Raw genomic sequence first — 62,805 nt, forward strand, 5'->3', positions numbered from 1 at the left:
AAGTTATGTCCAATTTTCTTGAATTTATAATAATGGGTTTGTGTGACATCTGTGTCAATAATCATCTTTCCTTCATATGGATGGATGACTGGTCATTTTTCCTGGAAGAAATTTTGTCAGGAAACATATCTCGTCCACATAATTTTATTTTTTTGTGTATTCTGGACATCTAAAAAATTTTTGCCAGACTTTTACCGTATTTACCATTTTTAAACAATTTAAGTATACTTTTTAATATATTTAATTTGAGAGTAAAAAAAAGTGGAGCTATAGATTATATATGTCACAGGTTCCTACTTAATTACATAATTCTTTAAAAGACTAGCATATTCCATTTTTCCCATCATAGTTGTTTGCCAGCCATCTGCCTTTCACTGGGAAATTTCAACTCTTGACTCCAGGGAATCAGTTTCTGTGGCATGAATTTTACGTAGCACTGTAGAATTATTGATTTTAAATTCTCTTAGGAAATTTAAGACACTCCAGGTAGGAATTATTCCCACTACAAGTGTTTTTTCCCTTTGGTGTTTGTCACTAAAAATGTTTGTCATTATGTGAAATGTTTAAAAGAATGAAGAAGAAATGAGATTTGACAAAAAGTGCTGTAACTAATACTTGAAACTAATCATTGTGCGGGACAGGTTACTATGGCAACTAAACTAAATGCTGCTTGCAATACAATAGTCAAGTCATTAAGAGAATTTAGCCCTAAATGGTGTTACTAAGTGGTTTCTACAGTAATGGTCCTGTGAATGCCTCAAATTAGTAATGGTGATAACAATAATGTGTTTTCCTTTTGGTATGGTACACCCTTAACAAATTGATTTTAACTTAAAACTTGATACTTACCTCTTTGAGACAGGTCATGCACTTGTAACAGCTCCCTTTTCTCTCTTTAGTTAATCAGCTGCGTTCAGCGAATACTTATGAACCGAAGGCTCCAGCAGCAGTACAATCAGCAGCAACAACAACAAATGACTTATCAGCAAGCAACACTGGGTCACCTCATGATGCCAAAGCCTCCAAATTTAATCATGAATCCTTCTAACTACCAGCAAATTGATATGAGAGGAATGTATCAGTCAGTAGCTGGTGGTATGCAGCCACCACCCTTACAGCGTGCACCACCCCCAATGAGAAGCAAAAATCCAGGACCTTCCCAAGGGAAATCAATGTGATTTTGCACTAAAAGCTTAAAAGGATTGTTAAAATCATAGAAAGATCTTTTATTTTTTTAGGAATCAATGACTTAACAGAACTCAACTGTATAAATAGTTTGGTCCCCTTAAATGCCAATCTTCCATATTAGTTTTAATTTTTTTAATAGGGCATACCATTTTTTCCTGACTTTTGTCAGTGATGTTGCCTAGAATCTTCTTACACACATTGAGTACAGAAGATATTTCAAATTGTTTTCAGTGAAAACAAGTCCTTCCATAACAGTAACAACTCCACAGATTTCCTCTCTAAATTTTTATGCCTGCTTTTAGCAACCATAAAATTGTCATAAAATTAATGAATTTAGGAAAGAATACAGATTTATATATTCGTTCTTTACATATAAAAACACACAGCTGAGTTCTTAGAGTTGATTCCTCAAGTTACGAAATACTTTTGTACTTAATCCATTTCTTTATTAAAATGATGGAAATGGTTTTAATGTTCTTTTGACTGAAGTCTGCAACTGGGCTCCTGCTGTATCATCTCCGTGACTGAAAGTTAGAAACTAAGGGTTATCTTCGACACAGAATTGTGTGCAATATTCTCAAATACTACTGCTCTAAAACTTGGAGGAGTCTTGCAGTTATCTTAGCATTGTATAAACAGCCTTAAGTATAGCCTAAGAAGAGAATTCCTTTTTCTTCTTTAGTCTTTCTGCCATTTTTTATTTTCAGTTGTATGTGCTGAAATAATTACTGGTAAAATTTCAGGGTTGTGGATTATCTTCCACACATGAATTTTCTCTCTCCTGGCACTGATATAAAGCACATCTCTTAACTGCTTGGTGCCAGTGCTAGTGCTTCATCCTGTTGCTGGCAGTGGGATGTGGACTAACAAAATCAAGTTCTAGCATTTTAGGAGGTTAAGGATGATGGTGTGGTTGTAGGGTCACACCCTGTTTTATAAACAATATCAAAATGGCAGAACCATTGCTGACTTTTTAAGTTCACATGAGGAATGTGCTTTAATAATTCCCAGGACTGTCAGTATTGTGAAATAATTCCTCTGAAAGATAAGGATCACTGGCTTCTATGCTCTTCCTCTTTTCTGTCATCATCATGTTCTTTTCCCCCAACTTCCCTGTTATTTTAAATAAATCACATTTCAAAGTTCGATTTTGTTTTTAGTTTAGATCTGTGAGGCAATTTTCTGATCAAAATAATTCATCTAATACCCTTTTTTGAAGTTTTACTAGAAAATCATTGCATTGTTTTTTTAATCCAGGCCTATAAACATGACCTGTAAGTTTATTCATGTACAATTTGGTTGCTTGAATTTCTTGAAGAAAAAGATTGTTAGACTATGGGAGTCAACTCAACATGGCAAAACCATTTTTGAGGTGGTGTTGTAACAGGTAGTGGAAATAGCTAAGGAATTTCATAAAAAAAGAAAGTTGGGTGGAGGAATTGCTCTAGGTATCACTGGATTAGAATGAGTTTAACATTAGCTAGAACTGTTTTGAGTTATTTGGATGATTAAGAGATTTCCATTTTTATCTTGAAAGAACTAGTGGTAAACATCTAAGAGCACTAGGTTTGTGATACGGGATTTTTGGGGTTTCGTGGGTTCTGTTTTTACCCCCCCTCCCCCCCCACTTTACCATGGTGAGTTACCACTAACAAATTCCATATATTTGGATATTGTGCCAGCCATATAATCAGATTTACTTAATTATGGTGGGGGGGATGTGTGTTTACTCCAGAAGAAATGAAAAAGACAAGATTTATGAGATAAGTATTTGAAGGCAGTACACTCTGGCCAACTGTTGTCAGTTGGTATTTCTGTAAGTCCAGAATACCTTAAACCTGATTTACTAGACCTGGGAATTTTCAACGTGGTCTGATTACTTGTGCAAAGACATGGATGTAAAAATTTTAGGCAACCTTCTAAACCTTTTTCACCATGGATGAAACTATGACTTAAGGAATAATACATAGAAAGGATTAATTGGAACTAAGAGAGTTTGAAATAAAACTTGGACCACTTTGCATACACTCTTCTCACTTGACATTTTAGCTACATAATATGTACTTTGAGTATAACATCAAGCTTTAACAAATATTTAAAGAAAAAAATCACATCAATAAGATACTAAAAGGCTCATTTTTATATTTGTTTTAGATGTTTTAAATAGTTGCAATGGCTTAAAAAATGACGATTTAAAATGTTGCTTGTAATACAGTTTTGCCTGCTAAATTCTTCATATTTTGTAACCTGTTTTATTTCTTTGGGTGTAAAGCGTTTTTGCTTAGTATTGTGATATTGTATATGTTTTGTCCCAGTTGTATAGTACTGTTTCAGTCCATCATCCAGCTTTGGCTGCTGAAATCATACAGCTGTGAAGACTTGCCTTTGTTTCTGTTAGACTGCTTTTCAGTTCCGTATTGAGTATCTTAAGTACTGTAGAAAAGATGTCACTTCTTCCTTTAAGGCTGTTTTGTAATATATATAAGGACTGGAATTGTGTTTTTAAAGAAAAGCATTCAAGTATGACAATAATACTATCTGTGTTTTCACCATTCAAAGTGCTGTTTAGTAGTTGAAACTTAAACTATTTAATGTCATTTAATAAAGTGACCAAAATGTGTTGTGCTCTTTATTGCATTTTCACAGCTTTGAAGATCTGTGCACATATTGTTTCATAGAAAATGTATAGCTTTTGATGTCCTATTTAATGGTGATTCTTTTGCACATTTAGTTATTTAATATTGGGAGGTCAAAAAGTTTGGTTTTTGAATCTGTTATATACTAAATTCTGTAAAAGGAGATCTCTAACCTCAAAAATAATTTACATACCAGGAAGCCTATGTGTGTTTGTGTTAGTTTTGGTTGTCTCTTTGTAATCCAGCACCATTTCCTGCTTCCCAACAGCTGCATCACTCATTTAAATCAAGCAGGACTACCAATCCACACTTGATAGAAAAGCTGCTTACCCTCCTGAAGCCATAGCAGGTTAATGGAAGCCTTATTACCTGGCCTCCAAAGAAGCTGAATATTTTGTAGTCTTCCCTTAGCTATGCCCATTTTCCCTCTATCACAAAATCAGATACTTAACATCTGTGCCCCAAACAAAACTTTAAGATAATTACTTACCTATCTCAGTACCATTATTTCCTTTGAGGGTGGCATGTTGTGAAGGTATAGATACTTATTCTAACAGTAAATTAGGTCATTCTTTTACATGCTCATTTCACTAAAAATTATGTTCAGATTATTCCCATCTTACTTCACCAGACTTAGTCTCAAGTGACTTTTAGCTATCTCCACATCAAATCTACCCTTAGAGATGAGAATTCCTCCACCATGGATTTTTTTTTCAAGTCTGTAATCTGTGCCAATCCCAAAGGAGTTACCAAATTTCAGAAATGCTTTTTGTCTGTGCAACATTTTATATATGCTGTTATATGGAGGTGAATAAAAATTTAAAATCCAAAATATATATTGTTTCTAAGCTCAATATCTGCTAGGTAACCAAACTCTGCCCACATTACTCATGTTGGATACAATAATGGAATGGCCCCACCCCCCCAACCTAAGAGTTTTACTCCCCAGAGTATGTACCACCATAAAATTCCTTTACAATATATACTGCCACTCTCTCTGTGGAGTAACCTTCCTGTCACCATTGTGCCTACTTGGCTAACTAAGGCAATCGCCCTTCCTCTCCTCACTTGAGAGATCTTTCTGATAGTGACCACTACATACGTTCACCAAGGAAGACAGCGTATAAATCGAGGCCTTAATTAAAGATAATGAAGATCAAGCTGTAATTGAAGGAATGGAAGAGACAATCCTAAAATATGGCAGGCCCTCTTTAATACTCAGAACTACCACATATTCCAAGCAATTTCTACCCTGCAGCACTCCTCCAAATTCACCTCACCATTCATTCTGTCCTCACTTTCTCCCTGGTAGAAACATAAGGGAGGGAATTTGGCTCCAGTCTCCTTTAGTTAATCATATCAGATCAGAGACTTCTACCTCTTTATAGACTCCGCCCTCTCCGTATAGTCCTCACATCAAATACATGTTCGTTTTCCAGAAAGGTGAAGAGATGACATCAGATGCAAGGATGGAATTTGTTTCAGGTACATGAAGAGAAAGTGTATTAAAAGGAATAAAGATAGAGAGGGATAGGGAAAGAGACTAGATTGGAATGGATTAATGAAGGATCTTGAAATCCTGAATAATTTCAATACAGAGGATAACAAGGGTTTGTGAGGTGGTTGATGTGTTCAAAGTAGCAATAAAGATGGTGATTTGGGCAGAGATAATTTGGCTTAGGATGCAAAGTGAAGAAAGACTGGAGACAGGAAGATAATGAATCCAGGCATTCAGTGACAAGACTATAGACAACTTTAAGGAAAAAAATCAGACTGAACTTAAATTGCAAGAAAAAAACTGTTACTTCCTACCCCTTACCCAAGGAGTCAACTTTCTTCAGGACTTCTGGTTTTATGTGCAGAATTTCACTTACTCTTTTTGATCACCCTCTCAAGCCTAATGATAAAACCCTTAGTGGCATTCCTGTTCTTAATTTTTCATTACTCCTAATTATACCCTTACACGTATATACAGAAAGTGAGTTTGGTCCATTTAACTAAACTGAGTGTAATTCTGTTTCCTCAAGCTAATTCTTCAAAGGGCTAAATCCATTCCTTTTAGTTTTTCTTAAGACCCATCCATTCCAAGTGCTAGTATCTGTTAATATTATAAGTTTCCTTTGGTATTTTCGAAGTGCCTTGTGGTTATTACGTGTTAACCTGTATACAACATATCTGTGAAAAAAGTGAGAATAATTACATTCTCCGCGTGACAGTTAAGATAAAAGTAAGAACAAAATAAAATCCATTGCACTCAGGAGGCAGAAAACATTACTTAAGTTACTTGGGTCTTTATATCTCATTTGGAAAATAGGACTATAATAACTTTCCTGGAGGCAGGAGCCTGGACCAGGTGATTTCCTGAGGTCCCTTTCAGCTTCAAGAGTTAGGGTTTAACTGTGAGCAAAGCACAATTTGAAGCCAAAAGGCAATGGGTTTGTCTTAGGTTACACGGTAAGTTTGTGAACAGAATTAGAAATCCTTTGCCTTTGGTTAACGCTCTCACAGACTAAGGTATACCTTTTCTTTTCCTCTGTTTAGAAAAATGAGCGGTCTGGCAGGCATTTTAATGACAAAGCAGATAAGTCAAGTTGTAATGGGCTCTAATTACCACTTCCACAGCTGTAACCTTCTTTATCTTTTGCCCAGAGGCACTCCCAGAGCTGATTTCTTACTGCCTCTGGAACTCAGAAAATGAAAAACCATATTTAAGAATGATTCTTATATCCTTGTTGCCTGATTGGTTTATATACATTGACAAAACATCAAGGTAAATATAAGTCAGCTTCTGTAAAGTCAGCTTTTAATGATAACTTCCCATTCTGTTCATAGCTATAAAGCCCAAATTAAGCCAATGTTTAACTTGTCTGGTCTGGATGAAGTTTATAGTAAGACAGTATTTGTTAATATATTGAGTCTTATGTCGCAACACATACGGCATACTTTTTGAGATGTAGATTTTATTTAAAAATCTTGTGACAAAAACTAATAGAAGGGGCGCCTGGGTGGCTCAGTCATTAAGCGTCTGCCTTCTGCCTTCGGCTCAGGTCATGATCCCAGGGTCCTGGGATCAAGCCCCGCATCAGGCTCCCTGCTCCGCAGGAAGCCTGCTTCTCCCTCTCCCACTCTCCCTGCATGTGTTCCCTCTCTCGCTGTCTCTCTCTGTCAAATAAATAAAATCTTAAAAAAAAAAAAAAAACTAATAGAAGAGTGAAATAGTAATAATTTTTTTTTTCTGTAGCTGCTTGTCCTTACGTGCCAGTAGCAAAGCAGGTAGAAGACTATGTCTAGCCCGCTGAATACATTTCAGTGGAAACAAAACCAAACTTAAGAAAAAAGAAACGTGGTTAATATAAATCACCTGACGTCTTGTTAGTTCATTCCCAGTTCTTGGTAGGCTTTCAGCTATACAGCATGGAGCCTTTAGTGATGCAGGCTTGCTTGAATACTATCCTTAGTAAAGTAAACCTTTTGTTAACAAGTTTTCCCACCCTCTCTTCCCTTATCTTGCACACACTACTGGATGTGTAGGCTCAAATGAAGTGCCTGCCTGCAATTTTTCCCGCTTTACTTCTTCAAATGATCTCCCCCCACCCTATCAAATACATGCACCCCTTTATATTCTAATACTTCAGAGGGGGGCACTCATAGAATCATAGAATGCTAGAGATAGTTGGGGTCTTAGATACCCTGTAGCCCAGCCATCTCCCTTAACAATCTGGAAAACAAAGGCCCAGAAAGGGAAAGAAGTTCAAGGGTACCAATGTCTTCTAGCTTCTCTTCCACTTCTCATTCCATTCCATTCAGATGCCTGCTGTTACACTTGGATTCCAGTTCATTTTCTTCAGTCTGCCAGACCACATTAAGTAAATTTTCGAATACCTAGTATTGAAATAAGCTTTAGAATGGGAAATGTTTATGGGAAGTAGAGGAATATGTGAACCAAAATGAAAGGGAAAATGGGAAGACCCCTGACATACACCCCAAGCTTTTAATTTGGTATCCAGGGTGTTGGCTTCAGGACTTTGTTTCAGAGGGATATTTAATTTGTTTAAACAGTTCTTTCACCACAGTCAGCAAAGTTTAGACCAATAAGATCTAGAAGCAGTCTTCTACTTTCCAGATCTTAGTGTCCTTCAGTGCCAAGGATGGAATCATTCAGCCTTCCTCAAAGGAGGCAGGTTAATGTACCAAGTACTTTAAAATCTTCTATTTCAGGGGCGCCTGGGTGGCTCAGCCGTTAAGTGGCTGCCTTCAGCTCAGGTCATGATCTCAGGGTCTTGGGATCAAGTCCCGCATTGGGCTCCCTGCTCAGCGGGGAGTCTGTTTCTCCCTCTGCCTCTGTGGCTTCCCCCTCCTTGTGCTCTCTCCCTCTCTCTCAAATAAATAAAATCCTAAAAAATAAATCTTCTATTTCAAATGAGAAATGCTGCTGTATTCACAAGGAACAAGATAGAAAGCTCTGTTTTAGTGTAATGATCTCAGTCAGGATAGTGGCAACTACTCTTGAGTTACAGAGATGTGCTATAAGGACCATGAATAGTTTTTCATATTTCCAAAGAACTGAAAAAAAAAACCCAGCAAAACGATTTTAATATACTAGAATTTGGGGGCCTGGTTCTATCTGTATAAATTTAGACAAGTTACTTTACCTCTCTGAATCTTCACTCACAAAGCAATAAAGTTTTATTGAACGCTTACTATATGTCAGGCACTCTCATTAGCCACTTCTGTAATTCCTGTTTTACAGATGAGGAAACAGGTTTAAAATAATTAAATTATTCACCCAGTGTCTCACAACTAACTGGAAGAGGCGGGATTCAACAACATGTATCACATTCTAAGTTTTTGCCATTGAACAAGCTTGCAACCCTTCCTAGAACCATGATTTAATCTCAGCCTTTAGCAAACCACTTAAGAGTACCTTATCATTTTGTTCTTTTGCATATCAGCTCTCATTTGTCTGCTTTTACTGTAAGCAAGGTCTTAAATAGAATATTCCTCCTGGTGTGGTGTTTTCAAGGCACTTCCTTCTGTCCCTCTTCACTGGTGTTCAAGGCGCTTCCTTCTGTCCCTCTTCACTGGTGCCTGGAGGGCTTGGCTTTCTCCTTTCATTTCCTTCTGTGATCCAAACAGAAGTGTCTGAAAAATCCAGTGTGAATACTTTAAGGTAAGTTTTAAGATATCACAACTCATTTTGAAAGTGCTATCACAAGTTCAATTAGACACCAATTGAGAATACTAAAAGGTAGAAGTGTTCTGAACAAAGTTTATTTTTCGTTTTTCCACCCGATAAAGTCTAAGTACCATTTGAGCAAGGTCTTAAAAGATAGCTAGAATTTGGATATGTAGGGATTGAGGAGGATGGCATCTCAAAGGAAACAGCAAACAAATGTATGTAGGCAGCAAAGAATAGAATTCAGAATAGTATAATTCCAGAAAATGCCATGCTTCTGTACTTGTGCATGGGAGTTTATAGCCCTGTTTAAGGCAATAGCATCTGTAATGCACAATTTGTAGATAAATGGTGTGGTAGGCAGAATAATGGAGCCCCAAAGATGTCCATGTCCTAATCTCAGAACCTGTGAATGTGTTAGGTTACATGACAAAAGAGAATTAAAGTTGTGGGAATTAAGGTTGCTAATCAGCTGACCTTGAAATGGGGAGTCGCCTGGATTATCCAGGCGAGCCCAATGTAATTACAAGGGTCCTTAAAACTGGAAGAGGGAGGCAGAGAGAATAAGTAAGTAAGTAAGTAATTCTCACCTAGAGCCTCTAAAAAGGAGTACAGCTCCACTGACACCTTGATTTTAGCCCAGTGAGACCCATATCAGACTTCTACCTACAGAACCGAAGGATGATAAATGGGTGTTGTTGTAAACCATCAAGTTTATGGTTATTTGCTACAACAGTAATAGGAAACTAATACAAGGGTTATTTGTGTGAATACTTGATCAATGTCTTGGTCTCCTGCTAGATACGTGAGCTTAAGGGCAGGGACCCATATTCACTTTAATATCCTTGGCACCTGACACAGAAAAAGTGTGAGAAAATTTGTTTGATAAATTTATGTGTGAATGTCTTGGCAGTCATATCTTACCTGAGAACATTATGGCAATGTCAACAGCATCAAAGTCTGTTTCTGTATGCCCAAATGTATATATATGTATGTCTGTTCTCTTTTACTTTGGGTCCCTATGTCTTCCTCCTTCCCTTCATTTTCTCTTCTCTCTTCCTTACTTCTGTCCCTATTTCTTAATTGGCCATAACAAAGGACTGAAGTACACCTTGTAATTCTCCCTCATGTTTATGGAATAAGGTTTTACATTTTCTGTTCATAGTTTTTAAGAAGAAGTAATACAGCTTATTGCACTGAAAAAAATGCTTTATACTCAGGGGTCCCTTCATTTATTACCTATTTAATTTATATCAGTAGGTAAGTGATCCTTGATAGAAGTTTCTCATTTCTGACAGGATGTGTGTAGAACCCAGGGGCAGAAACATCCCACAGAAGCTTTCTTGTTATACCTGCTAGTGGGAACTTGTTCCCTGATTGCGTGGTCCACATTGTCCAAACAACATAATTTCCTCTCAGAAGAGAGGAAATTGTTTGACACTGTTTATCCAGAAGAAATCAGATGCTCCATTAGGACCAGAATTATTCAGTCTTTTCCCTGGCTCCATCCTCTGTCTACTGAGTTTTATCATAAAGATGTTTAATGTTTGATTGGGATACACTGGAATCCTGGGAAGGCATAGGACCTATTGTTCACCTCCAAAGCTCAGCCTGTTCCACAAAACAGAATGACCTAATGAAAGGTGAAACTTTTGATGGGAAAGTTCTTGAAGTTTCTAGTGATTAAGAACATTTAGGGAAATCTTTATTCCTAGAATTGGAAGGACATGGGCTAGTTCAGTGCTTCTCAAGTTTAATGTATATGCAAGTCACCTGGGAAACTCATTAAACTTTAGATTCTGATAGAGTAGATCTGGGATGGGGCCTAGGAATTTGCATTTCCAGCAAGCTTCTGGGTGATGTTGATGCAGCTGGTCCAGGGACCACACTTCAAGGAGCAAGGGGATAATGGATCTAGGACAGTCAGAGATAGGGTATCTGTATTCTGCATAGGGGAACTGAAAAGTGGGCGTTTCTAGAACCAGAGCCTCAGAGAAGGTATCTGAGCTTCCTTCTCCTCTCCGGGAGATACAGGGCCTCCTGGTAGGTCTCTCATGTGTTGGGTTCCCCAGAACCAGGGGTGGGGAAGTTCCCCGGGTGTGTATTAGGGTAATTTAACCCTAGCTGCCACAGAGACCAAAACACAATTTGAAAGCTATTACTGAATGAATAGAAAAAAGTCTTGAATGATATTCCCCAGAATGTTAAAGATGATAGGGAATGAAAACATGGCTGCTTTTGTTTTCTTCTTTTTGCTGATCTGTATTTTCTGATTTTTCTTTGGAAAAAAATATATAATTTTGCAAAAGCTACTTTTTAAAAAGACATATTACTTTTACAACAGTAAGGAAAAAAGCTCATCAAAATCAAAACAAATCCAATCAGATCCTGCATATACTTTTTGCTTGAATCCTGATAATAATACCTAACGCTCATCAAGCACTTACTACACGCCAGTTATCATTCTGTTTCACAAATATTATTTATTACTTGCAAAAATTCTGATGTAGTTACTCTAATTTCCCCCATTTTGCCATTGGGAAAACTGAGGCACAGAGAGATTTAAGTGACTTATTTAATTTTAAGGTAAGTGGCAAAGCCAGAATTTGAGCCTAGGCACTAATGACTCTAGAGCACGTGCTCTAAAACACTACTATATGTTACCTCCATTAGAGTACATACAAAGCATCTTTTTTAGGCCTCAAAGTCAATCCTACCCTAAAAACAAATGCAGAGTCCTTTCTCTGCTTTTCCCTCAAGCCATAGCCCTATCTCCCCTTTCTCTTTTCTGCTAAACCTTTTGAAAGTGTGGTCTATACTTGCTGCCTGCAATTCCCCTCACCCTGTCCTTTACTCCTCAGGCCCAGCAATATGCCTTCTGCTCCAACTCTGCCACAGAAGATACTTTCTTGACAGGAACTCATGATATCCTAATCACCAAAGCCTATGACTTTTTCTCAGAGAAAATCCCACAACTCCATGGACTAGAGTCACAACAAAATAATGATCTATAAACTCAGCTGCCTTAGAAACCCTTCTAAGTGTCCTTAATCAGCCTTGCCTCCTAGTTCACTGAGAATGACAAAAGCATCAGGTCAGAACCTCTCAACCTCTTTTCCCTCCCAGTCCCCTTCACAAACACACCTTTCCCTTCTCTTGTGTTTCAGGGTCAGTGTCTCCCTTCCAGTAAGAAATGAATTCCTCAGCCTGTGCTAGGGGGCCAAACTCCTCCCCCTCCTTAGAGATCTGACTGTATCCATCTTCCCCCTCTCTCCTACACTTTCGACCTCCATTTACCCAGTCCTGAGCTCTTCCTGACTGGTTAACCACAGTGGGCTTTTAATTGGTCTTCCCACCTTCATCTAATCCATCTTTCACGCTGAATCCAGAGTGATATTAAAATGCAAATCTGATCATGTTACATTTCCTTAGGTTGCTCCCCACCATATGGCAGCTCATGTAACAGGGAATGTAATGATACATTCTTCACTAAATTCCTAAAAGTCATCAAAACTGCAAGGGGGCTTGGCCTCTTTAGCCTAGGATTTCTGTGCCCCGCTCCCCAGATGTGCCTTGAAGAGTAGTGTGGGAGGAACTAGTGGTTGTTTTCTCTGTCAGTTGGCTGCAGGGTTTGAGTCATTACTGTGCAGCCAACCGCTGTACATGGGGGCAAAAAAACTCCAGGGCAAAAGACAGCAGGCTGCAGGGCAATAGGATTTCTCTCTGCTTTTGGAACTTCTATTATACTGTAAGCTTCTCCTCAAGTCAAGTCAATGAATAGTTGTTAACACCTACTGAGTTCCCGGCAGTGTGAATGGTATGACAAAGAAGTTATAGAGAACTTGCTATGGTCTGGATCCTGGCATTAAGAAGTTTCTGTATTTATATCTCCGATTTATGAATTATCTTCTGTGTGCCAGCCACTATCCTATGTTATTTACAAACTCATTGTGTCATTTAGTCTTGTATTATGCTCCATTTTATAAATGAGAAAACTGAGACTTGCCAAAGGGTCACACACAGAACACGGAACATCCGGGTTTCAAATCCAAGTCGGCCACCTGCAAAGCCCCTTCTATTTTTTTAAGTGGCACTTCTTGCAACCTGCTTGAGAATATAGGGCTGGTGTTCTTGATATGAAGACAGCACACTGGAGCAGTATATGATCAGGTGGTAATTTGTGGTACTAGTAAAGACAAAATGATGTGATATGAAGAGTCTAGGATGGAAGTTTGGTAAATTCTGCAGCCAATTTTGATTCTGCCACTAATTAGGTATGTACCCTTAAATATATTACCCTCTTTGGGCATCAATCTCCCGTTTTTTATTTTTATTTTTTTAAATTTTAATTCCAATATAGTTAACATATAGTGTTATATTAGTTTCAAGTGTACAATATAGATTCAACAATTCTATACGTTATTCAGTGCTGATCACAATAAATATGCTCATAATCCCCTTAACCTATTTCACCCATCCCTCCACCCACCTCCCCTCTGGTAACCATCAATTTGTTCTCTATAGTTAAGAATCTGTTTCTTGGGGGTACCTGGGTGGCTCAGTCGTTAAGCGTCTGCCTTCGGCTCAGGTCATGATCCCAGGGTCCTGGGATCGAGCCCCGCATCGGGCTCCCTGCTCAGCGGGAAGCCTGCTTCTCCCTCTCCACTCCCCCTGCTTGTGTTCCCTCTCTCCCTGTGTCTCTCTCTGTCAAATAAATAAATAAAATCTTAAAAAAAAAAAAAAAGAATCTGTTTCTTGGTTTGTCTCTTTTTTTTCTTTTTTTTTTTTTTTAAAGATTTTATTTATTTATTTGAGGGAAAGAGAGAGAAGAATCACAAGTGGTGGGGAGGGGCAGAGGGAGAGGGAGAGGGAGAAGCAGACTCCCCACTGAGCAGGGAGGCTGATGCAGGGCAGTCTCTTTTTTCCTTTGTTCATTTGTTTGGTTTCTTAAATTCCACATATGAGAGAAATCATATGAAATATTCCTTTCTCTGACTAACTTATTTCACTCAGCATTATACCCTCTAGATCTATCCATGTTGTTGCAAATGACAAGATTTAATTCTTTATTCATGGCTGAATAATACTCCATTGTATATACATACTATTTCTTTTTTTTAATTTTTATTTTTAACTTTTTAAAAAAATTTTTTAAAGATTTTATTTATTTATTTGAGAGATAGAGAGCTCACAAACAGGGGGATTGGGAGAGGGAGAAGCAGGCTCCCCACTGAGCAGGGAGCCTGATGCAGGGCTTGATCCCAGGACCCTGGGATCATGATCTGAGCTGAAAGCAGACACTTAACGGATTGAGCCACCCAGGCGCCCCTTAAATTTTTATTTTAATGGCAGTATAGTTAACATACAGTTATATTAGTTTCAGGTATACAATGCAGTGATTCAAAAATTCTATACATTACTCAGTGCTCATCATGATAAATGTACTTACTCTTTAATCCCCATCACCTATTTCACCCATCCCCCCCACCTCCCCTCTGATAACCATCAGTTTGTTCTCTATAGTTAAGAGTCTGTTTCTTGGTTTCTCTCTCTCTCTCTCTCTCTTTTACTTTGCTATTAGGTTTTGTTTCTTAAATATGAGAGAAATCAATTCATATTTGTCTTTCTGTGACTATTTCACTTAGCATTATACTCTCTACCTCCATCCATATTATCACAAATGGCAAGATTTCTTTTTTTTTTTTTTTTGGCTGAGTAATATTCCATTGTGTATAAATACCACTTCTTTATCCATTCACCTATGGATAGACACTTGTGCCATTTCCAAAATTTGGCTATTGTAAATAATGCTACTATAAACATAAGGGTGCATGTATCCCTTTAAATTAGTGTTTTTGATTTTGAGGGATAAATACCCAGTAGTGTGATTCCTGAATTTTAAGGTAGTTCTATTAATTTTTTGAGGATCCTCAATACTGTTTTACACAGTGGCTGCACTGGTTTGCATTCCCACCAATAGTGCACGAGTGTTTCTTTTTCTCCATCCTTAGCAACACGTGTTGTTTCTTGTATTTTTTATTTGAGCCTTTCTGACAGGTATGAAGTGATATCTCATTGTGGTTTTGATTTGCATTTCCCTGATGCTGACTGATGTTGAACATCTTTTCATGTGTCTGTTGGCCATCTGTATGTTTTCTTTGGAGAAATGTCTGTTCATGTCTTCTGCCCATTTTTAATTAGATTATTTGTTTTTTTTTGGTGTTGAGTTGTATGGTTCTTAATATATTTTGGATACTAACCCTTATCAAATATGTCATTTCCAAATATCTTCTCCCATTCACTAGGTTGTATTTTGGTTTTGTTTATTGTTTCCTTTGTTGTGCAGAAGCTTTTTATTTTGGTGTAGTCCCAATAGTTTCTTTTTGCTTTCATTTCCCTTGCCTCAAGAGACATATCTAGAAAAATGTTGGTAGATCCAATGTCATATAAATTACTGCTTGTGCTCACTTGTAGGATTTTTATAGTTTCAGGTCTCACATATATCTTTCTGTATGGTGTAACCCAGTGGTCCAGTTTCATTCTTTTGCATATAGCTGTCCAGTTTTCCCAACACCATTTGTTGAAGACACTGTCTTTTTCCCATTGCATATCCTTGCTTTCTTTGTCAAAGATTAATTGACCATATAAATATGAGTTTATTTCTGGGCTTTCCATTCTATTCGATTAATCTATGTGCTTATTTTTGTGCCAGTACCATACTGTTTTCATTACTAGAGCTTTTTAGTATAACTTGAAGCCTGGAATTTTGATGCCTGCAGCTTTGTTTTTCTTTTTCCCAAGACTGTTTTGGATATTTGTGGTCTTCTGTGTTTCCATACAAATTTTAGGATTGTTTGTTCTAATTTGGTGAAAAATGTTGGCATTTTGATATGGATTGCATTAAATTTATAGAATGCTTTGTGTAGTATGGACATTTTAACAATATTTGTTCCTCTACTCCATGAGCATGGAATGTCTTCCCACTTTTTTTGTGTTATTTTCAATTTCTTTCATCAATATTTTATAGTTTTCAGAATACACGTCTTTCACCTCCTTGGTTAAGTTTATTCCTAGGTACTTTATTGTCTTTGGTGCAATTGTAAATGGTATAGATTTCTTAATTTCTTTTTCTGTTGCTTCATTATTAGTATAAAAAATGCCACGGATTTCTGAACATTAATTTTCATTTTGTATCCTGTGACCTTACATTTTGTATCCTGTGAATTCATTTATCAGTTCTAGTAGTGTTTTGGTGGAGTCTTTAGGGTTTTCTATATAGAGTATCATGTTGTCTGCAAATAGTGAAAGTTTTACTTCTTCCTTACCAATTTGGATGCTTTTTTATTTCTTTTGTTGTCTGATTGCTGACGCTAGGACTTCCAGTACTATGTTCAATAAAGGTGGTGAGAATGGGCATCCCTGTTTTGTTCCTGACCTTAGCAGAAATGCTTTCAGTTTTTCACCATTGAGTATGATGTTAGCTGTGAGCTTTTCCTATATGGCCTTTATTATGTTGAGGTATGATTCCTCTAATCCTACTTTGTTCAGAGTTTTTATCATAAATGGATGTTGTACTTTGTCGAATGTCTTTTCTGCATGTATTGAAATGATCATATGGTTTTTATCCCTTCTTTTATTGGTGTGATGTATCACATTGATTGACTTATGAATATTGAACAATCCTTGCATCCTGGAGATAAATCCCACTTGATTGTAATTGTATCACTGGATTTGGTTTGTTAATATTTTGTTGAGGATTTTTGCATGTATATTCATCAGAGATATTGGCCTTTAGTTCTCTTTTTTTGTAGTGTCTTTATCTGGCTTTGGTATCAGTGTAATGCTGGCTTCATAGAAGGAATTTGGAAGTTTTCTGTCCTCTTCTACTTTTTGGAATACTTTGAGAAGAATAGGTATTAACTCTTCTTTAAATGTTTGGTAAACTTAACCTGAGAAGCCATTTGGTCCTGGATTTTTGTTTGCTGGGAATTTTTTGATTACTGATTCAATGTCATTGCTGGTAATTGATCTGTTAAATTTTCTATTTCTTTCTGATTCAATTTTGGGATGTTATATGTTATATGTTTCTAGGAAGTTATTCAGTTCTTTTAGGTTGTCCAATTTGATGGCATATAATTTTTCTTACAATCTTTTGTATTTCTATGGTTCTGGTTGTTATTTCTGCTCTTTCATTTCTGATTTTATTTTTATTTATTTGAGTCCTCTCCCTCTCTCTCTCTCTGATGAGCCTGGCTAAAGGTTTATCAATTTTGTTGATCTTTTCAAAGAACCAGCTCCTTGTTTCATTGCTCTGTTCTATTGTTTTTTAGTTCCTATTTTGTTTATTTCTGCTGTAATCTTTATTATTTCCTTCCTTCTACTGGTTTTAGGTATTGTTTGTTCTTTTCCTCGTTCCTTTAGATGTAAGGCCAGGTTGTATATTTGGGATTTTTATTGCTTCTTGAGGTAGGCCTGTATTGTTACAAACTTCCCTCTTGAGAACAGCTTTTGTTGTATCCCAAAGACTTTGGACCATTGTGTTTCATTTTCCTTTGTCTCCATGTATTATTTGATTTCCTCTTTGATTTCTTTGTTGACCCATTCATTGTTAAGTAGCATGTTATTTAGCCTCCATATGTTTGTGTCCTTTCCAGGTTTTTTCTTGTGGTTGATTTCTAGTTTCATAGCATTGTTGGTTGGGAGAGATGCGTGATATTACTTCAATCTTTTTTAATTTATTGAGACTTGTTTTGTGGCCTAATATGTGATCTATTCTGGAGAATGTGCCATGTGCACTTGAAAGGAATGTGTATTCTGCTGTTTTAGGATAGAATGTTCTGAATATATCTGTTAGAGTCATGTGGTCCAATGTGCCATTCAAAGCCACTGTTTCCTTGTTGGTTTTCCATTTGGATGATCTATCCAATGATGTAAGTGGGGTGTTAAAGTCCCCTACTATTATTGTATTACTGCTGATTACTTCCTTTATGTTTATTTTTTTAAAAGATTTTATTTATTTATTTATTTGACAGAGAGAGAGCACAAGCAGGGGTAGTGACAGAGGGAGAGGGAGAAGCATGCTCCCTGCTGATCAGGGAGCCCAACGCAGGGCTTGATCCCAAGACCCCAGTTTCATGACCTGAGCCCAAGGCAGACACTTAACCAACTGAGCCACCCAGGTGCCTCCCTTTATGTTTGTTATTAATTGCTTTATGTATTTGGGTGCTCCCATGTTGGGTGCATAAATATTTACAACTGTTATATCTTCTTGTTGGATTGTTCTGCTTATGTATATATAGTGTCCATCTTTGTCTCTTGTTACAACCTTTGTTTTAAAGTCTATTTTGTCTGATATAAGTATTGCCACTTCAGCTTTCTTTTCATATTCATTTACATGATAAATGTTTCTCTATCCCCTCACTTTCTTTTTTTTTTTTAAGTATTTTTATTTATTTATTTTTGAGAGAGAGAGAGAGAACGAGCATGAGCAGGGGGGAGTAGCAAAGGAGAGGGAGAAGCAGGCTCCCCATTGAGCAGGGAGCCCAACGTGGGACTTGATCCCAGGACACTGGGATCATGACCTGAGCTGAAGGCAGATGTTCAACCAACCAAGCCACCCAGGCGCCCACCATCCCCTCACTTTCAATCTGCATGTTTTTAGGTCTGAAATGAGTCTCTTGTAGGCAGCATATAGGTGGGTCTTGTTTTTTATCCATTCTGTCACCCTATGTTTTTTGATTGGAGCATTTCGTCCGTTTACATTCAAAGTAATTATTGATATGTATTTATTGCCTTTTGTTACTTGTTTTATGGTTGTTTTTTAAAGACTTTATTTATTTATTTGAGAGAGAGAGAGAGACAGAGAGAGAGAGAAAGAGCATAAACAGGGGGGTGGGGAAGGGTGGAGGGAAAAGGAGAAGCAGACTGCTCACTGAACAGGCAGCCTGAAGTGGGGCTCGATCCCAGGACCCTGAGATCATGACCTGAGACAAAGGCAGATGCTTGACTGACTGAGCTACCTAGGTGCCCCATTTTTATGGGTTTTTTTTAGTTCCTCTCTGTTCCTTTTTTCTCTTACTCTCTTCTCTCATGATTAGTTGGCTTTCTTTAGCAAAATACTTGGATTCCTTACTCTTTAGTTTTTGCATATCTATTGTTTTTTTTAAGATTTTATTTATTTACTTGAGAGAGAAAGAGAGTGAGTGGGGGAAGGGGCAGAGGAGAGAATATCCAAGCAAACTCGCACTGAGCATGGAGCCTGATATGGGCTGGATCTCATGACCCAAGATATCAGAACCTGAGCCCAAACCAAGCATCAGACACTTAACTGACTGAGCCACACAGGCACCCCTCTATTATGTTTCTTGACTTGTGGTTACCATTTAGTTTATATAGAACATCTTGTGCATATAGCAGTCTATATTAAGCTGATGGTCACTTAATTTTGAATTCATTCTTTACTCCTCCTTCCATGTTTTAGATATTTGGTATTGTATTTTACATCCTTTTATTTTGTGTTTTTTTATTGGTTTTTACAGATATACTTAATTGTTTTGCCATTGTGCTTCCTATTTTTCTTACTCTTACTTATGATATTTGTTTTCCACTCAGAGTCCCCTTTAACATTTCTTGTAGGGCTGGTTTTGTGATCATGAATTCTTTTAATTTTTGTTTATCTGGGAAACTATCTTTCCTTCTATTCTGAATGCTAGCCTTGTTGGACAGAATATTCTTGGCTGCAGATTTTTCCCTTTCAGCAATTTGAATATATTGTGCCATGCTCGTCTGGACTGCAAAGTTTCTGCTGAAAAATCAGCTGACAGCCTTATGTGGTTTCCTTTGTATGTAACTGTCTTCTTTTCTGTTGTAACCGTTAAAATTCTCTATCACTATTTTTTGCCATTTTAATTACTATGTGTCTTGGTATGGACCTCCTTAGGTTCAATTTGTTGGGGTATCTGTGTGGCTCCTGAATCTGGATCTGTTTCCCTCCCCAGATTTGGAACATTTTCAGCTGTTCTTTTTTTTTTTTTTTTACATTTTTTTAATTTTTAAAGTTTTTATTTTAATTCCAGTTAGTTAACATACAGTGTTATATTAGTTTCATGTGTACAATATAGTAATTCAACACTTCCATACATCACCCTGTTCTCATCACAACAAGTGCACTCCTTAAACCCCATCACCTCTTTAACCCATCCCCCAGCTATTATTTCTTCAAATACATTTTCTACCCCCCCTTTCTCTCTGTTCTCCTTCTGGGATCCCTGTAATAATATGAATGTTGTTACACTTGATGGTGTCACTGAGTTCTCTAAGTCTATTCTCATTATGCCATATTTGTCTCTCACCTGTTCATCTTATTGCTTTCCATTACTCTATCATCCAGGTCACTGATAGATTCCTCTGCTTCCTATAGCCTACTATGTATTCCATATATTGTATTTTTAATTTCATTTATTAAGTTCTTCACCTATAATGTTATTTTAAATCTTTTTTTCCCAAGGGTCTCACTGATGTCCTCCACCCTTTTCTGAAGTCCAATGAGTATCTTTATGATCATTACTTTAAAATCTCTATGAGGCATATTATTTCTTATTTGCTTAGATGTACTGCTGTGATTTTGTCCTGTTCTTTCATTTGGGACGTATTTCTCCTGTCTCCTCATTTTGTCTACCTCTCTGTGTCTGTTTCTGTGTTAGGAAAGTCAGCTGGGTCTTCTATTCTTAAAAGTAGTGGCTTTAAGAGGAAGAGTTCTGTCATGCCCTGCAGTGTGGTGTCCCCTGTTCACCAGATACTGGCATTTCAGGTGAGTCTCCTATATGTGTTGTTGGCATCCTGCTGTTGTGTCTGAGTCACTTTTTCTTTCCATCTAGATGTCTGCACTGGTTCCCTGACTGTTGTAGTTGTGCTTGCTCTCTGTGGTGTTAGTGGGACCCAGGCAGGCTGACTGTGAGGTGACATGACCACAGGAGGGCTGGGAGCAGGGTCGTGGTGTTAGCAAAATTTGTGGTTATCCCAGGGCTGAGGCCAGCAGCCTTGGAGTGGGTGAGTCCTTGGGAGAATGCATGGGTGGGGTGCACTGCTAGCAGGTTAGATAGCAAGTGTCTGTGTAGTGCTGCCTCCAACAGGTGGTTCTGTGTTTATGCTGGGGGGTGGGGGATGAAAATGGTGCCTGCCATCCCCTTTGCTCCTGGAGAAGTCTCCCAATACACTCTGATATCAGTATAAACAGATCTTCCTCCCTTTTGTCCCAGGTGTTGTGAAAACTGCCATTTCTTTGTTGCCTCTCTGAGGGCAGCTGTCTCTTTTTTAAAATTTTTTCTATGAAAGAACACTTTTTTAAATTCGAATTCAGTCAGCCAACTTATAGTACATCATCAGTTTCAGATGTTGTATTCAATACTTTATCAGTTGCGCATAACACCCAGTGCTCATTACATCACGTGCCCTCCTTAATGCCCATCATTCTCTTTAAGGGTGGGGACCCAGCTATCTCACCCTCCAGGCTTTCCCAGTGCTAAGTCAGCTGATTTTTAAAGCTCTAGGCTCCAAGTCCTGCTGGTTATACAAACTCGCAAAATTCAACTCCTCTGATTTTTAAAGCCAGATATTATGGAGATTTGTCTCCCATGTGGGTTCCCTGGTGAGAGGAACCATTTCTTTCCCCTCTCTGCACCCACAGCTCCCTCCCTCCTGTGGGCAGCTCCTGAACACTCTGCCTTTCCTAGCCTCTCAGATGCAACTTCTTTACATTTAGTTGTGGAGTTTGTTCTGCAAGTCTTCAGATCACTCTCTGTGTTATTTACATGGATGTGAGGGATATCTAGTTGTAAATGTGGGACACAGTGAACTTAGAGTCCTCTTATTCCACCATCTTCCCTATTCCACATCTTCTTCCTCCCTCCCTTCCTTCCCTCTTTCCTTTCCTTTTCCTTCCTTCCTTCTCTCCCTCTCTCCTTTCTTTCTTTCTTTTTTTCTTTCTTTCTTCTTTCTTTCCCAGTATAGTTAACATACAATGTTAAATAACTTCAGTTATACAATATAGTGATTGAACAATTCTATATATTACTTAGTGCTCATCAAGATAAGTGTACTCTTAATCCCCTTCACCTGTTTTACACATTCCCCCATGCACCTCCACTCTGGTAACCATCAGTTTGTTCTCTATAGTTAAGAGTTTGTTTCTTGTTTTTCTCTTTTTTTTCTTTGTTCATTTATTTTGTTTCTTGGATTCCAGGTATGTGTGAAATCATATGGTATTTGTCTTACTGTGACTGACTGATTTTGCTTAGCATTATATTTTCTGGATCCGTCCATGTTGTTGCAAATGGCAAGATTTCATTCTTTTTTATGGCTGAATAATATTCCATTGTAGATATACACCATATATTTTTTATCCATTCATCTACTGATGAACACTTGGGCTGCTTCCACAATTTGGCTATCATAAATAATGCTGTAATAAACATAGGGGTGCATATATCCTTTTTAATTAGTGTTTTCATATTATTTGGCTAAATACTCAGTAGTGCAACTACTGGATCATATGGTAGTTCCATTTTTAATTTTTAAAGGAACCTCCATACTGTTTTCCATAGTGGCTGCATCAGTTTGCATTCCCACCAATAGTGCATGCGGGTTCCTTTTTTTCCACATTCTTACCAACACTTGTTGTTTCTTGTGGTTTTGATTTTAGTCATTCTGACAGGTGTAAGGTGATAGCTTACTGTGATATCTCATTGTGGTTTTGATTTGCATTTCCCTGATGAGTAGTGACGTTATCAACCTCATTTTAAATGGATTGCATAATCATAGTGAGGTACCATAACTTATAGTCTTTCTTCTATTGTTGGAAAGTCAGGGTTTTTTGCCTTTATACATAATGTTGCAATGAGCATCTTTGTGTATAAGTCTTTGATTGAATTATTAGAAGTGTATTTACAGGATCAAAAGTCATGGACATTTTTAAATTTCTTGATTTATATTATCAGGTTACAACATCAGTATTCTCCCAATAGCAGTATATGATTGGGCCTAGTTCTCTACCCTTACTGTGGTTTTGAGTATTATCATATTTTTAAAAACTTTGTCAATATGGGGCGCCTGGGTGGCTCAGTTGGTTAAGCGACTGCCTTCGGCTCAGGTCATGATCCTGGAGTCCCAGGATCGAGTCCCGCATCGGGCTCCCTGCTCAGCGGGGGGTCTGCTTCTCCCTCTGCCCTCTGCCCTCTTCCCTCTCGTGCTCTCTGTCTCTCATTCTCTCTCTCTCAAATAAATAAATAAAATCTTTAAAAAAAAAAAAAAATAAAAATAAAAATAAAAAAAAAAAAAATAAAAACTTTGTCAATATGATAAGAAAAATATATTTCATTGTTTTATATTTCATTAATTATTTTTGAGGTTGAAGTATATTGCTTATGTTTTTTGCAAGTTATATATCTTATTTTGTGAATTACCTATGTTCTTGGGCCATATTCTATTGGGGCTTGGTGTTTTTATTATATATTTGTGAGGATCTTATAATCAGTATATTTAAAGATTTATTCATTTATTTAAGGAGAGAGAGTGGTGGGGATGCGGAGCAGGGGGAGAGGAAAAGAGAGTCTCAAGCAGACTCCGTGCAGAGTGCAGAGCCCTACGTGCAGCTCCATCTCATGACCCTGAGATCACGAACTGAGCCAAAACCAAGAGTCAGATGCTTAACTGACTGTGCCACCCAGGCAACCCTAAAGGTAATAACTTTTTGTAGTCTGTGGTAAGTGCTTCCCTAGGGTTTTTTTACCTTTTAATTTTATTAATTATTGTTTATATTTAGGAGTTTACAAACTTCCTGATACTTTCCTTAATAGTTTCATCATTTACTTGTATGTTTAGGAAGTTCTTCAAGAATTAGAGAAATTTGGACATGTTGCAAAGACAAGGCTGTGTGGAGGACTTGGAATCAAACGTGCAAAGAAAGGACGTAGTTTTCAGAGAAAGAGGAACACTCTCTGAAAAAGGAGGAAAGGAAAAATGAATCTAAAGCTTGCTAGAAAGAAATTAAAGGAGGCTTAAATAAATGGAAAGACATCCTATGTTCAGGGACAGGAAGACTTAATATTATTAAAATGGTAATTCTCCCTAAATTGATCTAAAAGATTCAATGCAATCTCCATCAAAACCTGGAAGGCTTCTTTGTATAAATTGACAAATTAATCCTAAAATTCATATAGAATTGAAAGTGATCCAAAATAGCTAAAACAGTCTTGAAAAAGAACAAAGTTGGAGACTCCCACATCCTGATTCAAAACTTACTACAAATCTACAGTAATCATGATTGTGTGGTACCATCATGAAGATAGACATATAGATCAATGTTTAGAACTGAGGATGCAGAAGTAAACCATACATCTATGGTCAAATGATTATCAGTAAGAGTGCCAAGACTATTCAATGGGGGAGAGTATAGTTTTTTTTAGCAAATGGTGTAATGCCAAAACATCTGGGCATACAACATGCAAAAACATGAAGTTGAGCTCTACCTCACACCATATAATTGTGTCCAGACCATATAAAGGAATCTTATAATTCAATAATAAAAAGACATATAACCCAATTATGGGCAATGAATTGGAACAGACATTTCTCCAAGGAAGATACACAAACAGCCACTAAGCACATGAAAAGGTGCTCAACATCATTAGTCATCAGGAAAATGCAAATCAAAACTATAGTGAGATACACTTCACACCCACTAGGATGGCTACCATAAAAAGTTGGAAAATAACAAGTGATCATGAGGATGTGCGTAAGTTGGAACCCTCATATATTTCTGGTGGGAATGTAAAATGATACAATCTCTTTGAAAAAAATGTTTGGTAGCTTCTTAAATGGTTGACCATAGAGGTACCATGTAACCCAGCAATTCTACTCCTAGGTATATATCCAAAAGAAATGAAAACATGTGTTCACACAGACTTGTATACAAATGTTCATAGCAGCATTATTCATAATGGCCTCAAAGTGAAAACAACCCAAATGTCCATCAACTGATGAATGGATAAACAAAATATGGTATATCCATACAATGAAATACTATTCAGCAATAAAAAGAAATGCAGTATTGACACATGCTACAATATGGATGAACCTTCAAAACATTATGCTACATGAAAGAAGCCAGTCACAAAAGACCACATATTGTATGATTGCATTTATATGAAATGTTCAGAAAAGGAAAATCCATAGAGACAAAGTAGATTAAGCGTTACCAGGGACTGAGAAGAGGAGGTAATGGGAAGTTTGTCTTTAATGGTTTCAGAGTTTTTGTTTGGGGTGATGAAAAGTTTTGGAAATAGATAGTGGTGATGGTTGCATAACATTGTGAATGTAATTAATGCTAAATGAATTGTACATGTAAAAATGGTTAAAATGGTGAGGCACCTGGGTGGCATAGTCAGTTGAGCGTCTGACGCTTGGTTTCAGCTCAGGTTGTGATCTCAGGGTCATGATATCAAGCCTTGCATCAGGCTCCATGCTAAGCGTGGAGTCTGCTTGAAATTCTCTCTCTCCCTCTGCCCCTCCTGCTCACATGCACTCTCTCTCTAAAATAAATACATAAATCTTTAAAAAATGGTTAAAATGGCAAATTTTGTTATATATATTATATCACAATAAAAGATTCAAAAAATGTTTTCTTTAAAAGAAAAAAACAAAACTAAACATACCAAAGAATGATTGATGGGAAGCCACAATTAGATGGCTTGGGTCTTAGTAACATTGAGGGAGGTTTCATCTACAGAGACCAGAGAGTGCCTGATCCAGAACAGGCTGGAGCTGAGAGCTGGAGACAAATGGAGATTTATATTGTCTCACATGAACTAATGTAATGTTTACCACCTATTCTCATGACAAGAATTACTTGGGGACTTGTTAAATATACAGATCAGTGAGTCTCAAAGTTTGGTCTAAGGACTCTGGGGCGTGGTTTGTGGGTTCCCTCCTTTTCTAATTACAGATCTAGGAGAAGCCAAATTTTCTTCTTATACTTCAGCCAAAAGAACATATAGCAATAGATTGAACGCAGAAGCAGATATAAGAATCCAGCTGTCTTCTATTAAGGGAGATATCAAAGATGTTTGGAAAACAATATCATTCACTAAATTTTTTAGAATAAGGTTATTTTTCATTAAAATGTGATTTATATTGATGTTAATGGGTTTATTATTATCAATGAATTATTAGATAATAAAAATTTTGAAATTAAAAAAATTTTGAGTTTCTAATATGTTAAATACCAATAGCTATAACCCACATAAACAAAAGCTCTTGGAGGTCCTCAATAATTTCTAAGCGTTTAAGAATTCCTCAGAATAAAAAGTTTGAGAACCATTGATATAGATAATCAAGCCTATCTTTGGAAATTCTGATTTAGGAAGTCCCAATAGAGCCCAGGAGTCTGTATTTTTAGATAATTACACCAGTTGCTGAGCAGAGTTTGGTTAACACTGAGCCAATATAAAGGTGTTTAAGTGTTAGGGATTTTTATGATGAGCTATGGTGAATGCCAGACAGAATCAAAACTAAATGAGTAAAAGGATTGTCAAGCAGAAAAAGGCTGGTCCATTTGAGGTTGACAAGGCTGTATTTGTAGTGGAGCCATTTAATGACCCAATTTTCGTAATTTTCCTAAGCAATGTTGGGACTCCAGAGCAGAAGCAGAGAAAGTGGGCACTTTAAACTAGAGATGGATGGGGCTTTGGGTGGGGGCTAAGTTACTCTGTAACTAGCTAGATATATGAGTATATTCAGATTTTATATTGAGGAGGCTATACTCTGGGTTTATACTGCAGGAGAGTTGTGGGACCTATTAGGTGTGGTATAATAGTACAATAGGGGATGCCTGGGGAAATCTATTGGATACAGTGTTAGGTGAGGTTAGGATGGTGTTATGGGTTTTAGAAACTTAGAGCATTTGCAACTGGTGAGATAAGGGAAAATTAGAAACCAACAAAGCAAGCATGCATCTGCCAACAGGGATTTAGTGTGTGGAACGTTAAAGGGGACTGGGCGGGGGCTCAGAGGACACAACTATAAGGAAGAGAAATGAAGATAAGGGGTTCTGGATATGTGGGACTTGGGTGACACTGTTCATGGTGTGGTTATGGGAGCCTAGAGAATGGAAGATCCTGGGACCCTAGAATGCACTGCTAAAATATAACTAAAGCAGAAGTTAGGTGAGGGCTGAGAGATTCTGTTGGTTTACTTCATACCAGGTTCATTCAAAGATGGAGTTTCCAAGTAGGTGCTCCCATTATATGTTCTTACTAAGAGGCCAGCATTTGAATGGCATGACTGTCTCATGTACCACCTTGCTTTCTGGAACCTGTCTTTCCGACTAGACTATGTCATGAGGAGAGGAATGCTTGTCTTGTTCTATATCTTTAAAGACATAATAAGTGCTCAATAAATATCTGTTACATGAATGAACGATGAATTTGGGGTCAAAGAGTTAGGAAGTAAAGGAATGTGGATGTAAAACAAGGTTGATCTGACTCCAGGATCTGAAGAACATGTTATCTGTGTCTTTTGCCTCATTGCCAGTGATAAAGAACAGGGCTGATCCCATACCTTGTCTGGGAATTGGAAACAGATGCAGAGGGGAAACAGCCTGTGCTGGGATGGAGGGGTGGAGAGAGACTATTGAGGATTAAGGAGATAATTGCTTATCTCTGCAATTGCCACCAGAGCCCTGGTGTAGAAAGACCTATTAAAAAGGTCTTCTATTTTCTCTTGAGAACAGAGGGAGCTCTAGGAATGATAAACTAAATTATGTTCTGATTCTTCTGTAGAGCAAGGGAATTAAATGACAAACGGGGAACATGTCGTTCCAAAGGAGAGGATCTCTTCTCTCTGGTCCCCTTCTCCCTAACCTCCCACATTCCTCCTCAAAAGATCCCTATTCTTGAAGTGCTGGGGAAAAGCAGTGTAGCTCCCAACTAGTCCAGAGAGAAGGAAAGCAGTTCCCAAGGGCCGGCCTTTTTAGCAGGAGGAAGGTTAGGTCTGTACTCCAGGCAACTTGGACTAAGCCCATGGGACCTATGGTCCCACTAGAACCCTGAACCTGATGGATTTCTGACTATGCAGCCAAGGATTTGGTGGCTGAGCACTGCAGTGGCTTGAAGATAGATAAATTCATGTTCTTTTATTATTTCAAGACTTTGATTAAATTCCTTTTGGGAAGGAGTCTCTGCTTTGGTGGCTTTGATAAGCTCCTTGAGTCTGGGCCTGGTGGGTTCAGTCTCTGCTTGTTTTTTGAGCATGAGCAACATTCAGCTGTGGCAGTGGGGTTGAAAGAGAGATGTGTAGGGAGGGGAAGGAGAGTCTGGTTGCTATTGGGAATGTTGTAGGGGCTGGCCCTGGGTTGAGCTTTTTTCAGAACCATGGGAACAGTTAAGCCACCCCAGCTCTTTCTTCCCCTCACTTCCACCTCTGTCACCAAACTTGAAGCTATCTCTTAGAGGATAGGAGTCAAAGCTTTCACACATAAAATCTACATCTTTGAAATAAAAAACCTAAAGCCTCTGTCAAGGTTTTTGCATAGGATCACAGTGGCCAAGGGGCCACCAGTTCTTATACCAGCTGCTTTGAGGCTGTGGAAACTCCTAGAGTAGTTGTTCCTAACATTTTGGGAGAATCTTTGAGAACCAATGAAAGGTTAAATGTACATATACATAAAAATCGGCATACTATTTTGGGAGTTCAGTCTCAGGGAAACTTCCATGGATCTTTAAGGACCTTGTGAACCCCAAGTGTGGGTTTTGTTTTGTTTTGTTTTGTTTTTTGCCTAGAATAGCAGTTGGGTAGCACTCATAGCTAGGTCTTATATATTCTTTCTTGGAGCATTATTGGTGTTCAAGAGAAATCTGGGGGTCCCACAGAATATAGAATTAGTAAACTAATGCCACATTCTGCCATTTTAATCTAGTATTCACCTCAACCCTTCTAAATGATACCATATCCTTGTCAAGAGATTGTTTAACTTCTGCTTAAACACTTCCAGTGACAGGAAATTCACTGTCTTTCCTGAGACACTGTAGTTTTTCATAGTGCCTATTTAAGTATACTTGGAACCTAACATCAGTTCAGATGATTCTGTTATATAATGTATTTGCTCTCTCTAGCCCAGTATTTGTATCATACACATATTTACAAACAGTGTCTATGTCTTTGTCCATTCATTCATTTGCTCATTCGTTCTTTCAACCAACCATATGTCTATTCAAACAAACATTTCCTAAGTGTTTGTTTTGTTCCAGGAATACCCTAAACACTGGGAGGGGATGCAAAGATGAATTAGAAATGGTCTCAGAGCATATTTTCATCCAAAACCAAAGGTCTAGAGTTTACTACTCCAAAATTCCCTCTAGGTTGGCACAAAAGAATTACTTTTGCACTTTAGAGCTGTGGTGTCAATCAGCTGTCAACTGATCTAGTGGTGCTAGATCATCTATCTTACATTTCCATTTCCAGAATTTACCTTTCCCATCTTTTTGAAAATGAGAATAGTTGCCCATTGACATTTTCTGGCTATGTGCCCCATTCACTGTTATTCCTAAAGTTCAATACCAAGAGTGCTTCCCCTATGAACTCCTGGACCCTGGGGCCCTACACCATTCTAGTCTTTTTCCCTGTACTTCCACTGAGAAGAGAAAGGTAAGGCCTAACCCTAAGACTTGGAGCCTTTCCCTTTTTCATTATAGTGACATTTTCCTTGTAGATTTTGCCCTGGAGTGTCATGCTGTGGCCTTGCCAGGGTCATGTCAAGTGCCTTACTAGAGTAACGCTGGCCTTACTCACAGGGAAGTGCCAGCTTCCTATTGGTTAAAACAGATTTCCTTTATCTCACAAATCCTCAGAAGTTGTGGCTGGGTATCAAAAGTTACAGGTAGCTGACCATAGATAATACAGGTAAAATTTCAGTTTAAAATAAATGTGATGCTCATTAAAAATGTGATAAAAGGGCGCCTGGGTGGCTCAGTTGGTTAAGCGACTGCCTTCGGCTCAGGTCATGATCCTGGAGTCCCGGGATCGAGTCCCGCATCCGGCTCCCTGCTCGGCGGGGAGTCTGCTTCTCCCTCTCCCACTCCCCGTTTGTGTTCCCTCTCTCGTTGTGTCTTTCTCTGTCAAATAAATAAATAAAATCTTTTAAAAAAAAAATGTGATAAAAATATCACACACCTGATGTTTACACTTATCCTAGAGACCTCTAGAGGTCATGTCTCGGCCTGCAGCTTAACACGGACCTTGCCATCAGCCTCTTTGCCTCTCCAAATTCTGTTGGCTCTTCACAGCTGGCATTACCCCTTTTAGGAAGCTGTCCCTACTCACCCTAGCCCTGTGAGATCTTCATCTTGGTGGATCCACTGGTGAGCACTCTAATCTATGATCATACATAATCGTGCAACCTAGCACTTTTTATCATATAATCTTACTTGCTATCTCGTTGTATATATTCCCTCACGTGTGGTTTCTCTGTTGGGTACTTAGATTTGGATGAGCTTTTAGACTTTTTGATTTTGATTTTTAAGTGAGTTGCTACCTCAGCTATTTGTTTCATCCCTACAGTCAGTTAGAAAAACAGTGGATGCCTACATGATGTGACTGAGGAGCATCAGAAAGAACTAGCCTAAACCTAAAACCTTTTTCCACCAGTCCTGTATGGTGTCTGAGTACTCAGTGAGACTTTTATTCCCTTGGCTGTTTTTTCCTGAAAGCATATGTTTTGAAAACTCAAATAACCTTATGCTCTTATCTAAGTAAATATCAGTAAAGAGGCTAGGGATTTTAATCCAAGATATCTCAGGGGCTCCTCTGGAGAAGAGGGAGTTCCAGGAATGCCATCTCCACCTGAACTAGAGCAACTCTATTTTTGTCTTATGGACCAAAGTTATCCTAAAACTTTATTTATAAGCCATTCATCTGCAAAAATAATTCTTTTTTATTTATTTATTTATTTTTATTTTTTTTATTCTTATGTTAATCCCCATACATTACATCATTAGTTTTAGATGAAGTGTTCCATGATTCATTGTTTGTGCATAACACCAGTGCTCCATGCAGAATGTGAAAAATAATTCTTTTTGAAAACCATTCCTTTAGGGCACTAGGTTTCGAAATTTATCCTGCACAGGAATCCTCTGGGAAGCTTGTAAACATGTTGGGCCCCACCCCCCAGAGTTTCTGATTTGGCAGGTTTAGGTTGGGGCGTGATAATCTACATTTCTTTTTTCTTTTTTTAAAGATTTTATTTATTTATTTTGAGAGAGAGAGAATGAGAGAGAGCACATGAGAGGGGGGAGGGTCAGAGGGAGAAGCAGACTCCCTGCTGAGCAGGGAGCCCGATGCGGGACTCGATCCAGGGACTCCAGGATCATGACCTGAGCGAAAGGCAGTCACTTAACCAACTGAGCCACCCAGGTGCCCCAATAATCTACATTTCTAACAGGTTCCCAGCTGCTGCTGCTGGTCAAGAGACCATACACTTTGAGAACTACTTTTTTTTTTTAAGATGTTTTATTTATCTATTTCACAGAGAGAGAGAGAGTACAAGCAGAGGGAACAGCAGAAGGAGAGGGAGAAGCAGGCTCCCCGCCGAGCAGGGAGCCCGATGCAGGGCTCGATCCCAGGACCCTGGGACCATGACTGGAGCTGAAGGCAGATGCTTAACCGACTGAGTCACCCAGGCACCCCGAGAACTACTTCTTTAGGGACGTGTGTTAACAGCTTCCCAGAACTCTCTAGGAGAAGCACTGGCAGGGGATGGGGATCAGAGGTTGGAGAGGGAGTGGGAGAATGCTTCCAGAAGGGAAGTTGACTGGTTCAAAAAATAGGTGCCCCTACTGATTGTTGTTTATTTTGAATACCTTCATCTTCCTATCTTCATAAGACCATCAGGCTTTGATCCCTAATCAAATCCCAAAGGAAGGTTCTTCTATGCCTTGTCCTAAGCACAAATAGGAGCTTCTGTAAGAGCCATTGGTCCAGGGCTTCCTGAAGCTTTGATTCCTCACTAAGTTTAAAGTCATAGCAGCAATGTCCACAATAGCCAAACTGTGGAAGGAGCTGAGACACCCTTCAACAGATGAATGGATCAAGAAGATGTGGTTCATATCTACAATGGAATATCACTCAGCCATCAGAAAAGATGAATAGCCACCATTTGCATCGACATGGATGGAACTGGAAGGGATTATGCTGAGTGAAATAAGTCAAGCAGAGAAAGTCAATTATCCTATGGTTTCACTTATTTGTGGAACATAAGCAATAGCACGGAGGACCATAAGAGAAGGGAGGGAAAACTGAAGGGGGGAAAATCAGAGAGAGAGACAAACCCTGAGAGACTCTGGACTCTGGGAAACAAACTGAGGGTTGCGGAAAGGGAAATGGGTGGGAGGTGGGGTAACTGGGTGATGGGTATTAAGAAGGGCACGTGCTGTGATGAGCACTGGGTGTTATATGCAACTAATGAATCACTGAACACTCCATCAAAAACTAATGATGTTCTATGTGGTGGCTAACTGAACATCATAAAGAAAAAGCAACTCCCCCCCAAAATGAAGTCAAAGAACCAGAAAGGACTTCAGATAAGGCCCCTAAATAATGCTAGTGTTGTTGGTGATGGGTCATCTAGGCTAGGCAGTGTGATGCTGACATCAGGAGATTCTAATAGGTTGGAGAGAGAGAAGCTAACCAACCTTCTAATCCTACTAAATGTACAACTCAATGGAATTAGACAATGGTTACAATATAAAATTTTATTGCCAATAAAAGCCTTTAATAACGCATTTATCCCGTTTCAGTAGGGCCTTATTCTTTCTGATGAAAATCCAGTCATAGCATCTCTCATTAAAAATAAAATTATTTTGAAATAAATAAATATATAAAATAAATAGCATATACATTTCATAAATAGTTTGTTCTTATGCACAGTATCCATGCTTACATTTTAATATCATTTTCTTACAACCTACCCCATCTCCCACTTCCAGTGGCAGGAAAACTGCATGTCAGGACAGGTGGGAAATCTCTAGAGCCAATGCAGGGATGGCCTGCACCAGGTCATAGACCCAAGGATTTTAATGACACTTTTCCAAAGCTCTGCAAGTGGCATCTATGGAGATTCCTTGGCTTTTCATTTACCCAATGTCAAAGTATTTGGGTAGATTGTGGGGCAAGATATCCCTGGCCCTTGGCAGGGGCCCCCATTCTTTCTTGTGCCACCTCAGGGGAAAGAACATGAGTAAAGAAAAAAGTATATACAGGATTCCCTCCAGCCCACCCCCTCCACCCATCTCCCTCCCCCAAATAACCCAACCTTGATATACACTTTGAACAAAGGAACAGCTGGGTTGAGTTGAACAGGAAGTGGTCCTCTGTTATCTAAATTGATAGGAAAGAGGATTGAAAAGCTATGAGTATAGTGCTTGCAGAGACGACTGTGGCCCTAGAGTACAGGGGTCACAGAGGTCACACTAGGGGTCCATTACCTATAGCGGAAGAGGTCTCTGGACATGGAGGGCAACTTAGAAGGATCTACTGGCCTGGGCAAAAAGTGAGTAAATTTCTGGTGTCGTTTAGTCCTGTATCCCTCCCGGGGTGAGCCGTCTTTATTCAAGGCCACATAATACTGTCTCTCCGAGTCCAAGTGTTTGTACAAGGTGGAAGCATAGGTGTTGTACCAGTTTTCTTCAAATTGTTCCCGGAACACACATTCACGTGTGAGTTTCTTCTGTGAAGATGAGAAAATAAAGCAGAGCCTATTATATGACTATTTCTCCCATCCCAGCTTGCAGAAATAGCAATAACACATTGATGTTAGAAAATTTCAGTCCTATTTCCCAGTATTCCTGAGGCATCTTCTTTCCAAATAGCACAAAACAGTCCTGTCTGTATGGCCTTCATCCTCTTTCATGAACCACACAGAAATGTTTTAGGTGAGATCTTTCCCAAAGGCAGGAGACCAAAGGAGATGGCCTCACCTGGCTCTCTGAGCCTGAAAATTTCTGCTATGGCCTCCCAATGCTCCTCTGGCCCCCGAGTTTTCTCCCTACTTCGGGCAAATAATGTCAAATCCATTGAGATTACAGTCAACCATGTCACCTAACAGGCAAAGGCCTTGGATCTATATAAAGCTCCATGGGAGGTGAGTTATGATCTCTCCTAATGAAGGGTCTCAGGCCTGTCAGTTGGAAAGCTCAGAAAAGATCTCCTTGAAAAGTTCCTCCAATCTGGCTACTTCAAGCTAGCAGCTCCTGAGGCAGGTCTCTTGCCTCTGTGCCTTCTCACACTTGATCCAGCTGGCATACTACTTGCTGGGGTTGCCGATATGGAGTGCTGGGGACAGGCCTATCTCTTAGGTGTCAGGGAAAAATGTGCTCTGAGTTCATGGGGTGCAGGCAGCCAGAAAGCATGCTCTGTGACTCAAAAGGCAAACCCAGGAGTTGGGCTCCCCCAAAAGGGTTAAGGTCAGCGAAGTCACTCACCATTCCCCAGCTCTGGGCTAGCTTCCAGAATAGAGAACATGTACTGCGGCCAACCCAGTCCTAGCTGGGGACTTAGGGCTGTCACCAGACCCTGGAACCCTCACTCTTCATTTGTTTGTTTCATTTGGCCTCTGGGATTCAGCTGAAGCAGTCTGGAAATCAGGGACTGTGTTTTCAATCTCAGAATCTCTATCTGAAGGCCAGCCCTTCCACTGCCTATTTTTGTGCCAGCTCGTCTGCTACTCTTCTAGGTGCCCAGTAAAATTCATAGGTGCTCCTCGGGAGTGCAAATGCCCCCAACCCTTACCCTCTGTTGACAAACCAGCACAATTTACTGTTATCACCAGGCTGGCTGGGCCTCTAATGGAAGAGGTGAAAGCAAAGGTACCATAGAAAAGCTGATGTTTTGATGGGAACTGGATGAGTGAAAGTGTTATTATATAGCAAGCTCCTGGGCAGCCAAGAAGCACCTAGAAGACACTAATCCTTCACAGCTGATAGAAGTATTTCAAGTGCGAGATAAATGTTTTTATGTTTTTGCCTTACGTAGTCCAAACACTGATGGTAATGGCCTCTGATGAAAAGAAAACCTTCAACTTACCGACCCATATAGTTCTCCTCGCTCATTCATTCCTAAGTACAGGCCAGAGTCCACTCCCCGGATGCTGATCAACCCCACTGCCAGGCTGATAAACTCCAGGATTCCTAGAGCAAAAAAGTGAATGCCATTTCTATTACTGATGTCAAGCTAAGAGGGAGCTGTTCAGGTGACATGAGCTACCAGTCATTTATCCCCAACTGGAGGCCAGCCCTGTATACCTTTGGTGAGTTACCTCATGAAACCATCTTTTGCAGCAAGAATGGAACCTCAGAAAATGTACTGAGTCTCCCCGGGCCTCGGTTTTTCCCCATGTAAGAGGGGCGAAACAATCTGTTACTCAACACTCTTAGAGATATTATGAGGAAGAGACCACGAGCAGGCTTTGGCTATGAAAGCTCCATGATTACAAGGTACTATTGCTGTTAAATACCACCATTTCAAGAAATGGGAGGGTAGCTTTCTAAATGGAAGAACGTGGCTAGATTTCTGTATCTTCGCAAAGTCACTTCCCTCCTCCCTAGAGCACACAGCATTACCTTCTTGTCCTCTAGGCTGAATTTGTTTTGCACCTTCTTAGCTCCCATGTCCTTAAAGCCACATCAGGCTGTCAACTGCCTGCAGCTGACTCTAACAAAGGCCACACAGTCTACTCACTAAGTCTGTGTCTCCTACCTATGGCAGTAGGCAAAAAACATGGCCTGGTGAGAGCTTTCTCCTAAAATATGCTCTTAGCCAGTGCAGTCCCAGGCTGACAAGCCTGTCGTTTTTCCCCTTGTCTCTTTAGAATTTTAAGTTTATCCATGGCAAGGAGTTGACAGGTAGTACTCGACTTGATACTGATTTGAGATGTTGCAACTTTAAGGGGAAAGTTTGGAAGACATTCAGAAACATCCCTCTAGCTGACAAGGATAGACGTGAGGAGTTGGAAATGTTTTCATTTACCCAGCAGCAGCAGGAGAAAAAAAAAAAAATCAACTTCTAAGAGGGGAAAAAAGACCCAGAACTTAAAACCTGGTGGTGCTGAAGACTACAGTTTTGTCCTAAGATAGCACATCTTTTATTCTATGGATACAGACATAGCGGTCAAGTAGATTCCTCTTTGATATTCCTGTCTCTAACCATGTCTTCCAACGTACAGACCAAAGCTTGATATGACTGACTCACAGAGGCATCCAAAGGTATGAAACGAGCTCACATCTGGCTGCTTTTCTTACCCCCAAAAATGCAATTCTTAAGAGTAATCGTATTCTATCTACATAGGGAGTGGAACTGATTCCTTGATTACTTAAGAAATGAAGTGGTTAATTTTGAAATTGGACTCAAAGCTCCAGTGGGAAGTCTCCTGAAAAGCCCCAGTAATTTGGGCTGGTGGATGGGTGTGCAGATGTGGCAGCTTTAGGGCACATGTTTCCACGACCCACTTGGATCTCTTTGAAGAATGCAAAGGTCTGTTGCCATCGTATGGCCTCCGACATTGAAATCCTTCAAGTTTTATTCTCAGTCAGGTTGCTCTTAACTCCTACAGTACAAGGAAGGCATTTTGGGAAAAGAGACTGACACAAGATGGTAGGAGGAGAAGGGCAACTAGCTGGTGTCAAGTAGGGATTAAGCAGGAAGGGATGTGATGGATCAAACCCATTAGTTGCACTGTGCAAGTTGTCCGATTTGGGTTCTGCCTCGTTTAACATTTTAATAAATGACTTGTAAGAGGACATAGGGGAACCACTTACCCTAGTTCCAGAAGATGTATAGCCGAGGAGGTGACACAACAATCAAAATCCAAAGAGATTTCAAGAGGATGGGAAAATGAGCTGACTCCAACAAAATAAGCTTTAATTAGAATAAATGTAAAGTCCTGCACTTTGGTCCCCAGACGGATTACTCAAGATGTGTTGTGCTTGGGTTTTTGTTGGGGGATGGTGAGCCTCAAGTGCAGACAATTGAGTTAATCGTGCTCCTTGTCTTATGGCCTAGTATCATAATTGGTCTGTGCAGGGGCTTTTTATTCATCCATTTCTTTTTATTTCTGTATTCTGCTCTCATCCTCCTCCCCACTTCAGGCAACCATGTATATTTTCTTGAAAACACGTAATATTCTTTTGTGTTTCCATGCATTTGCTTTAAATACAAGTCAGCCCACCTCTGGAATGTGGAGATGTGGCTTAGCAACACATACACGACAATGACCAAGAGATTTGACTGAACAAGGTAAGCTCAGTATGGGTGATTCATGATATTAAAAAGCTGATGTAGAACTAGTCATGTAAAAATTAAAGTTTATCGAAAAGCTAATGTGAAACAAAGAAAAGCTAATGTGACTGAAGGCTGCACTGACAGAGGCCTAGCAACCGGCAAAAGGGAAGAGACGGCCCCACTCTGTCCCGCCTTAGAGCACACTGAGCACTGGTTTTAGTTCTACTGTGTTTAAAGAGGTCTACGGAGAAACAGGAGTGTGTTCAAAGGAGAGTGGCCAGTATGGCAGGCAAACAAGAAACCAGGTCACGGTTCGGTTCTGTGTGCTAAACTTTGAGGGACACCAACCTGCTGGAGCCTTCGAGTTTGCTAACTCTTTCCTCTTTGCTAATTCTTTCCTCTGCTTAGACAAACTGCTTCTGAGCTTCAAATCTTAGTTCCCTCATTCTCTAAGTATCTCATGTCTCTGACCACCCTGAGCTCATGAAGTAGCAGAGGGCAGCTTGTGATCTCACCGGCCAAGACCTGGTGTGAGAACAAATCATGAAACACAAGAGGTGTGGCCATTTGAGTCACCACAGTTTTTCTCCAACTCTCTGTTAACCCCGATGCCAAAGGACAGATCATACAGGAAGCCACTTGGGTTGTGTCCAGTAACAGGGGTCTCCAACAGCTGGAATCATCCCTGCCCAGCTGTCTTGGGGCATCATTTTCCTTTGCCAACTTTCCTATTAGCTGGATTCAAACTGTGGGAACCCAGGGGCACATGATGATGGAACAGATACTCCTAAACCTCCTGAATCCCAGCCAGCATGAAGGGAGAGAGAAAACAAGCTGTTTTCACATTTTCCCAGTTACAGTTGGAGAGGGGTATTAACAGCGAAGTGTGGAGGCCAAGTATCAAGCAGACAATGTTTGTCTTCAGTACTCTCGCCCCCTTCGAGGTCCAGGACCTCCCTCTACTCTGCCTCATCTTGACCTGTCCATCTCAGGCTCTGGCCTCCGCTTGACAATTTCCAGACTCTTCTTCCATCTTTTCCCCCATGGCCTCAGTCAAAACAGATCTGTCCTGAGCTCCACTGCTCCAGAACCTCGCTAGACCGTTGGCTAACGTGTCCTTGAATCAGTCTGGCTCCATGATTTGCCTGAGCCCCCTCAGTCATCCTTTCAGGGCCTTCGGGGCCAAGACAGTGCTGCTCTGGCATCCTGACAACTAAGGAGCAGACTGCTCAAAAACCAAAGCAGCTGCATTAGCCTGCCCCTTCACACCTGGTGGGAGGCCTCTCCTCCAGTCTGGCTCCCAGGCTCTGCTCTGCCAGTCCACAGGTGCCCCCTCAGGAATGTCAGTACCCCGTGAACCTCATGTAAATGCCACCAGCCAAGCAGAGATTGAAATACTCCCAACCACTGATTGAAGAATGGAGTGGGGGAGGGGGGGAGTGTAGGCTATGCCAACAGGTTATTATTTGGAGTCGTGGCTGCTCTTGGGCTCAGCCTGACTCGTTCTGAACACATGGATTCCAGGGTAATCCTTGGGGGCCCTGCTCTCCAATTACAACAAATAGCTATTTACTTTACATGGCCTTTGGAGACTACCTCCTCCCCCCAAGCAGAAATCTATAATATTTTATATCTTAAGTCTGGCCTACTTTACCCTGCTGGAATGTTGACTGCTAAGGCACTTATGGAATGTTAAAGTTTCGATTTATTGAATACCCTGGCTGATTAACTCAAATGTGGAGGGAGGAGAGTTAGCAAACTCAAACGCCACCTCTTTCTTTGCCAAAAGCTAAACTGAGAAAGAGTAAATGTGTGTTTGAAAGTTGGCAGGGGAGGTTACAAAGAGACAGCTTTGACTAGTTATCATTTCCTTTACAGGAAATACATGGAACTGCCAGGAAGCCAGGGAAGGAGGAAAGGGAAAAGGTGGTGCAGAGGTGGTCTCAGGCAGTGTTATTTTAAAAGGCAAAACCAAAAATGAAGCAGTCAGTGAAGCAGCAATGAAAACATCCCTTCCTCCTGCCAGTTTTATTTCCTTTGGTTTCTCCTTAAACTTACCCTTAGCAGGCCTGAGAGATGAAAGGAAATCAAGATGTGTCCTTAGGGAGGTAATTAAAGACCACTTATCCCAAGAGCCTATTACTAATTTATGTTGACCTTGTAGGTTATTGGGCTCAGCTCAGGCACGGAGTCAGACAAACGCTAGCTGCTGGAAGCCAAGCTCATAGTTTCTCCACCTCTGTTGCTCCCACCCTACATTTCTCCCTCATTTCGCGATTTTTCTTTTTATATACCAGGAATGAGCTACTCCAATATCTTCAGGCCATTTCTGGGAGACTTTGGGAGGTTCTGAGGCCGGGGTGGGAGTCCCATTCCTTCCGAAGAGGAACAAAAGGGAACTGCAAAGTCACGAGTGATGGAAGGGGAAGGAGCCAAGTTAATACTCCCTCTTCCCTGACCGCACCTATCACCCTTTGGAGGACCCGCTGCAAATTCATACAGACACCTGCACCCCTCCATTACTCCCACCCCACACACAACCCACTGTCCTCCAGATCTGTGAGGGCCTTTTTCCAAGATGACATAGACCTCATTAGGGTTCCTGCTTGCTCCCAGCAAGGAAGACCAGCCCTGACCTTAAGTTGTTTGCTAGACTTGGCCTTGCCCAGGCACTGGCCTCTGGGACCCCCACCCCTGCCCCCGCCCTGCCTTTTACTGTGCACTCCAGATGCAGCTCTAGCAAGGCAGGGGAATAGGCAGATGGGGAGGTTGGGGGGGGAGGGTGGGATAAAGAAGGCAACGGGTATCATGCCGGAGGGTTGGCAGAGCCTCTTACTGGCTTAGGGATAGAAGGTGTCCTTGGGCCACAGGGTTCTTGGGAAGAAGTAGAGGGCATTGGGGGATGGGGTTCCCAAGTAAAGGTAGCTGTCACAGCACCTGAATTATGGTTTAGTAGAGAATAGGAAATTGAAAATAAAAATGGCCAAATTACTGAGGAATGAACACATTTGTTTAGAAACCTAATGATCTCCATCCCACATCAAGGTTTATACTAATTATGTTTTGTATGTGAGACAGGCAGCTGTGCCCTTTCAACAATCCGCCGGGTGTTGAGCAGAGAAAATCCTGTTCGGAGCCTGTACATTTCCTGTCCTGGGCCCAGGAGACACCTGTTTCTGGGGCTGGGAGTGGGCCCAGGACCGTTTCCTCCCTGTGAGGCAAGGAGTCCAGACGTATGTCCAGGCAAAAGCAGACCCAGGGCTGTGCCCTTCCAGAGTGGACAGCGGGAGGCTTCCCCAGTTTCTCCAAGACCCAGCTCGCGCCTTGCTGCCCGGACTGGCCTCCTCCCTGGGCAGAGCAAGCCAGACGCAGGCAGGTGCCACGGCTGCCGGCTGCCGAGTCCCCGTCTGCCAAAAGCGATTCCGGCGTGGACCGCGCGCCCACGACATCCACAGCCCAGGAAGGCTTCTGCGGCAGACAATCGGCCGCGACAACCCCGCTGCCCTCGAGACGCCGCGCCACAGCCACGGTCCCTGGCCTCCTCGGCGGGTGGCGGGCGCTCCTACCCTTCTCCAGCTCCACCTGCTTTTCATCCTAAGCGCGGCGTCGGGTGTCAGAATGCTCCCCCGGCTACGGGGGAGGGAAGAAGGGTGGAGTGGGGGAATGAGAGGCCGCACCTCAAGGCGCCCCCGCCTCCTCCCGAGAGCGTCTGAGGGTGCCAGGCGCCCTGACGCCGCGCGGCTCAAGTTTGCGCCATCCGATCCCGCCTGCCCCGCGTCCCTGGCCGTCTCCCGCCTCGACGGGCCCGGACGGCACGGAGCTGGGGGCGGCCCGCGCGGGCCCAGAGCCGGAGCCCCGCGCCGTTGGCTCCCCAGCGAGCCGTCCGCTTGCTTCCCGTCCCTCCCGGCCGCGTCCTCACCGAAACGGCTGTGGTCATGGCGGGTGCCGTGCACTGTGCCGTTGGGGAAGATCTCCAGGTGGAAGCCGGTGCGGCAGTAGAGCTGGCGACGCCGCAGGATCCCCTTCAGGTGGGCGAAGTCTGTGGGCGAGCCGCGCTGCAGCTTCCCCTCGATCTGGCCTAGGCGCTCGTTCAGGAAACCCGGGGAGTCAGCTAAGGGCACGGTCCCCAGAGACGAGGAGAAGCCGTGCAGATCCCAGTCCAAGGAGGCGAAGACCCCCCCCACCTCCGCCATGGCGGGGTGCGCGGGGCCGAGCTGGGGCCGCGGGGCGCCAACTACCTCTCCCTCAGCGAGCGCAGGCGACTCCGCGGCGCTTGTTCGCTCCCTCGCTCGCTCCGCGCTCTGCCTAGCTGCAGTCGACGTCTGTTCGCGTCCAAGGAACTTCTCAGCGGCGGGGCAACGAGCTCCTGACCTTGCTCTCAGTCAAAGTGGCGCTTCCCTTACGCGTCCATCTCCCTAGGCCTCTCATAGCTGGCTTCGTCGAGCTATCAGATGCAAACGGCACTTTATATACATACCCACTCCCCTTACATTGACATATTGGATATTTAAATACAAGCCACACCTCACTGGCATCCCCTCGGAGATTGGTGTGTGGGTCCCCCCCCCCCCTTGTATCCATTTGGCTCTTTTTGGAAGGGAGGGGGTGAGGGAGGAGAGAGCGAGCGAGCTTCACTCCCTCTTTTATTATGAAAAAAATGGCAGGAAAAAGCTACACATTGCAGTGAGGCATAACTGCTTTTGGCAGGTTTTTCTTAAACTGCTGATGAAATAACGGAGCCCAGTGCGTGGAGACTGTTGGCGCCCACGTCCACTCAGGCCTGTTGAGTGGAGGTCTGTTGGCTGCGCGGGGGCAGTTCCCACCTCCCACGCGTCGTCAGGCTCCTCGCGTTCGGAAAGTGGCTTGAGACCAGGGCTGGGGGTTCACGCGTTCCTGAGCCCTTCTGGTTCCCCAGCTGGTCGAAAACTGCAGAAGGGGCGCCTGGCCCGGGACTGGGGCTCCTTGGTTTCTTTGTTCTGTTGCCCATCCCCAGTCCCACTCCCCACCTGTAGGTCGGTGGGGGCTGAGGAAGTGGAAAATCCGGAAGCGAATGAAGTTGCAAAATTTGGGAATGGGGGTGGTAGCGGTCCCTGCCGGCACCAAGGCGGGGTCTTTAAGGGGTCTGGGAGGAGCGGGAAACCCCACGGAGGAAAGAAGCCTTTTATTTTTTTTTTTTTTTTAAGGGACGTTTACAGCTTAGGAAAAGTATGGGGGAGTAGAAATAGAAAGTGATCTTTTTGAAAACCGATCTCCACTGGCTTTCTGGGCGCGCTTTTACAAGGCTCTTGAGAGCAAACCCGATGAGAGGCCATTGGAAGGCTGGTGGGGGCTTCCCCCCACCTCTTTTCTTGTTGGAAACAGGTGTTTCCTTGCTGTGTCCTGTGTCCTGCTCCGAGATATTCTATCAGGAAGAGCCGCAGTTGGAGCAGGAACTGGCGGCAGTCAAGGGCAACCCGTAGCGTCAAGAAGACCTGGGGAGCAGGTGCCCAGCCTGCCCAGCTCCCCCACGCCTCTGCCCCACACCTGAACCCTGGGGCCCCTCTCAGGCCCTGGCCCTCAGCGACCCCCTTGCCTATTCACCTGCGTTGTCGCCTGCGGTTTGCACCCGCAGTGGGCTCTGGCTGTGTTACGGTCTCCCGCAGGAGAAGCTGAGCAGAGCGAGCACCTCCACCTCCACCGCACTCCCGCCTTTGCAGCGCCTCCTGCTGGAGAACCCGTGTCTCACGGCCAGTTTGAACTCAGGGTCTCCCTGAGAAGAAAACCGATTTAGCTCTTCAGTTAGGGCAATTTGATTTCTGCTCCTGGGCACCCACGTGCACCGCAGGCTCACTCTGTGGAACTGTAGCAATTCTCGGTTTGGAACATCGTGGCTTGGTTCTGGTGTGCCTCCTTAGCCTAAGACAGAACCTCCTGAGCCAAGCACAAGATCCGGCACACAGTAGGTGCTCAGAAATCATCTTCTGATGTGCTCCCACTAGTCGGGGACACAGATGAAAATGCTCTTCCCATTGTAAGGGACACAGAAATGCAAACGATGGCGTCCCTATTGGAGTATTTATGGATGAAAGGACAGGCTATCTGGGATTTACTGTAATCCAGTGTGAGACGGCAGAGGGAGTGGAGGTATAGTTGCAATGATAGTGTTCATAGGTTACTCATTGTTGAGGCTGGGTGATGCGTACATGGATGTTCAATTTAAATTCCCTCTACTTGATATAAAAACATACACACGTGAACTCTTTCATAATAAAAAGCTTTTGAAAGTGGGACTGACATAAAACGAGGAAATCATTCCTTCGTTCTTCATTCTTCCCTTTGAAGAGGTGGTGAATTTAGTGAGAAGGTAGGGCAGAGGGGCGGAGGTTAAGACAAGTACATAAAAGACTAGAGGACCTGGGTGGCTCAGTCAGTGAAGCGGCTGCCTTCAGCGCAGGTCATGATCTCGGGGTCCTGGGATGGAGCCCCCCCTTCGCACTCAGCTGGGAATCTGCTTGTCCCTCTCCCTCTGCCCCTCCCCCCGCTTGTGCTCCCTCTGTCTCTCTCTCGAATAAATAAAATCTTTAAACGTCTAGAATACCAGCTAGTATAAGGTGCACAGTGCTGTGTGAATTCAGAAGGCAGAAAGAAGACTGATCTGGGGCTTTAGGGCTAGATTCTGGGCCAAAGTGTGGCCTTTGTAATGGATGGACCTTGAAGGGAAGATGGGAAGGATCTTGCAAATTTTGATGGGCCACTTCCAGGAAGGGGAAAAGAGTAACAAAGCAAATGGGACAATTTAAATGATAAAGACTAATTCTTGGGAGTTTTAATGTCACATGAAACAATGTAGATGAAACTGCTTTGAGAAATATGTGATTGTAAAGGATTTAGATGTCTCTGTGATGATATAAATAACGCGTTGATAATGGTGAAAGGCCATTTCCTCAACAATTACTTCAGGGAATTTCTGCATTCTTTGTCCCCCAACATTCCTAAAGTCACCAACCACAGTTGCAGATCTGGTGTCCTACCTGACCAAAGGTCAGGGATATAAGCATTCTATCGCCCCTCTGGGGCTTTTCTGAGATTAAGCTGACTGATGATTCTATTTTAAAGATTTTACTTATTTATTGATTTGAGAGAGAGAGGGAGAGTGAGTGGGGGGAGGGGCAGCGGGAGAGGGAGAGAGAATCCCAAGCCAACGACTCCGTGCTGAATGCAGAGCTGAGGTGGGCTCCATCTCACAACCCAGAGATCAAGACCTGAGCCAAAACCAAGGGTGGACACTTAATTGACTGAACCACCCAGGCGCCGCTGATGATTCTATTATAAACAATGTTTCCATGAAGTGGTCCAATTGACAGCACTTTTATGAGAGTTATTTAATTTTCACAACATTGTGGATTAGGAAGTGCCATATCCCTATTTTAGAGGGGAGGTTAGGTGACTAACAGAATCATATAGTTAATAAGCAGAGTCGTAATTTCATCTCAGATCCACTGGGGGCAAATTACTGTCAATTTATGGGTCTTGGGATTATGCAAAGATCAGTGTGTTGAGGACAGTGAGATATCAGAATATTTTGGTTAAAAGAAAACCCTCAGCAGGACACAACCTCTGGCCAGGGTTGTGTTGGATATATGGGATGAGAGGCAAATGTACATGAAAAAAGAAGCAACCCACACTGGATTGAGGACAACACTTTTAAAGTGAAGATGACTTCACAGTGGTGTTGTGAGGATGTAATGAAGTCACCGATGGAAAGTGTCCAGCATTCTGTCTGGTACATAGAAGACACTCAGCACATCTGAGATTCCATCCTTCTTTCCCAATATCTCATAGGGTTGATATGAAAAATAAAGCAACCTATGTGAAAAAGACATAGAAAAAAAAAAAACTCCTTAAGAAACAAGAGAGTTCTGACTCGGGCTGTAAGTGACCAGAAACTGGGGGCAGCCCGCTGGGATCTGTTCCTTGAGGAAGGAGACAGTGAGGCTAATAATGCTGGTACTCACTCCCCACCCCCACCACTCACTGCCCCCTACACACCCAGGAGGTGGGAAAGATGTCTGGAATTGTTGCTCAGCCTAGTTCTTAATTTTCCCTACAGCTTATAAATGTTTTCTCCTTTCTAACTTAGTTTCCCCGAGAAGGGGCATGGGGAGCTGTATTGCTAGGCAAATCCTGAAGGGGGTGTAGTTAATACCATCAATTGCTCCTATTTACTGGGCCCTCACCTTGGGTTAAGCATTGCCCTAGGTGCTTTACGTGCATTATCTTCCTAAGCCTTATCGCAACTCTGAGAAACAGTTTTGTTCCCATTTCACAGCTGAGGAAGCTGAGGCACAAAGATATTCAATAATTGGTAGCAGAGGTTGGACTTAAACTGTTGATTTTAAGTTAGGACCTGACCCTAGCATTACACCGCCTCGGTCTATTTACTTCAAAAAGAACTTATATTGCTCCTTTATCCTTTGTTCCTACCTTTCCTTTCTTTCTGCTTTCCTTGTGGAAAAGTATATAGTGTAGCAGTTGCACACTTCATCTCTGGTGTCAGACTGCCTGGGTTCAAATCCCAACTTGAAGCCATTCTAGGTGTTGAAGCCTCAGTTTCCTCTTTCTGGATGATGATGACGATGACGATAGTCATGACCTCCTAGGGTTGCTGTGAGGTTTAAATGAAATAATACACAGAATGTACTTAAACCTGTGCCTGGCACATATTAAGTGGTCATTGTTCTTAGTATTATTTACATCCTGCCTGGCCCTAGTCCGATTTCCTCCCCAGGTTTCCTCAAGCCATGCTCATTTTTTCCTAAGGGAGAGATGAGAGCACTGGCAGAGTCATCCCAAAGCAATCAGTTTCAATTCTATTACCCCTTCTCTGTGATATTGGGCCAGTCTTGTTCTCTCTGGGCTTTAGAGGCTTGTCTCAGAAATGAGGTGACCAAACTGTCACCTGTCTGTGGGCAGGCAGGTAATGACAGAGTGGCGGTCTGAGAAAAACAGGAAATTGCTCTTTTGTAAATTCCATATACTGAACATTCTAAGTGCCTGGCATTATCTAAGTGCCTTACATTTAAATCACATCACACCACCACCAGGTAGATGCTATTATTACTCCGATTTCTAACGGATGGCAAAACTGAGGGCTAGAAAGATTAAGTAACTTGCTCAAGGTGATACAGATTATAGGTGCTGGGGCTGAAATTCAGACCCTGGAAAGTGGCCTCAGAGTCCATCCTGTTGGTCACCACACTACTCTGAAAAAGTGTTGGGACCTGGTTCAAAAGAGACAGTGTTATGATGTTACCCAATCTTCTTCTGGACAAGAAAAATCCAGGTAAAAAGAGCAGTCTTTTTTTTCTTCTAGGGGGTTTATAGCTGAGTTTGAGAAGTCTGCAAAAAGTCAGACTACATTCCGATTTCCCCACTCCAACTCTAGGGCGCAAAGAGGAAAGGAAGTCTCTTTGGCTGGAACAAGCCCCCATCTTACCTGTCTGGTCAGTCTCCTGCAGTGAGAGTCAAGTCTCAAGTCTCCTTTGGGCCTACCTGCAATGAGGATAGGTAATGAACCATTTATTCTGGCTGTAACTTGCCATTAGTTGGCAGGTGATGACATCTTTGTGAAATGATCTGTTAGTTCTTTGAGAGGAATGGGACACTGTGGAATGTGGCTCTAACCCTGGAAACCTGGGTCAATTCTCAACCTGGAGTGTGTGACTGTGAATATGAGTATCAATGGTGGATGTGTAGGTTCGGAGCTGAGTGTTGGGGGAGAAGTGTGGGCCGAGACTATGATTGTATTGGTTTTCCCAACACAAATGCATGCTTATATTTGTATTTGTGACACTGTGCAGAAGAATTTGCTTATGTCTGTGTAATAGCAAGAGTTGTGTGTTTAAGGTGTGAATAGGTGGATGAAAGTATGTGAATCTACAGAGCTCCTGCTTATTTGCCCAAAGAATATATATGAGGGTTGTGAAGCTAAACTCATTTGAATCCAAAGTCACTTCCTTTTTTTTTTAACCTGAGATGATTTAGTCCCACAACCTGATGACACATTTACCTCAGGAGATAGAGAAGCCAGCTGGGGGGCTTCTCTGAGGTCCCAGTTTCCTTGGAACCTTGCCCAGGTAGCCTTTTAACATCTCTTTCACACATAAATGAAGGGAAAAAGCAGGGTCTTAAGATCAGCTCTTTGCTTCCTGGCTATGGCCTCCAATTAGGAGGACTGCCTCTCTGCTTTGCTTCTCTCTCCCTAAAACTGGGGACTTTATTCCATTTCTGTGAGGGGTTTAAATCTCATCAGTTACACTCTGATTTCTGGATATTCGGCATTTTATTTGCTGTGTTTGAAGCTATAGAAAGAGACTCAATGTTCTGGTCTGCTCTCAGAACTGCTGGTGCCACAGGCTTCCCTAAGGATAGGTTGTATAACCCAGGGAAAGAAAAAAATTGCTGTAGGCTACAAGGGGCAAGAACAGAGTTAGCAAGGAGTGGCAAGTGTAGTTCATGGCCAAGAGTTACTGGAGCAAGTCACCAGGAAGAAATGTACATTCTGATGGGGGTGATTGTGGTCCTAGCTCTTGCTGAACTACTGTCTGGGACTTTGGCTAAATTATTTCTCATCTGCGGACCTCAGTTTTCCTAACTGTGGAAAGAGGGGGCTGGACTAGATCAGCCTCCCCACACTTTTTATTTATTTATTTTAAACAAATAAAGTATTATTTGTTTCAGGGGTACAGGTCTGTGATTCATCAGTCTTACACAACACACAGCACTCCCCACAACACATACCCTCCCCAATGTCCATCACCCAGCCACCCGTCCCCTCCCCTCCCTCCTCTCCAGCAACCCTCAGTTTGTTTTTTTAACTGAAGTAACCCTAATGACAGAGGAGAGGAAAAATGAAATCCCCAGCATGGGTAGGGGAGAGGGGTTGAACGGGGTAACCCAAAGCAGCCTACTGCAAGCTCCAAGTATCTTTGAGGTCTTATGTTTTATCCTAAAAATGTATGCAAAGTTTGCATTTTCCTACACGATATAGCCATATTTGTTTTAATATAGAAGTATTTTAAATTTATTTTTTTTTAAAGATTTTATTTATTTTTTTTGACAGATAGAGACATAGCGAGAGAGGGAACACAAGCAAGGGGAGTGGGAGAGGGAGAAGCAGGCCTCCCGCTGAGCCGGGAGCCCTATGCGGGGCTCGATGCGGGGCTCGATGCGGGCTCGATCCCAGGACTCTGGGACATGACCTGAGCTGAAGGCAGACACTTAACGACTGAGCCACCCGGGCGCCCCTTAAATTTCTTATACTCTAGTAAAATGGACACTCTAAGGAAGCATTCCATGTTTATCCTGTGGCTTTGTGGACCCCCTGGCACACTGCCATGGACCCCCCAGAGGAGTGCATGCCCCAGTTTAAAAGTTTGAGAGTAAAGATTCCTTTCAGCTCTGACACTCTGTGGTTTAATGACCTGGGAATACCTTTGGTGTCTTTGATAGCTGCTCCCCAGGATGCTGGACTTTTTTTTTTTTTTTTTTTTTTTTTTTTTTTTTTTTTCGATGGCTGCGTCTGAGCACTCTGTTTTCTAGCCAGTTGTGCAAAAATAATGGAAAACCCTGATTTTGTTTCTAGACCAAGCATCTCCAGTGTGTCTTTGCTGAGCCCCAACTACAGGCTCAGGCTTATGCAAAGTGTCCTGAGGGAGGTCAAGAAGGATACTTAGGGTACTATTGTGGAGCATAAACTAGCTTACATGAAGCAACAGAGGTTAAGAGTTTGATGAGTTAAATACTAAATTGTGTGGTGTAGATTTTAAGTGCTGTAGAGGTTAAGAAGCAGGACACAGATGTGGTTCCTGGAAGAGGTAATAGAGCTAGCGAGGGGTTTTGAAGAATGAGCATGGTTCAGATAAATGGAGTGGAGGAAGAGTGGTATTACAGGTAGGAGGAGGGCATGAGTAAAGGTCTGGAGGCTGTCAGGATTGTGGCCTGCTTAGGCCTAGGCTAGAGTCTTGCTCAGTGGCAGGAGGCATGGACAGCTGAAGTAGAGTCATTTCCTCCCTGGGCATGAGTTTTAGCTACTTACCAGTCCACTGTCTTTTTTTTTTTCTTTCTTTTTCTTAATACAGGAGGCTGTGACTAGGGCTGAATCACTCTTCTGCAAGGAGTCAGAAATCTTTGGAACAAAACAAAATGACCCTCAGAAAGGGATTTGGGAGAGAGAGTGGAGCATAAAAAATATCCAAATGACCTCATACACTGTCATTCAATCCAATCTGTGATTAGATGTAGGTTTATTCTGTAAGCCATTAGATTTCTGGTCTTTTGGGTGCATGTTATTTCTTCTGGTTTTTTTAATTGAAGTATAGTAGACATACAATATTATATTAGTTTCAGGTATATAACGTAGTGATTCAATAATTATATACATTACAAAATGCTCACCATGATAAGTGTAGTTACCATCTGTCAACATACAAAATTACTACAATATTATTGACTATATTCTCTATGCTGTGCTTTTTATCCCTGTGACTTATTTATTTTATAACTGGAAGTTTGTACCTCTTACTCCCCTTCACTTATTTCATCCCCCTGCTCCTTCCCCTCCAGCAAACACGAGTTTGTTCTCTGTATTTATGAGCCTGTTTCTGTCTTTTGTTTGTTCATTTGTTTTTTTTTTTTTTTTGATTCCACAAAAGTGAAATCATATGGTATTTGTCTTTTTCTGGTCTGACTTCTTTCACTTAGCATAATACCCTCTAGATACATACATGTTGTCACAAAGGGCAAGATTTCATTATTTCTGATGGCTGAGTAATATTCCACATGCACACGCACACACACACACACCACTTCTTTATCCATTCATCTATTGATGGACATCCTCTGGTTTTCTTTAATTTACTGGTAAAGGTTCCTTTCAAGGGAGTCTGGATAGTACCTGCACAGTGCATATGGTTCAGGACAGCCTAGAGCACAAGGGGGTTCAAAGCATCTGTCCATGCCACCTCAGAGCAGAGGGTGTGAGCCAGAATGAAGGGACCTACCCATGACCCGCTGGTAACTGGAGATGGTGATACCAGAACTGCCTCAGAGCATAACTTAAGGAGAGACACACCCAAGAGGAGCAGAGTCAGTGTCAAGGGGAGGTTTTAACAACAAGCCCAGGGAGGACTAGGTTGTGGGTTGGCGGTCAGGACCAGGGAGCCTAGCAGCATCCTTTAGATAAGGGTCTAGGTAGTGAGCCGGTGTCAAGGAAGTGCAGTTGAGGGTGGCAAGGACTCATTACCAATAGGTTAGAAATCTAAACAAAGTAGAAATGTTAATATGACTCACAAAAATAAGGAGGTGATAGGAGAGATAACAAGCAGAGATGAATAAGTGACGGTTTTTTGAACTACTTTATTGAAGCATAATGACATATAAAAAGCTGTACGTATTTAATATACACAACTTGATGTGTTTGGGGATAAATATATACCCATGAAACCATCACCACAATCTATGCCATAAACATATCCATCACCTGCAAAAGTTTCATCTCATCCTCTTTGTTTTTTTTAATTATTATTACTATTATTTTTGGTGATAAGAACACTTAACATAAGATCTACTTTCTTAGCCAAATTTTAAGTATACAATATGATATTATTAACCATAAGTACTATACTGTACAGTAGATCTCTAGGGCTTATTCATTTACCATAACTGAGTGTTGATTTGTTATTCTTTCCTACCAGGGAATCAAATGATAACATCTAAAACTGAAATATGTAAATTTTAAAGTACTCCAGGGGCACCTAGCTGGCTCAGTCTGTAAAGCATGTGACTCTTGATCTCAGGGTCATCAGCTCTAGCCCCACATTGGATGTAGAGTTTACCTAAAAATTTTTTTTTAAAGTACTCCAATTGTGAGAAAGGACCCAGGTTGGGTAGGGATTGGAGGAACTGGCAAGGAAGCCCCCTCTCCCCTCAGTGCTAGAAGAATTTGGATGCCTAGGGAACTACAGGGTCTCAGATATTGAGGGCGTAAGATAGGAGCTCAATCACAGGAAATGGGTATAAGGCAGGAACCTAGACGTTAGGGAAGGGACAAGAGCCCAGTTACTGGAACTGGAATTATGAGATCCGAGCAGGGCCAGACACTACTTACTTGAGCCTCAGCTGGTGAGGTGTGGATGGAGATGTCTTATATTTTCTCCTGATTCAGAATAGAATAAATCCCAGAGCCCAAGTCTTGAAATGGAGGGGAAAAAAAACAATCAGTGGGGGTTAGGTGGCGTTAGAAGGGGCATGGAGCTGGACAGGTCATCACAGTGTCACCCAGACAAGCTCACATAACCGTATTACCACTCAAAATGCCTGCAGCAGTGTCCAGAGGTGTTTGTTTCCTCATTTCCTGTACCCTCGGCCCTCCCCACTGCCCAAAGAAAGGAGCACAAAATTGTTCTATCGTGGTATTGCTTTCACTGTCTGGACCTCCCCAGATCCAGGCCTTTCTTGATTAGCATCTCAGGCCCATAATGGAGGTTGAGGTCACCCCGGTATGAGATGAGATGACAGTATCATGACTTGGCTGGCCATAAAACAACTGCTTTAAAAGCTAAATTTTGTAATTTCATAGTTTACCCAAGGGGTTAGGTAGTTCAAAGCAACGACCATAACATGAAGCTATTTGTAAAATTCTGACTTTCTCCTGAGCCCAGTGTGGGTTAGCGAATGGTTTATGGTGGTATTAGGGAAGGAAGAGCTGAGAGCTGGGGAAGGCAAGCAAGGAAGGCCCAGATGGCTCAAGGGTGAGACCAATACTCCTGGGTTCTCTAAATGTGACAGGGGTCTGTCTCCTCTTCTGCAGATACAAAACGCTTTGTCTTTTTTCAAGGGCCTTGAAGATTTCCAAAGCAGAGGGTGCTTAACCTACTGACCGAACCTGGAAAAAAATAGTAAGATTGAGAGAGAAAATCCCAGTAGGAATTGCTTAGCTGCCTAAACCATAACTGGGGCCAGCTGGCTGCTTGTGTGGGGCAGGATGACTTGCCCTCCACCAGCAGTTTGGAGCTGGGCCGTTCTGGGGGCTGACAGCCTTGGAATTAGATACACACCATAACAGGTGAGTCTCAGGCTTAGTCTCTGGGTCCAACAGTGAATTTGTAGAAGGCATGAAATATCAGGTAAAGAACTGATATGCAGTGGAGTGCACTGGGTGTAGAATCAGAACTGAGTTTGACTCCTGGCTCTAGCACTGGCTGTGTGAACTTAGACAAGGCATTTAATTCTCTCCAATTCTGTTTCTTCCACTATAAAATTGAAACCATAATTGAACCTACCCCTTAGGTGATTGTGAGACTAAAATGTGGTTTATATATGTGTGTATATACATATATAAAATTTTCCATGAGGGTGTCACTGAGTTAGTAACACTGTTACTAACTGTAACTAGTTAGTTGCACAGTGTTATGTATGCCATGGACCCTTGTGGTTCTACATTAGTGGGTCTTGTGATTCTTTTTCATTTCCATGACTGCTTATTACAGTGGTTTTTGAGAGGTGGGTTAGAGTATTTTTGCAGCAATAGAGGATTGTTTTATGAATACATGCTCCTTCGTTGACTTTTCCCCTTTTATCTACCCATCATGTTTTCAAAGGATGAGAGGCAGCCTGGTATGGAGCAGAGTCAGACAAATGGGGTTCGAACACCAGGTGTGTCACTCAGAGGCCATAGAACACCAGATGAGTCACAGTAACTTCTCTGAGCTTTATTTCCTTGAAGGGTTTTGTTTTGTTTTTTTTTATGAATTAAAAGAGATAATGCGCGTAACATGTCTGGCACTTAAATATGCAGAGAGTTTTTATTCTATCAAATCATTGTTCAGAGATTTTAGATTTTTAAAGATGTATGGCTTAGCTAAGGCTGTGAAAGGCTTATTAACACTGCATGATTTCAAGGATTTCAAATGTAGATTTCTCTTTTTTAAAATTTTAATTGCAGTATAGTTAACATACACTGCTATATTAGTTTCAGGTGTACAATATAGTGATTCAAAAATTCCATACATCACCCCGTGCTCATCATGACAAGTGCACTCCTTAATCCCCATCACCTATTTCACCCACTTCCCATCTGGTAACCATTAATTTGTTCTCTACAGTTAAGAGTCTGTTTTTTGGTTTGTTTCTCTCTCTTTTCCTTTGCTCATTTGTTTTGTTTCTTAAATTCCACATATGAGTGAAATCATACAGTATTTATATTCTTCTGACGGACTTATTTCACTTAGCATTATATCCTCTAGCTCCATCCATGTTGTTGCAAATGACAAGATTTCTTTCAGTTTTATGGCTGAATAATATTCCATTGTATATATATACAACATCTTCTTTATCCATTTATCAGTGGATGCTTAGGGTGCTTCCATGATTTGGCTATTTTAAGTAATGCTGCTATAAACATAGGAGTGCATGTATCCCTTTGAATTAGTGTTTTTGGATTTTTTGGTAGATACCCAGTTGCATGATTACTGGGTCATAGGGTAGTTCTCTTTTTAATTTTTTGAGGAATCTCCATTCTGTTTGCCACAGTGGCTGCACCAGTTTGCATTCCCACCAACAGTGCAAGAGGGTTCCCCTTTCTCTGCATGACTGATTCTTTTTTTTTAAATTATTTATTTACTTATTTGTCAGAGAGAGAGCACAAGCAGGGGAAGCAGGAGAGGGAGAAGCAAGCTCCCTGCTGAACAGTATAGAAAGCCCAGAAATAAACCCACTATTATATAGTTAATTAATCTTTAAGTTTATTCCTAAGTATTTTATTATTTTTGTTATAAATGTAAATGGCATTATTTTCTCAATTTCTCTTTCTGCTGCTTTATTATTAGTGTATGGAAATGCGACAAATTTCTGTACCTCAATTCTGTATCCTGTGACCTTACTGAATTCATTTATCAGGGTTTTTTTTGGTAGAATTTATGGTTTTCTCTATATAGTATTATGTCATCTGCAAATAGTGAAAATTTTACTTCTTCCTTACCAATTTGGATGCCTTTGATTCCTTTTTCTTATCTGATTGCTGTGCTTGGGACTTCCAGTACTATGTTGAATAAAAATGGTAAGAATGGACATCCTTGTCTTATTCCTGACCTAAGGGGAAATGCTCTCAGTTTCTCACCACTGTGTATAATATTAACTGTTGGTTTTTCATATATGGCCTTTTTTATGTTGAGGTATGTTCCCCCTAAACCTACTTTGTTGAGGGTTTCATCATGAATGGATGTTGTACTTTGTCAAATGCTTTTTCTGCATCTACTGAAATGGTTCTTATCCTTTCTCTTATTAATGTGATGTATCGTGTTGGTTGATTTGCAAATGTTGTACCACCCTTGCATCCTGTGAATAAATCCCACTTGAGTGTGGGGAATGATTATTTTAATATATTGTTAGATTGGCTTTGCTAGTATTTTGTTGAGGAATTATGCATGCATGTTCATAAGAGATATTGTCCTGTAGTTCTCTTTTTTTGTAGTGTCTTTTCCTGGTTTTGGTGTCAGGATAATGCCACCTCATGGAATGAATTTGGAAGATTTCCTTCCTCTTCTATTTTTTGAAATAGTTTGAGAAGAATAAGTATTAACTCTTCTTTAAATGTTTGGTAGAATTCATCTGTGAAGCCATCTGGTCCTGGACTTTTGTTTGGTGAGAGTGTTTTCTGTTTTGTTCTGCTTTAAATATTTATGCCTGGGTTTTCCCAGGCAATTTTATTTAATTTTTTTAATTTAAATTTAATTTAGGTAACATATAGTGTATTATTAGTTTCAGGGGTAAATTTTAGTGATTCATCAGTTGCATATAACACCCAGTGCTCATTACATCAAGTGGCCTCGTTAATGCCCATCCCTCAATTACCCCATCCCCCCACCCATTTACCCTCCAGCAACCCTCAGTTTGTCTCCTAGAATTAAGAGTCTCTTATGGTTTGCCTCCCTCTCTGTTTTCATCTTATTTTATTTTTCCTTCCCTTCCCCTATGTTTATCTGTTTTGTTTCTTAAATACCACATATGAGTGAAATCATATGGTATTTGTCTTTCTCTGACTTATTTCACTTAGCATAATACCATCTAGTTCTATCCATGTTGTTACAAAAGGCAAGATTTCATTCTCTTTGATGACTAATACTCCATTGTATATATATACCACATCTTAATCCATTCATTGGTTGATGGACATCTGGGCTCTTTCCATATTTTGGCTATTGTAGACATTGCTGCTATAAACATTGGGATACAAGGGCCTTTTTGAATCACTATGTTTGTATCCTTTGGATAAATACCTAGTAGTGCAATTGTTGGGTCATAGAGTAGTTCTATTTTTAACTTTCTGAGGAACCTCTGTACTATTTTCCAGAGCCCCTTTCATGTAGTGGTCATGAACTCCTTTAGTTTTTATTTGAGAAACTTTTAAATCTCTCCTATTCTGAATGATAACCTTGCTGAATAGGGTACTCTTGGCTGCAGGTTTTTCCTGTTCAGAACTTTGAATATACCATGCCACTCTCTTTTGCCCTGCAAAGTTTCTGCTGAAAAAGTCACTGAGAGCCTTATGGGGTTTCCCTTGTGTGTAACTGTCTTGTCTTGCTGCTTTAAATTTTTTTTCTTTATCACTACTTACTGCCATTTTAATTACCATGTGTCTTAATGTGGACCTCCTTTGGTTGATTTTGTTGGGGGATCTCTGTGTTTCCTGGAGCTGGATATCTGTTTCCTTCCCCAAATTTGGGAAGTTTTCAGTTATTATTTCTTCAAATAGAATTTTTTTTGCTCCCTTTTCTCTCTCTCCTCTTTCTGGGATCCTTATAATGAAAATGTTCTTATGCTTGATGGTGTCACTGGGTTCCCTAAATCTATTCTCATTTTGCATATTTTTTTCTCTTGCTTGCTCAGCTTGATTACTTCTCATTACTCTGTCCTCCAGGTCTCTCAATCTTCTGCTTCATCTAGCCTACTATTTATTCCATCTAGTGTATTTTTAATTTCATTTATTATGTTCTTCTGTGATTGGTTCTTTTTTATCTCTTTGTTAAGGGTCTCACTGATGTCCTCCACTCTTTTTTCAAGTTCAGTGAGTATCTTTACAACCATTACTTTAAATTCTCTCTCAGGCATGTTATTTATCTTCATGTCACTTCGGTATCTTGCTGTGATTTTGTCATGTTCTTTCATTTGGGACACATTCCTCTCCCTTCTCATTTTGTCTCTCTGTGTCTGTTTCTATGTGTTAGGAAAGTAAAGTAATTTATGTCTCCTGTACTTGAGAGTAATGGCCTTATGAAGAAGAGGCCCTATAGTGTTCTTCAGTGCAGTGTCCCCTGTTCTCCAGACCTGGTGCTTCATGAGTGCCTCCTATGTGTGTTGTGTGCACCCTGCTGTCGTGAGCCACTTTTTCCTTCAGTCTCAAAATCTGCAGTGGCTCTCTCTGCTTGTTGTGGGCAGTGTTTGGTCCCTGTGATGTTAGTGGCCCAGTCTGGGGATGCCTTGGGCTTGAGTTGAGTCTGGCCAGGCATTTGTCAGAGATGCTGTAGCACCAAACTGCTGGGTGCATTCCCTGTGTTGTCCCCTGAGAGGCTTTCATTAGTGGGCAGGGCCTGCAGTTGAGACCAGCTGTCTGCCCCCAGCCTATTTTCTGGGGCAGTCTGACTGGTGTGTGTGGTTATCTTTCCTTCTCCCCAGGGCAAGAGTGACTTCAGCATGGGGCTCCTTGCACACTGTCAGGCCTATAGCACCACTGTGGTTGGGCTCCAGCTATGAACATATTGGATGGGATGGATCTGCAATGTGTTGAGGGGGGCAGGGTGGTGGTTAGCAAGTTAGGTCATGAGTGTCTGTGCCACACTTGTTCCCACAGGTGTCCATGTGTTTATGCTGGGGGTGGTGAAGGGAAATGGCACCTGCCAGCTCCTTTGTTCCTGGAAGAGTCTCCCAGTGATCTCTGTCCTTCTGGGACATGCTCTGAGTTGAATAACTACTCTCGCTTCCATATATGCCCCAGGCTTTTTTTTTTTCAAACTACTACTTCTGTGCTGTATCTCTGTGGGGCTGTTGTGCTGTCTCTTTAAGGGTGGGGACTCAGCTTCCTCTTGCCCTCGGAGCTCTCCCAGAGCTGATTCCACTGATTTTTAAAATTCTAGGCTTTAAGTCCCACTGGTTTTAAGAACTCACGAAATTTGGTCCCTCTAGTTTCCAAAGCCAAATATGGGGATTCATCTTCTTGGCAGGGGCTCCCCAGGATGAGGGTCTGTTTTTTTTCCTGGAGAAGTGGTCTCCTGTGGACAGACCCATGGGTTCATTTAACTCCCAACCTTGTCTTTACCCTTCATGCTCTCTTATATGTGGCCTCTTCTCTACATTTAGCTGTGGAGAGTTTGTTCTGCCAGTCTTCGGATTGTTTTCTGGGTTATTTACACTGATGTGAGTATTATCTAGTTGTATCTGTTGGACAAGGTGAGCTTACGGTCCTCTTACTCCACCATCTTCCCCAGAAGTTCTGGGCTCCATCATTTTTGACAATGGTTTACCTTAGTTGGGCTTAAGGAGCTTTTGTTGTTGTTGTTGTTTTTAAGGAAACTTAGCTGAGCTGTTGCCATCAGAACTTGTCACCCGTAAGCAAATGGTCAGGCTGAAAGGATAGTCCAGAGATAACAATGTACTAATGGGGCTATTTAGGCAAGATTGGCCACTAAGATTTGCCAGGTTTCTCATTGCTCAGCAAGTTGCTCCATGTTTGACATCAGGAGTCAGTACTAGTGTATTATTAAGAGGACAAAACCTTAAGACTTTGATTTACGATCTATATGTACATTCAACTGTCTCTTCTGCTTTCCAGAATTTCTGTATTTTTGCCTCTTCATAATTTGCTGTTCCTCATTTGTTGTGGCTATGAAAACAATAAATACACTTGTAAGGATTTAGTCTAAAGTAAATTGGCTCCAGAAAGATTCTTTTGAGTAAACCCTGCAAACTTTACTGTATGGACAGTGACATCTATTCTGACTTCCTTGAGACTTCCCCCCCCCTTTTTCCCTTTATTTTCTTCTTTGTTCTAGATATATGAGATTTCTAGAGAAGTGACCTCTGGATGAATGAGGTGTTATTCATTTGGATTCTGAAGGGGGGGTTCTTATCTTGATTCAACACTTTTACTGTTGGCTTGGGCCCCCTTCTCCTCTGGGGCCAGTGAGGCCCACTGCTAAAAGTCAAAGGTAGCAGTCAGGTAATAGAGGTGTATATATCATCTCAGTTCAACTGTCTAGGTAGACCTGCCTTAAGGGGGTAGTCTCTAGGGGCATCAAGAAGAGGCCTTTTTGTTTTGGTGGTAAATGGGGGTTAAGAAATGTGACATTTTTCCTCTTGAATATAATAAGACCATTTGGAATAGATATTTTCCTGCTAAACTATCTTTGCTCAGGCCCCTTGGGGAATGGCAGAGGGAACTAACATCTGTGAAATATATAGGTCAAGCAGCAAGTAGGCTGGGCAGGCCCAGCAATTCCTTCACAATAGTTGAAGCCCAAGGCTCCTGAGCCTGAGCCAACATGTCTGGGGAAGAAAAAGGGGCTGGCCCAGGGGAGACTGATGAGTGTGTGTGTGTGTGTGTGTATGTTTGTGTGTGTGTGTGTGTGTGCCCAAGATAGTGCAGAATGGGGGGTGGGGAGAAGAGAAAGAGAATCAATTTGTACTATAACTTAGGGCCCCAAAGCTTCCTGGGATTGCATGTTGTTCTTTTTCAAACATTCATTCAGCCATCCTTTTTTCTTCCAAATCTTTTCCCAGCTTCTTTCCTTTCTTTTCTCCCTCACTTCTTCCTTTCCTTCTCAATTCCTCCTTTCATCTCCTCTCCTTCTCTCTCTCCAGGATAGTGAAGGACATCTGGAGAGTTGGAGTGGCCTGATGCTGGAGAAGCATCTTTTTTTAAAAAAAGATTTTATTTATTTATTTTTGCGAGAAGGAGAGAGAGAGAGAGAGAAAACGAGCAAGGGGGAGGGGCAGAGAGAGAAGCAGACTCCCTCCTGAACAGGAGCCCACTGCGGGACTCGATCCCAAGACCCAGGGATCGTGACCTGAGCTGAAGGCAGACTCAACCGACTGAGCCACCCAGGCACCCGAGAAGCATCTTTTAAAAGAGGAGACTCATTTTGCTGCCCTTCTCTACAATTCAGGGATTTCCAATTCATACATTTACATTCTGTTTGTGTCTCTCCTTCCTGTTCATTTTGGGAGGCTGAATGAAAGCACATGAACTGCAACCCTCTCCTCTGATAACCCTGTTTCTCCGCATTTTTCCTTGACTCACTAGGGAGAATCACACATCTTTTTGGATGGAGCACTTGGCTGGAGGCAAAGGACCTGGCTCCTGTTCCCAAGCTCTACTCTATACTTTTGGTGTGACCTTGGGCAAGTTCCTGCTCTCTTTGGGGCCTTAGCTTCCCTTTCAATAAGTATGATAAATGGAAAGGAAAACCTTTGCAGCCTGCACTCAAAAGTGATGCTAATTAGAATACTAGGGCTTCCAAGATCTTCTTAGACCTTGCCCCACCCCCTTCCTTCCTACCTCTCTTCCTCCCAGGAAGCAGTTAGTTAAGTGAAAAGCCACACCTAAGGGTATAGTCTGAGTAGAAGGACTGAGTTATTTTTCACTTCTTAGTGCAAAATATAAAATCACAAAGAGTCCCTAAGCAAGAAGAGGGCAGGGGTAAGGTTCTGAAAGTGTAGGAATTTTATAGGAATAAAAACAAAGTTATCACTCTGACATTTTGCTCAAAGGTCCAGGATGAAGTGTTTGGATTGCTGTTAAACAGGGAGTTTGGCCTAGAAGCAGGCCATTTCCCAGGTGGTGGTTGGGGGTGAGGGAACTGTTGGTCTGAACAGGACATAACTTGGCTGTACTGTGTGGCGATTTGTGAGCCCAGTCCTTCTTTCCTTATGACTGGGCACCTAGGAGCAGGGGTGTGGGTCTGCTTTGGTTTGTCTAACTGTGAAAGAAGTAAGAACAGGAGCCTCTATGAAGGCCTACAGCTGCCTTCCAAGGAATTTCAGTGTATCTGGGAGCACAGAGGCTGAGTCATATTTTGGGAGAGGATTGTGTTTTTATACCCGCAATGCAGGGTGTTGCCATAATATTAATCATTATTATGGTTAAAAACAAATAAACTCATCCTGCAGTTATGACAAATCTGTGTTTTGGCTCTTTCTTGCCCCTGCATTGTCTTTTAGCTTCTGCCTTAGGGAACCAGAGTTTAACTCCATATTTCCAGAATAGGCAACTGCCTTTTTAACATCATTTTTTTGGGATTGCACGCAAAGTACCTAATTAAAAAAAAAATTCCACATCTATTAACTGATATCTACAATTTCATTGTGTCAAAATTCAAATACTCTTTTAAGATAAACTGAAATATAATTAGATACAAAGATTTTAAGTGTACAAGTCAATGAGTTTTGGCAAATGTTTACATCTGTGAAACCCAAACCCCTATCAAAATACAGATCATTACCATCACCCAAAATATTCCTTCTCAGTCAATCCCCAACTCACCCCATAGACAACCATTGTGATTATTTTTTTCTACCATAGATTATTCTGCCTGCCCTTGGAGTGTGTGGATTTTTAAAAAATTTCACAGAAACCCTTATTTATTCAAATGTACAGCCCAGTTCTCTTTATAAAAATCCAGAAAATTTCATTCAAAATATTTGGAATGGAAATACCTATCCTTAAAGGGCATACTATGCTTTCAACATGCATAATTATCACTAAAAATGAATCACATGCATTTTTAGAGTAAAGAATACACCAAAGGTAGGTCTATTCAGAGACTAAGAATAGACACACACCCCCTCCAGCCCCCCCCCCCGCCCCCCCCCCCGGGCTCTCACCCTTACGGAGCCTATGAAAACCAAGGGCTGGGGGCTGCTAGCACACTAGTTTGCCTGAGGTCAAAGCATCTGTTTTCTCTTTCTTCTGGAAACTTTGCAAGGCTCTGTATGCATAATGTACTCATCAAGGAAACTCTGGTTGAATGGGTGACAAAATTAGCACTTATCAAGCACTTATGATATACCAGGCCCTGAACTAGGCAGTCTACATATATGATATCATCTAGCCTTCAAACCTCTGAAGAAATTATCATTATTTAATTTTACGTGTCAAAAAATGGAGACTTCAGGTTAAATAATTTGCTCAAGGTCATAGTGCTGCTTAATAGTGGTCAAATGGAGTGCGAGTGACTTTTCTGTACCTTCCTACACTGAATGTACAGCCACCTGGAGTTAAAGTCCCAATTTCTCAAATTAAGCAATATGAAAAGATGGTTCCACTGCCTAAATGGACCACAAGTAACAAAATTTAGTTTTAGTAAAGAATCTGGTGTACTTGTAGGGAAATTGAATTGTTTATCTCCAAAGAAAAACAACTGAAAATAATGTTGAACTCTCATTAATGGTATACATGCTGAAATGTTTATGGCTGAAATATGCTGATGCCTGCAATTTATTTTTAAATGAGGAAATCAATAATCAAATGAATTAGGATTAAATGTGATTGTGCTGATGATATGTGATAATGTTGGTCAAGCACTTAATGCAATGCCTGGTACACAGTGATTATATTTTTAGCATGGCAGCTACTGTTTTCTGTGTAAGTATAAAAAATTATTAGGGAAGGTATTTAGTGTTAACTGCCATGCTTGTGTCTACTGTGGATTTGTCTTGTAGATGGCCTTGCTGATCAGAGTTATAAGGAGATCTTGTTAAGTTGTGAATAGAGGAAGAGAAGCAAAGAAAGTACACATTCAGGACCTTTTAGGGGGCAGTGGCTCCTTTGACACAGTTTTTGGTGGTTCCAGGACTAACTTGTCTTTTTTTTTTTTAGGTCACTTCATTTCTTTTTTTTTTTTTTTTATAAGATTATTTATTTATTTATTTGACAGAGAAAGACAGCGAGAGAGGGAACACAAGCAGGGGGAGTGGGAGAGGGAGAAGCAGGCTCCCCGCGGAGCAGGGAGCCCGATGTGGGGCTCGATCCCAGGACCCTGGGACCATGACCTGAGCCGAAGGCAGGCGCTTAACAACTGAGCCACCCAGGCACCCCTAGATCACTCCATTTCTGAAAGTCAGTACTTAATGTGATTCCTTTGAGTTTTCTGGTTTATATTCTCCTCCCCTTGAAATAGTTCTTTCTTTAAGATGCCTTGGTTGTACTGTATATGACCAACACAATTTTTAGTATCAGTTTCCACTGTTTTTGGTTTTTACTATTTTGGCAATCACCAGTGTGATGTATTATCCCCAATGGCCAGTCCCCAAGAGTGTTACATCTTATCTATTCTACATTTATCTAAATATTATTTAAGCCTCAAGACCCTTTTGAGTTACACTGCTCTCTCCCCTTTCTGGTCTTTATTGTTCTTTTTTTTTTTTTTTAAGATTTTATTTATTTATTTGAGACAG

General features: G+C 41.3%; 2 protein-coding genes across 2 annotated transcripts in view; one reads left to right on the forward strand and one right to left on the reverse strand.

The window, feature by feature from the left end:
* Window positions 1–4,662, forward strand: part of ATRX (ATRX chromatin remodeler) — a 319,976-nt gene extending 315,314 nt beyond the window's left edge. Inside the window, exon 35 of the mRNA XM_021678803.2 lies at window positions 900–4,662. Coding sequence (XP_021534478.1) covers window positions 900–1,178 — 279 coding nt within the window. The 3' untranslated portion in view covers window positions 1,179–4,662. The remainder of the gene's footprint in view (window positions 1–899) is intronic.
* Window positions 4,663–33,526: 28,864 nt separating this feature from the next.
* On the reverse strand, window positions 33,527–41,513 carry FGF16 (fibroblast growth factor 16). The gene is made up of 3 exons (XM_021687942.1): window positions 41,240–41,513; window positions 35,128–35,231; window positions 33,527–33,772 (listed from the first exon to the last, which is right to left on the reverse strand). The coding sequence occupies exons 1-3, from the start codon at window positions 41,511–41,513 to the stop codon at window positions 33,527–33,529; spliced, it is 624 nt and encodes a 207-aa protein (XP_021543617.1).
* Window positions 41,514–62,805: the final 21,292 nt, after the last annotated feature.

The sequence above is a fragment of the Neomonachus schauinslandi genome, chromosome X, assembly GCF_002201575.2.
Source record: "Neomonachus schauinslandi chromosome X, ASM220157v2, whole genome shotgun sequence".
In the NCBI taxonomy this organism is placed as follows: domain Eukaryota; kingdom Metazoa; phylum Chordata; class Mammalia; order Carnivora; family Phocidae; genus Neomonachus; species Neomonachus schauinslandi.

Bases quoted from the DNA above. Each gene is read 5' to 3' on its own strand.
- FGF16 (XM_021687942.1), bottom strand. From the start codon at position 41,513: ATGGCGGAGGTGGGGGGGGTCTTCGCCTCCTTGGACTGGGATCTGCAC. The intron at 35,232-41,239 runs GTGAGGACGCGG...TTTTTGCTCTAG, and splicing joins CCATGACCACAGCCGTTTCG to GAATCCTGGAGTTTATCAGC. The intron at 33,773-35,127 runs GTAAGTTGAAGG...TCATCTTCACAG, and splicing joins GAGGAGAACTATATGGGTCG to AAGAAACTCACACGTGAATG.